At 39.7% G+C, this 72,089-nt stretch overlaps 1 protein-coding gene and 1 non-coding gene across 3 annotated transcripts; both read left to right on the top strand.

Moving 5' to 3' along the window:
* Positions 1-9,604: 9,604 nt before the first annotated feature.
* Positions 9,605-9,676, top strand: TRNAK-CUU. Its single transcript has one exon. It is a non-coding gene; the product is annotated as a tRNA-Lys (tRNA).
* A 30,387-nt stretch (positions 9,677-40,063) lies between these two features.
* HDAC2 (histone deacetylase 2) lies at positions 40,064-70,574 on the top strand. Of its 2 annotated transcripts, none has more exons than XM_034990305.1 (14): positions 40,064-40,367; positions 50,277-50,389; positions 51,469-51,586; positions 54,097-54,171; positions 54,778-54,916; positions 56,943-57,084; positions 60,444-60,536; positions 60,616-60,724; positions 64,110-64,250; positions 64,472-64,580; positions 65,202-65,332; positions 66,473-66,628; positions 69,479-69,536; positions 70,201-70,574. In XM_034990305.1, exons 1-14 carry the CDS (start codon positions 40,316-40,318, stop codon positions 70,229-70,231), a joined length of 1,467 nt encoding a protein of 488 aa, XP_034846196.1. In that variant the 5' UTR covers positions 40,064-40,315; the 3' UTR covers positions 70,232-70,574. The 2 variants fall into 2 exon arrangements, with proteins under 2 accessions (XP_034846196.1, XP_034846195.1); XM_034990304.1 differs by lacking the exon at positions 40,064-40,367 and adding an exon at positions 40,977-41,446.
* Positions 70,575-72,089: the final 1,515 nt, after the last annotated feature.

Genomic DNA, 72,089 nt, shown 5'->3' with positions numbered 1-72,089 from the left:
ACATTTAATTAAAATACTTACTAATTTTAATTTGCAGTTTTGTTTTTAAAGTCAAAACCTTTGGGCATCTGGGTGGCTCAAGTCAGTTAAGCATCTGACTTCTGCTCAGGTCATGATCTCAGGGTTCTGGGATGGAGCCCCAAGGCAGGCTCCGCACTCAGCGGGGAGTCTGCTTGTCCCTCTCCCTCTGCCCCTCCCCCACTCGTGCAGGTGCTCTGTCTCTCTCAGATAAATAAATAAATAATCTTTTTTTTTTTTAAAGAGGAATGATGCATTTCATTTAAGTAGGAAAATCAGAAAGAAAAAAGGAATAGAATGAATCATTTTATATGTGTTGAATTTGAGGTATTGGCAAGAAAAATCAATGTCCAAATAGCCAACGGGCCATCGCTGACACACAATTGGAGGTTGAAAGAGATGGGGCCTAGAGATTTAGATTTTATAGTCATTTACACAAAAGAAACCACTGGAGTCATTAAAAATAAGCCTTGGAGAACATAAGGATTAGCAGGCTGAAAGCAACGGAAGAGTCAATGAAAGAGAGAAAAAGGCAAATGAAGCAATGTAATTGTCTAGGGTTTGGCAGCCAGGAGAATGCTGAGTTTCAGGGGGAGCCCAGCTGAGCCCGGCGAGCACTTCATACACGGCAGCCTTTCAAGATGGGGCATTATACCCATTGGACAGATAATACCAAAATACAGAGAGATTTCCTAATTAGCCCCAAATCACACAGCTAAGAAGCGATGAACCTAGCACAGTGTTTCTCAACTGGGGGTGATTTTGCCCCCCCACAGAACATTCGGCAATGTCTGAAAAAATTTTGGGTTATTACAGCCTGGGGTGGGGGCTTGTGGGGAGAGATCAGAGACGATGAGGGTGGAATTGATCGCTACTTGCAACTAATGGATAGAAGCCAGAGATGGTGCTGAACATCCTAGAATGCACAGGACAGAGAACAGCACCCCCCCAACAAAGAATTACCTGGCCCCAAATATCAATAGAGCTGCTGCCGAGAAACCTTATTTAGCGTCTACTCTTTGAAATATGGTGTACAATCTTTCCACAGCACCACTCTCTCCACACCTCAACCAGGTTGCTCCACTACTACCAACATTAGAGTAAGGGAGCCTTGATGGAAGTTTCTAGAATATGTTTTCTGTGTAGCGCACAAGACTGAATTAGAAACTCTGGGAGTAAGGCCCAACTATCTGTGCTTTGAAAATCTTTCCAGACGATTGTGTTACACTCTAGAGTTTGAGAGCCAGTCAGTTTTTTTTTTTTAATGTCTAATGAATGTGGTCATTTGTAAACCATCATTGTCTGCTGAGAGTGTACCTTTTGAGAAGGTACTGGCACCAGAAACTGGGGCAAGAGTGGAGGGCAGAGCCCTAGTGCATAAGATGGCTGCATAAATCCCGCTGCCGAAAAAGAGAAACTCCATGGAAAAGATGATTCTTAAGATGAGTTGCAAAAATGCGAAAGCATTCGTCCCACGTGCAAGTTGCGAGAGTGCCTTTTGGGCAAGGGAGCCAAAGCAGCAAAAGTTCAAGAGACCTGTGTCAAGCCCTGGCTTATGTTAAGATAACAATAAGCAGTTTAGCCTGACTAGAGGACAGCCCGGCAAGTTCTGCAGAGAGGACAGCTCAGTCTGAAGGGCAGGAATGAAGAGCTTGGCCATGTAGGCTGGAGGCGATTTGTAGAGCTAATGAAGGGGGAGGGGGGAGTGAAGTTTCAAGCATGGAAATACCTTAATTAGATATGCATTTAAGAAACAGGACGTAGCAGGTTGTTGGAGGGTAGACTTCAGTGGGATAAGAGGCTAGCAAAGAGTTGGGAGGATGCTCTTACAACCATTTATTTCAGCAGTGGTGTCCAAAGAAGGAAGGATGTACCCTGGGAGGGATGCACACCCATCCACTCTGGTAGGGGAGAATGTGAAGACCTTCACTTTTCCCACATGCCAGAGGGCCACGCGTTACTTACTCTGATAGAAGAGTAGAGAGAGTTCCATGATGCGCTGGCGGGGCACTCCTCATCTCACACACGTTAGACTGTGTATTGCACCTCACATTTGCCCGGTCAAGTGGATTTATGGCTTATGTTATCTAATTTCAGCGAAACTAGCCCTGGCCAAGTGAACACACAGTTTTTAAAAGATTCCTGCAAAGAGACATCAGATTGTAGAGGATGTGAACAATTCAAGCACGAGGAAATGGCACAGCTAAAGCTGCTTCTTCTCCTAGCCCAAACTCTCCCTCAACCACTGTGGAGGCATAGATCTGATGAGACGCTGGCCACAATACTTGAAATATTACTTTATATCAATAAAGAAAGCCTTACCTAAATTGTATGCTGTGCTTTGACAGGTTAGCTATTGGTAGGATGAAGTCATCAAAACTAGTAAGATGTCTCAGGGATGAGAATGAAAAAATACACTGTTACAACATGAATAAATCTCAGAAACTTCACATTGAGCAAAAGAGGCCAGACACGGGGAGGATGCGCTATTTGACTACTACATAAAGTTCAAAACAAGTAAATGTCTGTGGTGGCAGAGGTCAGAGAAGTCAGGCTACTGGTTATCCTTGGCAGTGTGGGGGGGGATGGGGGGTGTACGGACTAAGGGAGGGCACAGGGGAGCTTCTGGGTTCCGGTAATGTTCTATTTCCTGGACCTAATTTAAATTACATGGTCACATGCCTATATTCACTTTGCAAAACTTCACTGAGCTAGAAACTTAATGATTTGTCCTCTCTTCTCCATATATGTTAAATAAAACTAAATAAAGAGTTTACGTGCAAAATTTTTTAAATGTAAGATGTTTAATAAAAGTAAACATATTTCTATAATTTGTAGGAAAATTGCTTTTGTGCTGTTAATAAATTCAGCGTCATTCCTCTGTATCTAAAATTTATTTTTACAAATGTATAAAATGTTAGACAAATAGTGCATGGATTTCATTTCATCAAGTCTAAAAAATAATACGCTGGGGAGATGGAATGCCTCCGTTTACTGATGGGGATATGGCAGAAAGAATCTCACCAGAGCCCGCAGGCAAAGGTCGATAAGAGTATGAACTCCCAGTGCACTGGGGACGAAGGGAGGGAATGGAGAGAAGAAATTACAAGGAGACAGGATCTATAGGACCGATAACAGGCAGGATTGTGGGACCTGTAAAGAGAAGAAGAGTCCCTAGGGGCTCCCAGGTTGAGGTGTGGGTTTTGGCGTGGGCTCTCAGAGGTTGATAAGCCCAGCTCCAAGACAGGAAACCCAGGATGACAATGGGTGTGGAGAAGGTACATTTAGAATATGATAGGTGTACTATTTTTGTTTCCATCCCCAATCATAACCCCCGTCTTATATAGTCAGCACCAAAAAATAATTAATCTATTATTTTCAGAAGGTACCCAAAGAAGTGTCACTCCTAAGAGGAAATCCTGACTAATTAATGTTACACACTTACGGTTATACTCTAAGTATCATTTGCTTTTGAGAGAAAGTCTAGGAAAAATTACCCTAAAATCAAGTGCTGTAAGTGTGGAAAACAGTGCACAGTATTTTATTATGAGGTCTATGGAAAAGGGCAGTGTAATTAATCCTCAATTATAGTCTTAAAATTAGGCTTCTTTTAAAACATAAAAGTCAAAGAAATGCATTTGTTTTTAATTGAGGCTTTAAGAATGTTTTAAAATTAGCATCACGAAAATGTTATTAGGACAAAAGTCATTTGCATTGCCCACAAAAGACCCCATTCTCGGTAACGTGCATCAAATGTATCGTCTCTAATTAAAGACTTCACCTTTACTTGGCTCTTTTTTTAATCCAAAAAGCTTTCATTTCTTTACAGATATTTATCCAGCTCCTAGGTACCTCATTCTCTGAAAGATTAAATGACAAAAGGATGCCTGCCTTTCCCTCTAGTCACCCCGTGAGAGATAGACTAGGTGGCACAGAGCGGGAAGGGACACGTCAGGCGACACTTCTCCATAGCCCATGTTGCTCCCTTTACTACAGAAAAATTTATTCTACGAAGCTATGAAAAGCAGATGGAACCCCCTATAATGTGTTGGAGAACAAGAAAAATAACCCCAAAGAAGAAAAAAACACACTGGAGGAAGAAAGGGCAAACTAGCTCTCGCCTTTGACCCATCATCACTCTCTGCCATGGTCTCTCACTCTTGTTGAAGGGCTTCCTGTCTGCTACACTCATCCTCTGTACCTGTCTGAAGTCTCCCTCCTTTTCCCCTCCCTGCCTCTACTTCCTTCCTTTCATTTTCTTTCTTTTCTCTTCCTTTCCTTCTTGTCCTTTGCTGATCGGTGACTGTCGGTCGTACCAAGCCGGCATCAGGAATACCAACAAGTTTATGGTGCTCACCCTCAAGGAGATCAGAGTTTAGTAAGGCACTTACATTTTAATCAAGGAAAAGACATGCCTTTTATAGTTTTTTGCCCACAAAGCATGTGGACTCTTCAGTTTGACCAGGAAACTATCAATATTTTTTGAAGTCTTAAAACACTGATAGATTGGCATCTTAAAAACAAATGTTTTCTTGGACTGGTCTTCTAGTAGATAAATCCCTCTCACAAGGGATTGAAAGGCAAAGAAAGTCTGCTTTACTTTAGGATGATGTTTTCCCAAGGCTGGAAGTGATTTTTCAATATAATTATTTTTAGTGATACTGAAGCATGCAGGAAACATTTCAGCGTGCCATCCTAAAACCCCAGACTCATAGGTATATGGTTTTTAAAATCCTAGTTATTCACCTCCTCTCCCCTCCATTTTTTTTGTCATACTAAGACTATTTCAGATAACAAATCACAGACACTAGCAAGCATGCTTTCCTTCTTTTTTTTTTTTTTTTTTTACGATTTTATTTATTTATTTGAGAGAGAGAGAGAAGGAGCAGGGAGAGGGGTGAAGGGAGAGGGAGAAGCAGACTCCCTGCTGAGCAGGCAGCTCAACCTGGGGCTTGATCCCAGGACTCCGGGATCATGACCTGAGCCAAAAGCAGACGCTTAACCAACTGAGCCACCCAGGTGTCCTGCATGCTTTCCTTCCAATGGGCACTGCAATGTTCCTGGACTATGGTTTCCCTTCTTATTCCTCAATTAGCTATTAATGCTGAAATACCTGGCTTCCCCTGCATAAGCCAGGGATTTTGGGGGGGGTCACCTCACTTTGGGATCTGGGGTCTATAAGTTCTTCTTTCTTAATGCAGAGACCACCCTGGTGTTTGCAAGATCCAAGGCTGATGTTGAAGGTATCGAAATGGCTAACATCAGACGGAGCACCTGAGTGTCCTCCCTCAGGGTTCTGTGTCGTATCAAGTGCTCTGATGCAGGTGGCAGCATGGGACACCCAGAGGACACATCCGCTCCCTAGCGCCACAGTAAGTGTCTTTCAATGGCACAGTCAAATGAAATGGAACCACAGTCATTGTGCAGATAAAGCAGATTTTTGCCTCGTGGCCGGCTGTAAAATGTAATCAGAGCTTTCCTTTAATAGACTGAAAGTCCAAACCAATTAGAAAACTGTCTGACCCAAACTGTAGTTTAATTCAGACTAGGAGAGAGGCTATTGTCTTTAAAGTACTTCACCTCTCCCCTGAAACAAGCTCTGCTGCTTTCGAAAAGGTTACAATTATGCCCAGGCAGCAAAACTAGAAAGGGCCTGCCTGAAAGGGGCAGACATCAAAGTGATACCCTGAATCCTTACCCATAGCGAGATGAAACCACAGACACGGAAGAAGCGGGGCACCCTATTTTCAGGCAAAAGAGCTGAAGAAGTGAGGGAAGAGAAACTTTAACATGTTGATATTTATTAAAATAATAATGAGGAGTTTCAGGTATGTTTTATAGCCCTATTCAGGAGGAAAGCACAAACCCCTGTATGTCCACACACAGAGGGAAAGAGTTTCTATTTTCCGACAGGAGATGCGTGGATATCCTGGGACCTCCCACCCATCCCAGGACCCAGACAATCAATCCGAGGGGACGGTGTGTGTGAGCAGCAGAGATAGTAGCTACAATCCTTCCTTCAAGGACAGGCTAAGAGTGGGAAGAAATTAAGTGTGGAAGAAAATAGGCGTAGACTATATTAACCAAAATATTGCTTTCCTCAGCTGAATCATCTGCTGCCCCATCTGGTTACATGGAAATCCTGAGCAGACCGACAAAAAGACAAGAGCAAGTGTTCTCCAATTATATGTGGGAAGAAAATGTACAAGAACAGCTAAGGCAGGTGCTAAGACAGTGAACTTTGAACTTTCCAGTGCTGTGGAGAGGAAAGACAGGCACAATCACCATTATCTGCCTACCCACGGCCTCACGGGCCATTCTTACGTCGGGGGGCTAGGTATTAATTGATCGTCTCACGGTTCCAAATCCGCCCTTCTTTGCCCTGTTTGGTGATGCCGAAGCAGGTCCCTGTAAACACATCTCCTTTGCTGGCTAGATCATATAGGCTTTGCCAACAGAGGGTACTAGAGAGACTCTGCAAGGGCCAGAACAGGAGGCAGGGATGTTCCTTTTTTCCCCTGGTGTGAGGGTTCCACTAGGCCAGAAGCGGGATTTGGTCTGTGTGGTATATAGTGCTCAGCCTCAACCCACGCCTCCAGCAAGATTCGCCAGCACCAGTGGGCCACGTGTATCCTCTCCTCAGGGGTTCTGAATTTCAGCCCCAGGAGAGAAGGAGGAGCTTCTTCTTAGTGTCTAAGTTCCTTCCTGTGCACCCTCTCTCAGTCCAGGGATAGGTGCTGCTTTCTGTACTTACCACTTCCTTACCTCTTGGAGTCCCTTTTTAGCCGTTGTAGTTGTTAATAACTTTTTGCAAGCTAACACTTCTTTATATTAAATTTTCCCTCTTCAAATTGCTGGTGTAGGGACGCCTGGGTGGTTCAGTCGGTTAAGCGTCTGCCTTCGGCTCAGGTCATGATCCTAAGGTCCAAGGATCGAGTCCCACATAGGGCTCCTTGCTCTGCGGGAAGCCTGCTTCTCCCTCTGCCTGTCACTCTCCCTGCTTGTGCCCTTTCTCTCTCTCTCTGACAAATAAATAAATAAAATCTTAAAGAAAAAATTGCTGGTGTAATTTCTACCTCCATGAGGTCTCCATGGAAATAGGGTTTCCAAGGGTTACCATGATCCAGGGTCTGGTACTTGTCTTTGCAGTTTTATAAACTCAAAAGAATATGGAGAACTTCAGGTGTACTTTATCATTGGAAAGACTTGGATTCAAATCTTAGTTCACCACTTTCTAGCTTTGTAATCAAGAGCAACTCATATAAATAACAATTCTACTTATAGGAGATGATTCATTTATTCAATAAATGTGTTTACGGAGATCCTACTATGTGTCAGGTACTATTGTAGACAAAAAGGGATACAGACAAAAAGCCCTGCCCTCGAGGAGCTTATATTCTGGTAAGGGAAGACTGGCAATAAAAAAAAGCAATGTATGAAATACACAGCATGCTCTATGGTCTAAAATGCTATGGTAAAAGCCTAGGCAGGGAAGGGCAATGGGAAGTGTTGGGAAGGTGGAAGCTTCCATAGAATGACAGAGAAAAGCCTCTTTGTGAATATAACATGGGAGCCAATTTTGGAAGGGGATGAGAGGATTTGCTACAAGGATCCTTGGGGGAAAGGTATTCCAGGTTAGGAATTATTTCCGAAAGTGTTGCTTCAGGAGTTCATGGGCCGAGTGACAGGAGCAGAACGAGGGAGGGAAAGAATCCTTGAAAATAACAGAAGGTAACAGTGAGCACGACTGTGCAACCTGGAAAGCATTTGACCCCCTGCCTGGCCCATGCTCCCTCAGTGGTCACTGTAACGGCCACCTCTGGGGCTGTGGGCTCCCTGCAGAGAGAGCTCTTCCTATTCACTTCGGAATGGCTTGCACCTCCAGGAGCACCCAGCACACAGCAAGTGCCGAATGAATGATGGACAAATTATTTACTCTAATGACACACCGGGACTGTGATGTGAGGTCAGAACGTGAAGTTATTAACGGATAACTGGGGTCCACCTCTCTAATGTACTAATTATGTCAGTCGGCTATCCAGGACACTTCCTACTAGATACCAAGGCAGGTAGGTAGCCAAATCACTCAAGACAAAACTGCTTAATCAGCATGGAGTAAGGTCAAAGAAAGCCGGGGAATCCTAGGGGATGTTACTGTCTTCCCTGCCCTGGCGATTTTACATATCAGAAGATGTGTCAGGCGAGTATTTTAGATCAAAGCAGGAAATGGAATAAACACACAACAGATTTGCTTATATTTAAAACAATTTTGTTTGGCTCTCATATTCGTTTGCTAGGGCTGTCATAATAATATACCACAGACTAGGTGGCTCAAACAACTGAAATCTTTTTTTCCCACAGTTCTGGAGGCTAGAATTCCAACATCAAGATGTTGGAAGTTTCAATGAGACCTCTCTCCTTAGCTTGTAGATGGCCACCTTCTTCTGTGTCCTCACATGGGCATTCCTCTGCATGTGCATCCCTGGTGTCTCTTCCTTTTCTTAAAAGGACATCAGTCATATCGGATCAAGGCCCCATCTTTATGACCTTATTTAACTGTAATTACCTCTTTAGAAGTCCTGTCTCCAAATGTAATCACATTTGGGGTTAGAGCTTCAACATATAAATGAGGGGGAGAGGGGGGGACACAATTCAGTTCATAACAGGTCTCCTCTTACAGATAATATACCACCTCTAAGGTCATCGTGACAATTTCAGGGGGTCAGTGCAGTAGGCTGTGTCACAACATCTAATGGCAATTATAAGTTGCCCATCAAAATTTTAATTTGTATAATTGGATAAATTACTTTTCAAGGTCCTCCCAATTCTGAGATTCCATGAGTACATTTGTTTATTGCTAATATTTTAAAAGTTATAATCACAGTTATGTATCAGTTGAAGTACTTTCAGCTTCAAGAAACAGAAATATCTAGAAAAATGCAGCTAGAAGGAACTTTAACCACATCACATAAAAGGAAATCCAGAGGCAGAGAAGTTCCAGAATTAGTTAATAAAGTTGCTTAACAAATTATGAGGCAGGGCCAAGATTCCTTCCATCCTTCCAGCCTTCCATTGTCAATGTGTTAGCAGTCCCCCCTCCCCATGGTCACAAAATGACTGCAGAAGCTCCAGGTATCACATCACTATATAGTACCTCCACAAGCAAGACAAAGGGAAAGGAAAAGATCTTCCCTTCCTTCCATTTTATTTTTTTAAGATTTTATTTATTTATTTGTCAGAGAGAGAGAGAGCACAAGCAGGGGGAGCGGCAGGGAGAGGGAGAAGCAGACTCCCCACTGAGCAGGGAACCCGATGTGGGGCTCCATCCCAGTACCCTGGGATCACGACCTGAGCTGAAGGCAGACGCTTAACTGACTGAGCCACCCAGGCATCCCCTTTCCATTTTAGTTTAAGAATGAAAAAAGAATTCCATAGTTTCCCCATTAGGCTTCTTGCTAGGCAGACTTTTGTCACATACCTACCATGATGGGTTTAAATTGGCAGACTTCCCCTCATTTCTCATTGGTAGAGCAAGGTAGCACACATACCAAATCATTTAAAAGCAAAGTGGCAGGGAGCGGGGGGCACCCGATTGGCTCAGTTGGAAGAGTGTGAGACTCTTGATCTCATGGTGTGGGTTCAAGCCCCATGTTGGGTAGAGAGATTACTAAAAATAACTAAATAAACTTTAAAAAAATTTTAAAAAGAAGGAAAGAAAGAAAAAGAAAGCAAAGGGGAAAGAGACCTAAACCAAATATGAGTCTCTGGTGAAACAAATGTCCCCTGGAGAAGAATTGACCAAATCAAGAATCCGTTAGCAAGAAAGGATAAGAAGATCTAAGATGTAACAACCACATTACTACAATCCCACGTTAGAGCTGACCGTGGAACTGCATATTTTTTTAAAGATTTTATTTATTTATTTGACAGTGTGAGAGAAAGAACACAAGCGGAGGGTGGGGTGGGTAGGGACAGTGAGAGAAGGAGATGCAGGCCCCTTGCTGAGCAGGGAGCCCAACGTGGGGTTCAATCCCAGAATCCTGGGATCATGACCTGAGCCAGAGGCAGACACTTTATGGACTGAGCCAATCAGGCTCAGAGATGGGACCTACAATTGTTCCCACCCTGGTATTCCCTAGAAATATCAGAAGGTGTTGACAGAATTTTTGAGCTATTTCCAATATCTCAAACACCCCAGGAGAAAAATTTGTACAAAATGGCTAAAATGTTAAAATTATTCTGAAACTAACTGAAATTCTATAAAGTCTGTGTGCTAAGGATTGTTCTATCATGCTATTCAGGAGCTCCTATTGCTTGTTTAGTACTATTTAATAAAAGTTTTCAATAAATTAGTAACTATATTCGAAAAATGGACACTTTTAAAATAAGGAATCCGTGAGGGAAAAATAATTTTTAAAGGTCCTTGTTGAGAAAAACATGAGAGATCATTGATGCCCAAACGACTCTTTTCCTCAAGGAAATGTAAAGGATTTCAGCTAGTCATGACTCAAGAGTGCTGTCCTCTCTAAAGAGACAAGAAGTAATGGTTCACAGACGTTAAACCATTCGATCTTTGCCTGTTCTGTGCCTGGGCAGTTACCTTTCACACTGACCATATGCTCAAAATCACTATCTTCCCATATCATTAACTCTTGACACCACCAGAACTTCCTGAATAAATGCATTAATTAATCTAAATGGAATGTAACAGGCACCCTTATTATCTTTTTTTCTAAGGGAAAAGGACCAACCAACAATAAGCATTTAAAGTAAACTCTATCAGCAAAATATACTTGATATCACAGACATTCACACTGTATACCCTGCAATTACCATCTGCTAATAGTAATTTAATCGTTTAATAAATTATACCAAGGAGAATAAACATTAATGAAATGGTGCACACTCTATAGGAGTCCTTCTAGTTTTACTTCTCAAAAGCGACAATTACACTCAGCAGTTTAAAAAAGAGCATTAATCAAAGCCAGAGAATGATAATGAGAGATCGTTGCATGACTCTTGAAGATTATATGGCCAAAGAAAATAGCTAATTCCGGAAGTGGTGTTTGGGGAGAAGACTAAAGTGTAACAACACTTGTCACGTGTTTTGAGTATGAGTTCTGATGCTGATGTAACTGGGACAAAAAACAATTGGTTAGAAAGAGAATGCACAGAGATTGCATACACATCCTCATACCTTTAAGCTAGCACCTAAGCTTGCTTGGCAGCTTGCAAGTAGCCTGTTCAGGAGTTATCCACAGAGCAGACACTGATCTCAAAGATTGTTGAATGACATCCTGGAAAGAAGGGTTTGTTTCTCTCTTTCCTTTTTTGTTTTTTTTAAGTGAATGACTACGGCTTGTATTCACACATTGGTGAAGTGGACACAGCAATGAACATATCTGATCCTCCATCTCAGACTGGAAAGGCCACTGTCCTAAGGAACTTTCTGGTCCAGGTATTAGGGACATACAAATGGGATAAAGGAAAAGGAATGCCACAGGTATACAGAAACAGAAGTCAGAGTAGGGTTCAAGCTCAAGCCTTGGAGAACAAACTGAGGGGTAGGTCTTAACCCAAGATTTCTCTGGAGTCCTCGGAGTGGTACGCCTTGGCCACAGTAGTCCACAGTCTACAGAGCACCAACTCTTCTCCACTGGCCTTCTGTTTTCTCTTCCTATGAATTCGCTTCTTCACTCTCTGATCTCTGATTCTTTTCTCCATCTTGAGGCGTCTGCTCATTCATAACTATAACTCATGTATAGTTTTATATCACTCGTGACCTAACTCTAGCTCAAAGCGTTTCACCTTCTTGCCCCATTGCTAACCCCCTTCTTCCCTTGGCACATCCCACATGAAATGCCCAAGAGAGACCATCTAATTGACTCATATTATCTTTCTGTGCCCGGGTCACTAACTAACGCATACAGTGACTGCCTTGGGGTCAAGTGCCCATCCTACCATGTAACCATTTATGTACAGGAGAGAGAAGGGTACATAGGATCGAATATAACTGCCCAGCGCTCTTTCCTCAGTAGGGCCCGAGGATGAGGTGCTTCCCTCAGGAGTATCTGAAAGGTAGCCAGGCAGGGCGACTGGCATCTCTAGTTAAAAAAAACAACAACAACAACAAAACCCCCCCCACTAAATCAGGAGAACTCAGTCGGAAGACATGCCTGTAGGTATCTCTTATCTCGTTGGCAGATCTTCAGTGAGTCAGCAAATTGGATAACTATCCCATATTTACTTTATGTAATATAATCATAGTCTATACTTCTTTCAATCTGAAAGTAAATGCCAATAATTATGAGAGATACTTTTCCAGTGCACTGGAGTTGCTCTGATGCAACCAGCTTTTGGAATCAAAACAACTCTAACAGTTAGAGACCCATGGAAATCTACTATCTTCTCTAACTCCCAGGAAATAAACTCCCTTTAGAATCCATGAATCATGACTAGCCATTCCATTATTAATAAATTCTGTAGGAGACATTTCAAAATAAAGGACTGTTACTATTTATTGTTTGTAATGAAGCCTACTCAGCCCAGAGGGGCATTGTGAGGATCACTGTCAGATTTTGCAAAATGCCTTTTGGCTTTTCAACGGAAAGTTACTATATATGATAACAAAAGAAATAGCAGTAATATTCTTGCACAACCCTGACACTGAGTTCATCTTTGTCTTAAAAAATAAGATAGTTCATCTTTAGGCCTTATGGGGATTACTGAATTCAATTTGTTCTGAGGATGCTAAGGCTGATGAAAAAGGATGCTCATTATAAAAGCCCTTTCTCTGGGTCCTGTTCTGTTCAATACTGTTGTTCTTAACTTTTGTTGATAGTGAAGAGTTGACCATCATCTGTAAATGCACAATGGTATTAACTGGAATCCAAACCCTGTAGCACTTTTATGGTACATAGAAAGAACTGTTTTAAAAATAAGGCATCAGGGGGCACCTGGGTGGCTCAGTTGATTAAGCAGCTGCCTTTGGCTCAGGTCATGATCCTGGGGTCCTGGGATCGAGCCCCATGTCAGGCTCCCTGCTCAGTGGAGCCTTGCTTGTCCCTCTCCCTCTGCCTGCCGCTCCCCCTGCTTGTGCTCTCTCAATCTCTCTCTGTCAAATAAATAAATAAAATCTTTAAAAAAAAATAAGGCATCAGAAACTTTGCAAATATGCTTGGCTAGATGCACTCATGGGCTCATGCAGTTATGTTTTTTTTTAAGATTTTTTTTATTTATTTGAGAGATGGGGGAGAGCACAGATGGGGGAGGGGCAGAGGGAGAGGGAGAAGAAGGCTCCCCGCTGAGCAGGGAGCCCCACGTGGGGCTTGATCCCAGGACCCTGGGATCGTTACCTGAGCCAAAGGCAAATGATTAACCGACTGAGCCACTCAGCTCCCCTCATGTAGTTAAATATACACGCATGAGATAGAAACATGCAAAAGAAAGAAAAAGAGCTCCGGAATGAGGCTTTTTTAAGAATAGTACTATAATCACACCTATATATGGGCTGTGCTTATATTGTTTTACAAAGCATTTTGGATACAGTATTTCATTTGGTTCTCCCTGGAAACTTTGGAGGTAGGTGGAGAGATGAGGTGTGTCCAGCTCTCTTGCTCTGAGTCCTGTAAGACTCGAAGGCACTCAGACTATCCAGAGGACAACAGCGCTGGCAGTGAGGAAGGAGGTGCGTGGATAGCTTCCTGCTGGAGACAAAAGGAGAGATGCCATGGAAGCCCAGAGAGCCAGTGAACCTGGACACCAGTGTTGCCATGGAAGCCCAGAGAGCCAGTGAACCTGGACACCAGTGTTCTCCTTTAGGTCCCAACTGGAGATTACCAATTGATTTCCCTTTAGCCCCACATGGGCTGGGGTGCAGAGAAGGATGTATTTGTGAGGCAGTGAGATTTGAAGGGGGTGGATCATGTGGATCATTCCTTTCTAAGCAATTTTCAGGAGTCAGCGGAGATTGCGATAATATAAGCCACAGGGCTGGAAGGAAGGCACCCTGAGGAAGAAAAGAATAAGGGGTCGTTAGAAATCCCAGATTCATGCCAGAGCTCCTGTGGTCAGCTCTCTACGACTAAATATGACTCACATAATTGATGACTCACGTAATTAATCCTCTCTAAACAAACAAGCTATGTTGATCAAATCACAACAAGGAATGCAGTAAACATCTCCAGATGCGCCGGCCCAGCCTTGCCTCCTCAGATACTCTGATCAATGCCTGCCTCTTACGAAATAACCACCCTTCTCTGGCTTTTTGGAATTCTCACTTTTCAGAATTTCCAGGCTGTCTCAAATGTGGCAGCCTAGCAACTTTCTCCCTATAGAAAACTTCACTTTGTCATTCTGCCATTTCTAAATCCAATTTAGCACTGCTTTTCTAGTTTTTACAACTCTTGCTCGGTGTGCTCCTCCCTCCCCTTCCAAATGCATTTCTCCTTATCTTCATCAATCTGTTGCCTTCAGTTCCACCCCCTCACTCCGCTTCTTGGCTTTTCAGGCAGTTACCGTTTGAATGAGAAGATTGAAAATCTCATTTATCACTTTTGAGAAGTCTCACAGAAACATATTGCAAAGCTTCCCTCACACCCGACGGAGAGGGAGAGAGAGAGAAAGCGTGACACCTAAAAATGAATCTCTAGAGAGGGCGTATCCCTAAAATAGAGCAAAATAATAAGTCGATGCTGTTCTGCTTTCTTACAAAATGAAACCACTCACAGTGGAACTTTCCTTCTGCAGATGAGCTATTATCAAGGTGCTCGATAGCGGAGAAATTCCACAAATTGCTAAATTCCCTTTTTAAAAAGATAAAAATTGGGCGCGCCTGGGTGGCTCAGTTGGTTAAGCAACTGCCTTCGGCTCAGGTCATGATCCTGGAGTCCCGGGATCGAGTCCCACATCGGGCTCCCTGCTCAGCGGGGAGTCTGCTTCTCCCTCTGACCCTCTCCCCTCTCATGTGCTCTCTCTCTCATTCTCGCTCTCAAATAAATAAATAAATCTTTAAAAAAAAAAAAAAAAGATAAAAATCCACGCTCTTTGGACCACTGTGGCAATGAGCCGCAACAGAAAAGCCCCGCTGTCTCACTCCCTCTCTCACTCGATCCCAACAGCTCCCAGGTCTAGGTCACAGCTTCGAGAAGCCTCGGCAATTCAAACACCTGTGCCAAGCCGGTCAGAGCGGCTGCCTCCGCTCCTATTCCTGCCTCCGCAGGCTTGACAGATAGACAGGCTTAACCTCATGGCCCCAGGTTACATCCAAATGGTTGCCACAGCCCTTCCTGCGTAGCAAACACTGCTTTCCCCCCTAGGCAGCGGAACTGAGGTAACAGTAGAGGGGGGTGCAGTGCTAGAAGTTGGGGAGCTAGGCTCGAGACCCGACGTGTTCCCTGCTGGCAGCGACACCACACGATGGTGTCTTCATCCCGCCGCACTCCTTCCGTGAGTGACAACAGGCAATGAAATGCAAAGGAAAAGAGAAAGCTGTGCCCCCAGGGTCTCTCCCAAATGCGGGCCAAGGGTTTTGTTTGAACTCCCCGGTGGGCCATTGGAGTTGGAACTGCAAGTTCCAAAGAAGACTGCCTGCCGCCGTGTTAGGATCTTTACTGATCATCCCCGAGGCTCTTTTGTCTCAGGAATACAATGAAAAATACCTCTCGTCCAGGACGGTGGTGTAAGCTGAGAAATGCAGACTCTTTTGTCAGGGTCAGGTGGAAAGATGGGTTCTGCTAGCAGGCTTCCATTTCACTCTATAACTAGAAAGGAAAGAGATGAAATTTCTAGCTGAGAAAAGAAAGCTGCTGCCAGCGAAAAGAACCAAGAGCACCTCAACTAGACTGGGGTCTCCACTTACAGATGGTGGTTAACATAGACTACGGATTAAACTGTGCTGCCATGTATATACCAGGAGTCTCTCTGTCCTTCTGTGGACTCTCTTCGGTCTTCTTTCCTCATAGCCTTCTCTTACTCTACAGTTTTCCAGTTTTGCTTTTTGCTCTACATTGGCATAAGATTCAGATTCTTAAGGGTGTCAGGTTATGAGTATAGAAACAAATTTCATTCTAATTTATTTTTGTGTTTGAAATTCAATATAGAATGAAGTATGTGTATGTCATCTTGAAAGAGGCTGTGAAGAATCTCCTTCTAGTGAAGAACCTGCTTCCTGGAGTTCTGTGGCCCCCGATGTGATAATAGAAGGTGTTCCATTTCTATTTTCATTAAAACTTATTCAGAGCTTTGGCATGTCCCTTTCTGTAATGTGTCAATATTCTTGTCTTAGCCACTATCGAAACCTACTTAAAACATTTCTTAAGAGCGTGCTGCTCAGTTTCCGTGTTCCCCAGGGATACACTTGTCCTCTACACCACCTTTCCCCTCTTGCCAACTGCTATTCCTATTCCCATTTGGCTTTTCATTACATTTTCTCCAATTCGAACATTTCCATTTGCTTTCTTCCATCTCTCATTTCCCCACTAATTCTCTGGAGGGGATGAGATTCTATCATTGTTATTGTTATTTTCTTTTTTCTTCTAAAGACTAGAAGAGCGGAGCTGAAATATTTGGGAAATAACTAGTTCCATAAATATCAAGACAAAGGTAATCAGTGGAAGCTGGTCCAGAAATCCTAACTCCTACAAGATTGTGGTCGATTTTTAGTGAATCACACTAAATACAGGTGGAGATTCAAACTCCAAGTGCCCTTATTAATTTTTTTTTTTTTTTGGAGCTGAAATCATATCAGGTTTCTCAATTATACATTTATTACAAAATAAATTGTTCCACGATGCTAACCAATTGATAAACCTGATAATTCAGTAAGAAGTTCTCAATAGATTTCTGTAAATGCCATAAGAATGAAACTCCAAGAACGAAAGTAGTTTAGTTTTGTTAGTAAGATAGAGCTTTCATTTTTTTTTATTTTTTATTTTTTTTTTTTTTAGAGATTTTATTTATTTATTTGACAGAGAGAGACACAGTGGGAGAGGGAACACAAGCAGGGGGAGCGGGAGAGGGAGAAGCAGGCTTCCCGCTGAGCAGGAAGCCCGATGTGGGGCTCGATCCCAGGACCCCGGGATCATGACCTGAGCTGAAGGCAGATGCTTAACGACTGAGCCACCCAGGTGCCCCTACTTTTTTTTTTTTTTTAATAAAAAAAGTACCATCGGCATGTTAGCTCAATGGTGTGTCTCTTTAAGCATGAAAGCACAAGAAAGCCCCACTGGCACAGCATCCAGGTGCTGCTGACCTTTTTGTTGTCTGAATCAGTGGCTAAAAAAGCTGCTTAGAACCTGCTTTGGTAGAGTTCAGTGGCGGTGATTTTTTGTTTTAGAGTGAGATTTGAAATGGTTGCCCTTGCTAAGAAAAAGAGGGTATGCTTGCCAAAATGTAAATGCAGGACCAAAGCCTGGCCCCGGAGTGGGGGAGCTAGAGCCCACAGGTGCCCCCGGCTAGTCTCCACTGTGTGAGTAGAGAGCAGAGCTGCGTGCAGAGAGCAGGCCGGGAGCCAGCCGGCTGGGAGCCAGCAGTTAAATGCAGCAGGTGGAGGGTGACCTCCGCTGGGAGAAATGAGAAGTCTCTCCAGCCGAGAGCAGTGGTGTAGTGCTCTTAAAATGACTGTTGCCTTTCCATAAAGAGCAGAGGGCGGGTGTTCTCAGACACGAGCGAGCAGAAGACTCGGGTCAACTGCTTAAAAATTCAGATCTCCAGCCCCACACCTCCAGACTCTCGGGGCCTGGGAATCTTCGTTGTATATCATAACACAAGTGATTCTGATGCAGCTGTGCCAGGAGCCACACTTTAAACATCCGTGGCTGGGGTGCAGCATCTAGGACTATAGGGCACAAAGATGGTGACAACTATGCAAGCGACAGGACTACATAGTTCTACATAGGGATCCGGCTTCCGTTGAACCCTTTAAAAAAATATTGCTTACCCATGAAATTAGATTATTTAGGGGCTACTTAATTAAGACACTTCCATTTTCTGGAATTCTGACTTTTTGTCAGACTGTGTGTTTTGATTTGAGATGCTCTAAATAGGATCCTCGTTTTATTTTTTTTTTAAAGATTTTATTTATTTGAGAGAGAGAGAGTGAGAGAGAGCATGAGAGGGGGGAAGGTCAGAGGGAGAAGCAAACTCCCCCCCCCCCACCGATGCGGGGCTCAATCCCAGGACTCTGAGATCATGACCTGAGCCGAAGGCAGATGCATAACCGACTGAGCCACTCAGGCGCCTCTATGATCCTCATTTTAGAAGAAACCATGCTCTCTGTTGTTAGAGCAGTTACTTATCTTTGTTGCTGTTCCATTCTGGAAAAGTAAAATTCACATGAAGAGAGATACCCAGGGCACCTGGGTGGCTCAGTTGGTTAAGTGTCTGCCTTCAGCTCAGGTCATGGTCCCAGGGTCCCAGGGTCCCAGGATCGAGCCCCACACCAGACTCCTTGCTTGGCAGGCAACCTGCTTCTCTCTCTGCTTGCCTGCCACTCCCCCCAGCTTGTGATCTCTCTCACTATCTCTCTCTCTGCGCCAAATAAATAAATAAAATCTTTAAAAATCAATCAATCAATCGATAAAGATGGGTTTCACCACAAGACCACCATCTTGCGATGCACATTTTTTGTGATCAGATGGAGGATATGAGTGGCACAAGATTTAATAACTGCTAGAGGCAAGAGAAACAAATCAAAAGAAAGGGGAGAAAAGGTTGTAGGGGAGTTACTTTAACCATATGCCTCAGATTTGCAACATTTCTTAGGTTGTTCCTGGTGGAAGAGGTAGACTTTGTCCAGGAATGACACCGCTATGGCTTCCAAAAATTTCATATTCTGCTATTGTCTGCGGGTCAGGGTGAAAGTCAGCTCTGAAAGAATCAGCTATAAATTTAATAAGTGGCCAAGAAACTTAGACGGTTTTATAGAAAAGTAAGGTTTTTTTTAGATAGCCTGCAAAAAAATGTGCTGACCTGAAATCAGCAATTACAGGGTAATATTCAAGATACGCAAGAAAACTATTGAATTTTAGGACTTTTCAGAAACACAGATACAAAAATATGAAAGTATCTTTTTTTCAAAGCTCTAAAGTGGATCATCAGTAAATTACCACATAATTGGGAGGTTTAAATACAAACATTGTACTTTGGATATATGTAAACATTAAAGATTTCTGCTACATTGGGTCTTTGGTCTTTTGGGGACAGGCTTTTCAACCTTGATGTCTTATGCTGCATCTCCCTTGGCTCCCTCAGCAATGCTATAGCTGAGGCAAATGGTGAGTGGAGAGAAAAGCAGTGAGACTAACAAGAGAGATTAGTCTGGGAGGGAATTAGTGTTTTTCCTCTTGGTAATCAGAGAATTTGATGCGCACCCCACTTCATACATTTCTTATGGTTGCCATAGGCACTGGACCCAGTGCTGATATTCCCTTTCATCCTCAAATTCTCTCTCCCTGAGCACACACAGACTATGTAACAAGGTCAGTGTCGAACCTATGTGCTAAGCACGGACTAGGAAAAGTTGGATGGCATTAATTTCAAAGGTGAAGTGGTCTGAAAGAGACAATGAGGAGTTAAGAAAATGCCAATGCCAATGCCATCTCTTGGCCCCCATGGTCTCTGGAGGGCGGGCGAATGAGCAGCCTCTACCAGACGCTACAGAATTGGACCCGTCAGGGAGTAGCAGGAGATTGAATTTAAGGCAAGGAGGTTGAAGATGTAAGGAAGTTAATTAGGTATCCATTAGAGTAATGCTAGACAAACGCTGTAACAAATAAGCTCCAAAATGTCAGTGGCTTGTTTTCTCACATCCAGTCCATTGCAGATTATCATCACTGGCGGCAACTTCACTTCGTGCAGTAGTTCAGAGATCCAAGCTCCGTGTATCTTGTGGCTCTGCCAATCCCTAAAACTACAGAATCCTTCCCATTCGGGTGGGAGTAAGAGAGCAGGGAAGGTGCAGATTGCTTTTCAAATACCACCTGGGAGGTGACCTAAGTCTCTTATTCCTCTGGTGAGACCTAGTCACATGGCCACATCTGGATGCAGGAAGGGCTGGGGGGTACAGTTCCCGGCTGGACAGCCACCTCCCAGTGACCTCTCTACGCGACGAAAGGGAGCTGAGTGTTGGGGAGCAGTTGGCCCTCTCTACCAACAAAGGTTTGAGAGGGCACAATAGACAGGACTGAGCAGGAAACTAGCAACCAAAGAAGCAGTGAATATTCTGGGAACGGGGCAAGACAGTTAACTGCATGGACTGCCATTTCCCTGGTGGCTTTTTATAACAAAGATGAGATGTATGATTAAATTAATTATCATTGATGTTTGGGGGCAAGACTGACTACAGATTCAGGTATGATGAGATTTAGGAGACATTCATTGCTGGGTGTTCAAGTAGAATGTAATCAAGAACTAGTTCCGGGGTCTCCAAAGAACTTCTTTCCAGGTTATTAGAGAGAACTAACTGCTTTTGAATTGTCCATGTCCTGAAAAAATTGGCTGTTTGCAGTAGCTGGAATGCTCAAGGCTTTTGCTGGTGGAACCAGAAATGGCTACGTACTAGACGAGAGGTATCTAAGAGCAGTGGCTGCGATGATGGAAATGTTCCACCTGTGCTGCCAAATACAGTAGCCATGGCCCCGTGAGGCTCGTGAGCATTGACGTGAGGCCAATGTGACAGCGGACCTGAATTTTTAATTTTAAATCTGAGAAATGTACATTTACAATGAACCGCATGTGGCCAGTGTCCACGTCCTGCACAGCCTGGCTCTAGAAGGGGGGTGATGGGCAGCCCCCATGTTATCTCCGCTGGCCTCGCCTTTCTACCGCCACGAGCTTACTCAGGTGGCTCAGCACAACCAGGTTCAAGTGGTTTTTCCTCCTTACTGGCCATGGTTGATTAAACCTGGGGTGAGCGCTGTACCAAAATAAGCCAGTCAGAGTCCTTTCGTAGATGCTAGGCAAGTGACAGAGTATCAGTCTCTCTGTGGGTGGATTCAGGAGCTGCGGCTGACCATGTCTCCTGCAGGGGGATGGGAGAGGCAGAAGAGGCCAGTCTTCAGAGAGAGATGAATGAGGCAGGCTTGGAGGGGGTTGGCTGGCTAGCTAGATGCTCCGTTTGACGGACTCACAGCTGACCCTCCCCAGGGAGGACACCTGAGGCAGGCTCACAGCATGTCCCTGAGTCGCCACAAATCCTGATCTGACCCTTGGCCTCACATATGGGAATGTTCATTCTTTCAGTTCAGCCAGACCTGAAGCAGCCTCTGAGGGTTGAGACAATCTTCCAAACTCAAAAATAACTGATTGCTAAGTAAGAAAAGCCAGAATGCCAACTTCTTAATTGCCTACTTAGTAAATAATGGCGGTATTGAAGGTCTGTAATGACCTGACCTCATTTTCTTTTTTATTAAGCCTTGATTTCCTCCCATGTATTCCACTTTCTGTTGCACACATATGCCATGAATTTTTTCTCTATTTCTTTGCTCCTACCAATAACTCAGCCTGGAATGTCTGACCTCCGTCTCCACCTATCAGTTCTACCAATATTTTAGGGCCGATTTCAAAGGTCATCTCCTCCCAGCCTTTCGGAGTCAGCAGTCTCTCTCTACCTTCTCCTCCCACTTTTACTTTGTGACTCCTTGAGCACGCAGTCTGCACTGTTTTGGAATTATTTATGAATGGATCAGAAGTTCAATACTCCAAAACCTTCACCAGACACACTTCTTTATTAATGCAGTCTATAAATGCATTCACTTTTCTGGTAGCTGCTTCATATCTCCATCTCACATTGAGTTTTGTGGTCAATTTAGACCTTAAGTGTCATAATCCTTGAGGATTTTAGCCCAGAACATGCTGGACGTCATCAGCAGGCTGGTGAGAAAGTAGAAGGGGGAACCAAACGGCAGGGGACACAGGAACAGAGCACAGGAAACTTGGAGTCAGTGCAGGGGTATGAACATCGAATGGGCCTAGTGAGAGGAAAACTACAGCAGGTTATTCTGGATAGCTCCCATAACTGCAGTCACTTAGCTAACCACTTTGTAGTCCAAGGGCCCATTAAAGTTGAAGAAAAACCTAGCCAGCAGCCAACAGGGTTTGGGGAAGGAGCTCCTAGGCCTGACCACCTGAGAGTGGCTAGTAAAGGCATGGTGGGCTTTGGGGGCTCAGCAAGCAGAGGAGTAAGGTAGAAGCACTAGCTCTGGAACCGGAAAACCGGGTTCTTGTCTTGGCTCCGCCATTCACCTCCTGTGAGACGTGGCCCAAGTGATTTTGCGGCTGTGGGCCTCCGTTTTCTTATCTGTAAAAGGAGGGGAAATATTCCTGCTTTTCACAGAATTGTGGTGAGATTACCTGAAGGGGCACATGTACGCCTGGCCCATGGCTGACACTGAATATATATTCATCTCCAGCACAGGTCGGGGCGTGGTGGACGCATGTGTCAATCTAGGCTGGATTCCTGGCAGAACCTACCTAGTAGAAGGATCAGAGATCAAGAAGAGAATCAAGGCTGCTAGGCAGGTATGTGGTCTAAAACAGCAAGTGTTAGAAACTCAAAGAGAAAACTGAAGTCAGGAGCAGCATGGCAGTTCCCACCAGCTGCTGAATCATAAATACAGATCCACAGGACACTGGCCGGTGCCTTTCACATGTGATTGCTACATCCTACAACGGCAACCTGTCTAGCCCCTCCTGGCTTCCTCAGCTCCTCCGAGACCACCCTGTCCTATAGCTTCCTGCTTGTCCGACTGCTCCTGCAGGCACCTCTTTGCTCCTCTTATAAATATTGGTGCTGCTTGCAGTTCTGTCCTGGGCCTCGTGTCTTCTCACTTTGCATGTTCTTTCCCTGTGACCTCATCCTTGTGGCTTTGACTTGCTTTCAACTATTTGCTGCTGACTCTCAGATGTGCCTCTTTAGCTATTCAGTCCCGACTCAAAACCTTCAAGGCTCCAGGAGAAGCTTGAGCTTAATTTGCATTGAACTACAGTTATCCCTTTACCCTTCTTCCTGTGCCCCCCTGCTTTTCCTGAAGAACTGGAGCCCTGGCTCAGAAATGATTACTGGGCATCTAAAGGCATCACTGTAATCAATCCCATTATATTACCAAAGTATTAAAAACTGTGGATCACGACCTATTATTAGGACTAGAATTAACTTTGAGAGTCACAATTGGCTTTTTCAAGCATAGAAGAACATAAGGGTGACTGTGTGGCTCAGTCAGTTAAGCGTCTGATTCTTGATTTCAGCTCAGGTCATGATCTCACGGTTGTGAGATAGAGCCCTGTGTTGGGCTCCATGCTGGGTGTGGAGCCTGCTTGATATTCTCTCTCCCTCTCTCTCTGCCCTTCCTCTCTTAAAAAAACAAGCAAACAAAAAGAATAGAGGTGCATAGAATGGAGTAGAAATAGCAGAATGCTTGCCTCCCTAGTAAGAGCAAGTATTGTTTTAGGATTTTTTTATTTAGTGTATGTGCATTGGGTCACAATAAAAATTTAATTTTTTTTTTATTATGAGTTGATAGATATATCAAGACAAATGTTGAATACCGACTGGATTAGGTCACTATCTCTTCCAGAGAATCCCAAATCAAACTTTAAGAGGAAAGATTTAGGAATTACCTGGGTTCAATCAAAATCTCCTGTGCTGACTAGTGTGTTTTCTTGGACAAATTACCTCTCTACTTCTTAATTTTTTTTCATCTGTAAAATGGGTATAAAAATAATAATTCCTGGGTGCCTGGGTGGCTTGGTTGGTTAAGCGTCTGCTTTCGGCTCAGGTCATGATCCCAGGGTCATGGGATCAAGTCCTGCATCGGGCTCCCTGTTCAGTGGGGAGTCTGCCTCTCCCTCTACCCCTCCCTGCTGCTTGTGCTCTCTCTCTTTCTCTAATAAATAAATAAAATCTAAAATAATAATCACTCCTCATGGGCCCATTGTGAAGATTAAATGATTGTTATTGCCTGACATGGATGAGTGCTTTTTAAGTATTAACTACTCTTTTTTTTTTTTTAAGATTTTATTTATTTACTTGACCGAGAGAGACACAGCGAGAGAGGTAACACAAGCAGGGGGAGTGGGAGAGGGAGAAGCAGGCTTCCCGCAGAGCAGGGAGCCCGATGCAGGGTTCGATCCCAGGACCCTGGGATCATGACCTGAGCTGAAGACAGACGCTTAATGACTGAGCCACCCAGGCACCCCTTAACTACTCTTAAACAATGAAAATCTAAATACTTTATCAAAAAAATTAAAAGCATGGAAGTACGTGAGAGATATCCACACATAGGCTTATTTTATATAACATGGAAATGGACAAACTCATCAGATTATTTCCTTTTTTTCATGACATGACAAATATGGAAAAGAATAGTGTTTGCCACTGTGGTATAAAGGGAACAGTCCACTCTGGCTGGAGGTGACTGGCAGGATGTGACAGTGGCCTCTGGACAGGCCCAAATGGCAGCCCCTGGGCATGAAGGGATCAAGAGCTCTACACTCAACCCATTCTCAGCACAAAGTGAGAAGCTCTGGACTCTAAACCAAGAGGTATATGTCTTTTCCATGGCTACATTACCAATTCAGGGTGGGCCTGTGATCAAGTCTGGCCAAGAAAACTGATGAGAAAGATTGACACCCCATTGTGTCTTTCTCTCTCCCACCAGATGAGAGGAAGCCCACTGCCCAATTTGACGCCAGCCTTAAGATGGGGCTGGCACTATGGATGTCGGAGAAAGTGCTCTAAGGAACCTGGTCTCTCACAAAATGGCCGAGCTGCTGAATCAACCAACCCTGAAGTGTGCCCTATTCTGGATTCCCTGTTTGGGGAGGGATAATAAATGTGTTTATTGTTTGAACCATCTTTTGAGTTAGGATTTCAGTTACATTCAACACAAAGCATCCTAACGGATTCAGTGTCTTGTTCTATTTTATAGATTTTTGAACACTATAATTCATGAATACTGTACTGGGAAATGCAAAATATCACACGTGACTTAAGTAGTCAGTGTTATATGGGCCACAGAACTCAGATAATTACAAGGGTTTACATTTGGGTTTTCAGGTTCTTCTCAGATCCTCATTAACTCTCCTGTGGCAAAGATTTCTAACTAAAGACTGGTCCACCTTTACCTCATTTAGATTTTTGTTTTCTTCTTGGTGGATTCAGTGTACTTCCCTGGGTCTGGATAACTTTAGAGCATAAACTGCTGGAAGCCACAGCGCCGCTGTCTGGGTAATTGCTTCCTTGGGTAGCCTACGGGAAGCCCCCTCGTGGAAATGCCATACCTGCTGCGAGAAGATTAAGTTCATGGAACTCAGTAACTGTGAGGACATCTGACTCCCTGCCCTCTAGATGGCCCATGACCGATACTTCCTCTGATGGGTGACCTTCTCGAAGGTGTCGCAAGCGCATGGTGGAGGCCGACAGGAGGAAGCATGGGCAGGCACATGGGAGCATCCTCATAAGCTGCCCACGGCTCTCCCAGCTCTTCTTCAGCCTGCTGCCTGGCATCACCCTCCAAAAGTATAGGCAGGAATGGAAGCCGAATCCATGGAACGCGCAGCCCGGGAATTCCCAAGAACCCCCTTTATCACCACCATTTCGAAGCCTCTCATAAGCGACAGAGGACAGGCGACGGCCCCAGCATGGGCCCCAGCAGGTGAATGTGTCCCAGGAGAGCAGCGCATTGAGTTTACACACAGCACTGAAGAGTGGCTGGAACCATAACAGAGCAGTTTTGAAGCAGAATTCACACTGTCCCTTTATTTTGAGGCAACTCTGGGTGACAAATGGCGGCACACACACGTTTCCAGCCCTGCAATCACTTAAGAGGAACTCCTTCCTCTTCTCCGCCAACTGAATTTATCTGGAAGCAGCCATCTAAGGCATGAGAGGGACTCCCTGCAGCGGCTAGTTCATTCTTACAAACTCTCCCTACTGCCTTTGTTTTTTATTTTTGTATTAGAAACATTTAAGGGCTTCGGAGCTTCGGCTGCTGACCACTGGGCTCCCCTTAAACTATTAACTAGGTTCTGCTCCACTCCTGATGTAGCACCTGGAATTTAGAATCCACATAGCCCCTGCCCCTGGGGAAGGGTGACCCGCATGGGACAGGTTCTGGGAAACTTCACGAGGACCTCTGAATTCCATCCCTTGAAGGTACAGACAGCATGATCCTCTGCCAATCCCAAGGCCAGTTCCAAATTTCTGTCCCTGTAGTGTGTGATGCTTCTTCAAGGAAAACTTGTTAAAATATTGACTTTTCAGCCAGGGAATGGCCTTTTGTGCAGGTAATGGCGGTTTTAGGTGAAGACAACATTACATTTGGGTTTGCTTCCATTCATTTTGGAAAACTTCAGGGAACAATTTACACAAAGATAAAGCTAGCTAGTAACCATCCATTGCCCTCAGAGATTAGTTTGAGGTCACCTTAAATCTGTGACAGATGCTACAGCCTAAGATTTTAAGGATTATAGAGAACAATGAACATCGATTGAGTGTAGAATTAGTCAGAACCTTCCCTCAAAAAAAAAAAGAGGAGGAAAAGTTTTCAGTAAAAGGAAATTTAGGTGGCTTTTAGGGTTATTTAATATTGAATTATATTATCAATTAACAGCAATGCTTTTCTAGGCCATTCGTGTCCTCAGTTGTTTATATGGAGCAAATAATCTGTATAGAGTTAAAGGAAACAGCTTATGTGCACACTTGGGAGTAAACTGAGGGGAGAAGGCTCATTCTGGGCATAATGTGTGGCTGATGCCGGAGCCTTCCTTACCCAACACCCTGAGGACCCACTGGTGGGACAGCAACGGCAACAAAGGGGCTGCATCTAATGGACCATTAGACTTCCTCACAACGGTAGCTATGGCCCTCATGGACAAAGTACCCTCAGTATTCTTGCATTTATCACAATGAGGATTCTAAAGAGATCAAAGGATAGAGGGAATGGGAATCCCTTAAAAAGAAACGCAAAATCATTTTTATCCCCTAACCAGTGAATTAAAACCTATTCATAGTATAAGCATGTGTCATGGATATATGCAGTAGAGTACATAGTACTCCTTACTTTCCACTTAACGGAGATATTAATCGATGCAGAACAAACTGCATATATTCAAAGTATACAATTTGATAAGTTTTGACCTATGTTCTATGCCTTGAATGGGATGAGACTTTTCAAATTTCCTCTAAAAGCTTCCACTGATTTAGGAATCTCACAGTATGGCACTGAGAAGGGCTTCGGGCAGGAAGGTGGAAGAAGTCAACTGTTAGATATGCACAGATCCCAGCACCAGAGCATAGAAGTGGCAACCAATAGGAACTGAAGAGCAGAGAGATTAAAAATCAACCATTCTTTGTATGTGGCTCTGGGATAGAAGGCAAGAGGACGGTCCTTTTTTGTCCGTGTTCTCTTCTTTGCCAACATGGCTCACAGGAGTGTGCCATCTCTCATCTGGATGGCTGCGCTGGGTGGCAGCAAGGGACACACAAGAAGACTGGGTCCCCAACAAATCCATGGAGGTTAAGGCCAGGGTTCTCAGAGGCCTACAATTAAACGGACTGACCACACAATGGGAGGGCCGGCACTGCTTGGAGAAAAGGGCTGGAGTCAGTAGGCCTGGAGCTGCCTAGTGTGCCAGAAGGCATCTTTCAAAAATGGCTGCCAACACTTGTGATCCATTTTTGTCTTAAAGGTGACCTTCACATTCTACCCATTGTGTAGTGGGCTCTCCATCCCCTAGCCTTGAACTGGGGTGCACCTTTGTGGTTGTCTCATCCAAGAAGTTGCTGTAGAAGTGAAGAGAGAGGACTTCTGAGGCAAGATCGTAAAAATGTCATTTTTTTTTTTACTTTGTTCTCTTGGTATGTTCATTCATAGAACTCAGCCACTATGCTCTGAGAAACGCCAAGCAGCCACAGGGAGAATCTCAAACTATCTCCTCACAAATAACTTATTTACAAGGGGAAAAATAAAAACTATATAGTGAAGAAACCTGGTGGACATTACTTTAACCAAGTTAACCAACCAGTTAACATGACCAGTAATTAGGAAAATAGGTATTATGTGACTCCAGATATAATGCACTGACAAAGATACGTCACTTCAGTGGTATTTCTGCAGAAAAAAAAAATTAATTTAATAATTTAATAACAAGAAATAACAGATAAACACAAACAGAAAGCCATTCTATAAAATAACTGGTCTGTACTCAACAATGGCAAGATGAAGAAAGACAAAAAAAGGCTGAAGAACTGTTTTGAATTAAAGGAAATGAAACAGGCATTTCAACTAAATGCTATATATGATCCTGGATTGCATCTTTCACTGGGGCAGGGAGGGATGGGGAATAACTATAAAAATATTATTGGGATAGTTGTAGAAATTTTACGTAGACTCTGGACTGAATAATAGCATTACATAACTCTTGTATCTCCTAATTTTGATAATTCTACTTTAGTTATGTAGGGGAATTCTTAGTCCTTAGGAAACACAGATGGGAATGTTTCCAACCTACTTTTAAATGGTTCAGAAAAAGAAAAATGTATGGGAATAATAGGCAAATTCAGAAGAACGGTATACAGAAGTTTCTCATTACATCCTTGAAACTATTCTGGAAGTTTAAAATTATGTCAAAATACAAAGCTCTTCCTGGGAAAACCCCCCAGAAGAAGAAAAGGACATAAATGTTTAGGGGATGGGGCTGGTTTGGGCACAGGCAATACTTGCTTCTAGATGCTTCTCTGAATCCGACAACCCTTATAGGCTGGTTGTGCTTTAGGAAACAATGGGTGATTGTCAGGGGATGGGGATAAACTACAGAGGATGTCATGGATTCTGGACAGGGGTCTGGGCCAGCAAGGGACTCCCAAAGCAAAGCCATCAGTGTATGCAAGCTCTTGCTTTTGTCACACCTTGTAGCAATAAGGAGCTATTGCAGACTTCAGTGCCATCTCTATTTGCCAGGATTAAGCTTTGAACTCAGTTCTCTCCCACAGTTCTTGAACAATTGGGGAGAAAAGATATTAAGGAGACGTTACGTTTCCTATTAAATGTGGTAGGTGAGTTTTCAAACTAGAAAATGGGGGAAAAAGAGATGTATCAGTGTTTGTATCCTGAGTTTATAAGGTGATGCCAATCCTTCGCCTTACCTGCTCCTGGGCAACCGCTGTGTCACAAACTAAGCACATGCCAAGAAAAGGTGAAAACACAGCTGGGTAAGTTCTCATGAATGGGAACAACGCAACTGCATTGTAACAATTACAAAGTTATGTAATAGTCCCTTTGCATAATTTTGTGGTCTTGGAAAGTTACAAGTAAACTGAATTTTTATAATTGAAATCATATTTTCACAGCACTGAGAAGCATTTAGAAGAATATTATAGAATAACATTTTGAAATGTAAAAACATACAAACTTCTTAGTTTTGTAAGCTAAATTTTCAGTCTTGGAAAAAAAAATCACGTTTCTGTAAAGGGCAGTATTCCCGCAAAGTTGGATGTTTAAATAGATAGAGACTATGTTTTAAAATAGTGGACCACATGATAGAAAATAAATGTGTGTATAGCTATTAAGATAATTTATTGGTAAGACTGATATATCTTTATAACTTTTATTTTTTATAATGCTTCATGTATTGTCAAGACTGTTTTGGTTATAAAGTGAAAGAGACCCAAATCAACTAGTTTAAGAAGAAACGAAACAGAAAAAGGAATTTATTGGCTTATACAACTGGGGAATCCAAGAGGTAGTTCTAACTCTCGGGCATGGCTAGATTCAGAGGCTCAAATATTTCCTTCCTTCCTTCCTTCCCTCCCTTCCTCCCTCCCTCCCTTGCTTCCTTCCTTCTCTCCTTCCTCCCTTCCTTCCTATCTATCATCTATCACTTTTCTGTTTCCCTCTTTATTTCTCTCAGTCACTCTTTGTACAAACAGCCTTCTCCTTAATGTCAGGGAAGACAGCCAAGAGCAGATAGAGTAAGTCCTTCAATTTGCTCTATCAGCAATGTCTGGGGGAATAGTCTGGTCCAATTTGGATCACAAGCACATGCCTGGGAGGGGAGGAGAGAAGCCATGTGACTTACAACCCTTCCAGAATCATGGCCCAAGATGGGGAACAGAGTAGGATGTTACAAGGTGTAGTTCATTTAAGGAACCAGAAGAAAAAAGGAAAAATGTGGTACATACAAAAACCATAGCTAAAATTTCCCCCATGTTTGATAAAGGCAGAGTTTTAGAATGTAATTCTAATGGACCTAAACATAGATAAACATATATCAAAAGCTCTTTAAGGTAAATATTGAACAAATGCACAAAGATCCATTATAATAGATTTAAAGAAGGCACAGTTTTATAAGAGCCAAAGATTTTTAAAAATCTAATGGATGTTTGGTTAAACAAATCTTACTTTGCATTTATTTATATACAAGTTGTATTATTGAGAGGGAAAGGTAAGTTTAAAATGGTATATATGTATAAAACAGTATATCAACAGTTTTATTTGATAAAACTATTTTTGTTTTGTAATGTATTTTCTTACCTGCTTACATAGTTTTATGTGCATTTATAAAGTAGGACAGTATATGCAACAAAATGTTACAAAGGGTTAGTTATTTCAGGCTAGAAAGAGGTGAATGATAGATGATTTTTTTTTTGGCCTGTTTACATTTTCTTATTTTTCTATAGAACTACATGTAAAACAAAGCTCATATTCTGTATAATTCAAAATTTTGTGCATCAACTTTATTGCCTGTTGTAAGTACTTTTAAAGTATTTGGAAATATAGTGTAGAGGGAAACTAAGCAAAATATAAAAATTGAATTATCTATTCAGTTATTTTCTTCTTCAGTCTCTAGTAGTGTCCTAATAGCTTAAAGAAAGCATCAACAGGGGCGCCTGGGTGGCTCAGTCGTTAAGCATTGCCTTCGGCTCAGGTCATGATCCCAGGGTCCTGGGATCGAGCCCCACATCGAGCTCCCTGCTCAGCAGGGAGCCTGCTTCTCCCTCTCCCACTCCCCTTGCTTGTGTTCCCTCTCTCGCTGTGTCTCTCTCTGTCAAATAAATAAATAAAATCTTTAAAAAAAAAAAAAAGAAAGCATCAACATAAGAGAGCTATGGTCATCTAGATTTCAGTCATGCAATACACAGCTTATTCTTCAGTGACATAGTACTCATTCTATGGTTATGATTTTATCAATCAGAGTTCTCCAGAGAAACAGAACCAATAAGATGTGTGTATCTATAAAAAGAGACTTATTTTAAGAAATTAGCTCCTGCAATCATGGAGGCTGACATGCCCAAAATCTGCAGGGTGGGTCAGCAGCCTGGAGACCCAGGGAAGAGTTGATGCTGTATTTCAAGTCCAAAGGCCATCAGGCTAGAGGCCAGGAGGAGTCAATATTGCAGTTCAAGTCCAAAGGCCATCTGCTGGCAGAATTCCCTCTTGCTCAGGAGGAAGTCAGTCTTTACTGCCATTTAGAAACTTCAACTAATTGGATGAGGCCCACCCACATTATGGAGGGCAATCTGCTTTCCTCAATCGACTGATTCAAATGTTAATCCCATCTAGAAACACCCTCACAGAAAGACCAGAATAATGTTTAAGCAAATATCTGGGCACCCTGTGGCCCAATTAAGTTGGCATGTAAAACTAACTATCATTCAGAAACAACCAGAATATTGTTTGGTCACATTTCTGAGCACTGTGGTCCAGCCAAGGTGACACACAGAATTAACCATCACAATGACCTAAGTTAGATCTGATGTCTGAGATAAACAGTAATTTTTCTTTAGTTTCTAAACAAATGGCTCACTTTCTCATTGAATATAAGAAAAATTAGGTTTTCCAAGTTATTTTATGAAAAGAAAGATGAGCCCTACAGTATAAGACAGAGAAAACCATCAGATTTAATTATATGTCATTTCTTATCAAGAGGCTAACATCTGAGGTGGACACTTTTGGGCTGAGCAGCATTTTGACCCTCTTATGTTTGGGCAGTTGGCCATTGGTGCATTTTAATAGAAGCCAAGCTCCCATCTTCCATCAAAAATGACACACGTGGCTCCCATTGATTCCTGACAGCTAGAGCATATAACCTAAGAACCATTTATTGGATGCTCCTCCTCACGACTTTTGTATTGAAGTAAACACATAGAGAAGGCAGAGACAATGCATGACTCTGGCATGATGGTGGCAGTCAACTCCAGGGTCTTGAGCTGGGGTTGGTGATGCTAGCAATGACAGTTTCCAATGCCCACTGAGGAAGCAACATCATAACCAGACCCCTCACATGAAGGTATTTAGCTATGTTTTATCATCTGTCTTACTGGTTGATTCCTGTCAATTTTTCAAGCATGTCCTCTGGCTTTCCCATCCACTTTGTGAACTACCTCTACCGTTCTAGTGCATTTCTTTTTGTTTATTGTAACCAGAACTGGCAACCAAGAACACTGACCAGTGTAATCCTCTTGTCTAGGAAGTTTCAAAGGAAATTGTTTTGATATATTTTATAGAGTAGTTATAGCATAAGTGGGGCTATTCCGATGCACTACAAAGCCTGGATTAATTTTAGAACATAATGATGTGTACATTTACATCAGTCATCCAAAACCTGAAGACATATAAGATTCCCTCCTGTTATGAACTGACTTGTGTTCCCTCAAAATTCATATGTTGAAGCCCTAACTCCTAGAAATTCTAAATGCAACCGTATTTGGAGCTAGGGCCTTTAGAGAGGTGATTGAGTTAAAATGGGGCTATTAGGGTTGGTCCTAATCCAGTATGACTAGTGTTCTTACAAAAGAAGAGGTTAGGACACGGACAAAACAAAGGGATGACCATGTGAGGACACAGCGACAAGGTGGCCATCTGCAAGCGAAAGAGAGAGGCTTCAGAAGAAACCAAACCTACCAACACCTTAATCTTGGACTTCTAGCCTCCAAAACTGTGAGAACAGAAATTGTTTAAGCCACCTAGTCCATGGTATTTTGTTATGGCAGCTCTAGTAAACTAATATACATGCCCTGAAGGATCTTATAATTTTGTAAAGAGAGATAAATATAAATAAGAAAAAAATATAGATGCTAAGATATAAACTGCACATAGGATGGTGGAAGATAAAGGTGGAGAGTTAGGGAAGAAGGGTTAAGAAAATGCTATCTGAATTTAGATATTATTTGTCTTATTTTTAAGCAAGATCTCTTCTTGAGCCAAACTTCATATAAATACTGGTTGCTTAAGCTTAAGAAAAAATGAAGATGTGTTTGGCTAATTAACATACCATCACAAATGAAATGCAATAAAAGCAAATTATAAAGCAACCAATGGAGGGAAAAGAAGGAAAAAAAAAAAACCCTGTTTTAAAAGTTTTGCCTGATGAATTTTTTTTAACATATTAATATACCAACAAATGTAAATATTTATTATATCAACAGATAAACTATAAAACTAGTATCAAATTATTCCTGTAAAGCAAGGTGGCAAAATTTGATACCAGGCCATCAACTGTGAAGCAAATTTGCCACTAGCTCAACTAAGACCAGAGTCTATAGTGATAGTTTAATGCTTTAGAAAATGAGACTTCATGGTAGGAAAAAGAACAGCACTAAACAAAGTAATCTCTGCCATTATGCACACTCAGGTGGAGGTCACTGTTATATTAAGGAAAGTGTGGTAATCTCTTGGGGCATGGCAATGCAAAATCTGGATGAAAAAGGTCCATTATATCTCAATAAAACTAGAAAAAGGAGAAAAGTTCAGTTAGAAAAGAGCAAGAGAAGGTGAAGAAAAAGTCAGCTGGCATAATCTAACCTTCACTGCTGCTATGTAATATCTGTTCTAGATTGTTAGCATTCCCTGTCCATGTTCATATGAAAAAGATACTGAATCTTCAATAATTTGTGATTCTATTTAAGTGCTCCTGTTTATTACCTCAACTTCTTTGTATTCACATTAGCACAAGTGGGATAAAAGCACATCAATTTTCCTTTGCTAATTACCAATCTGATGCAGTTTTCCAATTAAATCCATCTGAAACTAATGTGCAGTTTTCTAGGAATTTTTACATTTCTCCCTCAAGATCGGAAAGAAGAATCTAGAATTCACCCTAAGCTGGATATATCTGTGGGTTCACAGTATAAGGAAAAATTTCTTGTTGCTAACAACACTTTGGCATTATATGGTCATGAACTGTCAAGCCATGGCGATTTTATCCCCTCTTGCAAGCTAATTAAGTTAACCTGTTAGTTTCATGGACTCTGGCTAAAGTCAGGAGATTCCTGGATCAGACAAAAAGGACTTTACTGCTCACAGCACAGCAAGCTGCATGAGCATCAACCTATTTGTGTCGGTTGCTCTTGCCCCTTTAAGTCCCAGATAGAATATATAACGGACCCAGACAACAATGTGCACAGAGTGGGTTGTACTGCAAAAGAGAAACCCAGGACCAAGGGCCCAGATTTCTTAGCAAGCAGCAAGAAGCCAATCTCTCCTACCCTGAGAGTGAATAGTTAGTAGTTACATATTAGTCATGATATGGTCACCTTCCTAGTTAGGCATCCATGTGACTAGCTTTAGAAACTGCTCAGTCTCAGGAGACAGAGAAGCCTTGCAATCTAGCATACTCAGCAAGAATGTGCAGGACACTCAGTAAGAATGTGCAGGCACCAGCCTCTTCTAACAATCCACCCTACATGTTCTTGACAGAACTGAAATTTTCACATGGATATATAACCCTGTTGACCACTCTGATTAATCTGACTGACAGAGGCTTTATTCAATTTGTCTCATACGGCATTTAATTAAGGCCCTGTCACCAATAGCCAAATGGCAGGATGAGACCAATCTGTCATATTGTCTGTCCTGAAATCTCATAAACCGTCAGGATCTACCTTAGAAAGTCAGTGGCTTTCTCCTTATGGCTCTGATTTGACCTTCATATCTGCTCTGAGGCATTAATCCAGGTTCGGCTGATGTATTAAGGATGGTTCAAAATCCGCCATCTAGGGCAATTCTATTATCTATAACAACTCTGGCCAGTGAGTTGAGGCTTCAAAGCCTTCAAAGGCTCAGGTGTCATCACTGATCACTGTAGCTAAACTCAGGGACAAACTTCTTACCATCTTTTCTAACTGACTGACTCACATCATCAGGATAACCAACCAGAGTGCACATAAATGAGTCAGATATCCCTCTGGGGAGTTCCTCCAAGTAACTAAGGGTGGGCTCTGTTTCAGAGAGATCTTCACTGTCATCTGGAGCCTATGCGATCTATTGGGTCCTTAAATACTTAAAAATCTCTTATGACTACAGCTAGGGTGCATCTTGGAAGCAGTAAAATTAATGCCTGGCTTCCATACAATTTTGTATGGAAGTACAGTCCTGGGAGTGAACAGGGTATCCCCAGAAAGAGTTGATTACAATTGTTGGGGATCCCTAGTGGGACTAACCTAAGTCTCAAAGCACAGGTCAGGTTGACAGTGTCTCCAACATGGTGAAGAAGTACCCCCCGCCGGGAGGAAAGTTACACAAGCAGGATACTGCCCAGCCATCTGTCTTTAAACCTACTTCCTGGTTGGGGTGCCTGGGTGGTGCAGTCGGTTAAGCGTAAGACTCTTGGTTTTGTCTCTGGTCATGATCTCAGGGTTGTGAGATCGAGCCCCACGTCTCCCAGAATCTGCTTGAGATTCTCTCTCCCTCTCCCGCTGCCCCTCTCCCCCACTTAAAAATAAATAAATCTTAAAAAAAAAAAACCAACAACCTATTTCCTGGTATTTAGCCTGAAACCCCTCAATTCCTCCTCATTAACAGGCAATACAGTGTAGGACCACTTAATTCCCAGTTGATTATACAACCTGGTCAGGTTTGCCACCAATTCCCATGGACTTCCCTCAACTTCCATTGGTTGACATGGCTCTTACCTTTCCTTTGTTTTAGAAAGCTATGTCTTTCTCAGCATCCTAACCTCACCACCAAAAACTGAAGAAATGTGAAGGGCCTGAGATTTTACCCTATTTGCAAGCTAACAAGCTAGTCAACCACAGTTTCATAGATGCTAGTATAAGACACAAGACTCCTATGCTAAAGACAAAGATAATTTATTATTCACAGCAATAGCAGTGACCGGAGTATTATGTTTTGGGCTGCCAAGCCCCAGTTCCTACAGGTCATGAGGAAGAGGGCCAGATGACACCTACACTGTAGTACATTGCATTATAAGAGATGAACCCTGAATTTAGAACAACTGAATCTTTTGTAATGGGCAGTAAGCGTGCCCCACCTTTGCTACAGAGGAAGCCATTTTCTCTATCTTCCAAAGCTGTCCACTATACAAACATTTTTGGACAGACTGTTTGGGAAAAAAGGGCATTCAGTACCTCCACTCTCAAGATATTCAGAAACCCATAGAGAGCTATCTCTCAACAGAAATCTGTAATTTCTTAGTGGAAATTACCAGAAGCCACTAACCTCTAGTTCCTATTTCACATGAGGTAGGGTTGTACTCAACTGCATTTAACAAAATTCTGATTACAGTGGTTTAACCAATGTTTGTTCTGAATTGTTTTTTTTCCCTCTGCAGGTAACCAGAAGTCCAAGAGGTGGACAGTCCAGGTCTGGTGCGAATATAAATGAGGTGTTCAAGGACCCAGGTCCCTATCCTCCTCCTGTTCCACCATCTTCATTATTTGGCTTTTCACCTGATGGTCCCAACATGCAAATTCCCCCTCCATTGGTACAGTGCTGGTGCTCAGTTGAGAGAAGTAATTATCACATTTGAAGGAAAGTTAAAAAAATTTGAGAGAGGAAAGATAAAGAATTAAGATACATATGTAGGGTGGCTGGGAGGCAGTGGCAAGTAGATTTTCCCAGACACAGAATGGTATAGAATTTTACTAGAAAATTTGTTTAAGTAGATGGTGTGGATCAAAGTAATACTTTGTTTTAAGGGACAGGAACAAAGCATTAAACAAGCTAACAGGGGTGACTTGAAAGATTTAATTTAACTGAATAATTTAGTAAATAAGCTATGATTCAAAAATGTGTTTTTGGGGTGCCTGCGTGGCTCAGTCAGTTAAGTGTCTGACTCTTGATTTCAGCTCAGGTCAGAAGAGTCTGCTTGAGATTCCCTCTCCCTCTGCCCCTACCCCCTGCCCCCCACCCTGACAGGTGCACACACACTCTCTCAAATAAATAAATCATAAAAAAACCCCACAAAAACCCAAAAATGTGTTTTTAATAAAAATTGGAAGTTTTAAATTTTATTACACAAATGCACAGTTCAAATAGCACTGTAACCTTTCTTGTTGGTGCTACTGTTCAGAGGAATGAGTAATGGCTTATAGTACTGGGTAAAAATAGGAATCATGCTTCTGAGGAAATCAGAATTCAGCTTGAGGCTGGTTTAGTTTGTGACAATACCCTAGTGTTAGTTACTGTACTTCTCTACCTTCTGTATTACCTTATGGAATTGCTACATAGAATTTAACACCAAGAAATCTAAATTTCCTTAGAGTAGAAACAAGCTTATATGAACAATTCCTTTAGAGTAACTAAAAATTAGACTATCTGCTGCAGTTGGTATCAGGGTTTCGTTTTTAGCATAAGCTGAGGCAATCGGTTTCTAAATAGTTTCTAAATAGTCCATCAGTTCTATATGGTCTAAATAATCCATTTGTTTAACAGATCCTTTCATTGAATAATCCCAAAGCACTGAACATCTTCGAGATTATAAACTCATATAGACGGAGAAGAAACTAAAGAAAAATAGTTTAAGAATAAAGACAATCCTCAATTATGCATTCTATGAATTAACCATGTTCTCAACTTTCTTTCTCCTGTATATTGTCTAAAACTTTCTTTTTTTCTAATGGTAAAAAGGTTTGATAGAGATGAGTTTGAATATGGCGAATGAAATTAGAGCTTGTCAATAGGTTTTAATAACTGATTGTATGTTAGCTCTGATAATCTAAAGTTCATTATAGATGTTTAGGCACATAATTCTCTTGGTCTCCTCCTATCACCAATAAGATATCCTTCTCTAACGCCAGTTTCTAAAGGTAAAATAATTGCTTCTATTAGTTTAAAATTATTAAATAATAAATAACAAGTTCAACAATAACCAAAATATATGCCCAGGCTCTTCTCACATGTTCAAAGTTAGGTACCATGGATGCAAACAATAATTATTATTACTAGCATTGTAACAATAATCATAATAAATCCTTAAGTTTACATAGTTCTTCATTGTTTATAAATGATTCCATATTTTATTTGAGCCACTCAATATTCATACGAGGAATTATTCTTCAAATAATACTGCCTCATTTTACAGATAAAGCAATTCAGACCAAAAAAAGTTTAAGTGACTTGCCCCGTGTCATAGGCATAGAGATACAATATATCCAAGACATAGTCCCTCCTCTTGTTAAACTCTATTGTAATGAGAAGTTTGGAGGACTTGTGAGCAACCTTAACATGGTGTTGAGCTAGAGCGCTACTAGTCCCAAGGACAGACCACGGGAAGGACAAGGAAACACCTGGGGGCAGGGAGGTAGGCAGAGGCAGGGAAATGTTCCGGAAGTAAATAAAGTCTCATTTCAGACTTCACTATGTTGGTTCTGAGAAGAATATTAGTTTCTTCTCAGAATCTACCAAGTTGATTTGGGACTTGATAGAGTAAAACTGTGAAAGTCAACGCCTCGTTATTAACTTTAAGCCAATGTTTCTCACACTGCTGCTCCTGTACCAACTGCATCAGTTACATGGGGTGCTTGTTAAAAAAAATAAAGACTTGGAGGGAGAGGGGAAAGGGGTTACTTTGGACTTTCTTAAACTTCTTGGGTGAGATCCAGGAAAACTGCTGCTGTAAGTATAAACACCTTGGGGATTTTGAAGTCAAAGAACAAAATAAAGAAGATATTTCTGGCTCCAAATGGCTCCTGCTTCAGTAAGACCTTTTTTCTTTCTTTTGGATGGAGTATGGAAGAGTGTGCATTCGGCTATTTGGGGAAAAGAGTACTATATTGCAAACTGTCAGTCCCTCCACCCTTCACGTGCAGTGTGGTTGGCTTGGAGCAGGTGCTTGATAAATGTTTGTTGACTTGTTGATCAGACATAGATATATATTTAACTTCCATGAGTTCTGAAAGCGCTTTCTGCTTCTATCTTCCAGGGTCCAGCCAGCAGCGGCAGTATAATGGAGTAAAGGTGTGTGGATTTCGGGGAAAGACTGAATGAATTCAAACCCCAGGTCCTCAACAGTTGAGAGGACCAAGTTCCTTAATCTGCCCCCATTTATAAAGAAGGGATAGATATACCTCCCAGAGTTTGGGAGAGTTTTAAATGAGTTAACAGGTATCTATGATATATAGGTATCAATGAAAATACTATAAATGCAAATGCTTAGAACTGTGCTTTACGTCCCAACGCAAATGCGTTCTACAAATACTCATTGAAACCCAGGCAGTGGACTCTACAATTTATTGTCTGTAATAGGTCCCCTTAACAGGTCAGAACCTCGGGGCAATTATCAGCAAAAAAATGAAAGAACAAACGAACAAACTAGAAACCTGAAGCGACCCAGCCCAGGAACCCTGAGCTGCAGCGTGGCGTGTTCGAGGAGGCCGGAAGGGGTGCAAGAGTGGTCTCTCCCCGCCCGGTTCGCAGCACGTGGTCCGCTCGGGCGGGAGCTTCGCGACAGTGGGGGAGGGGAGCGGCGTGGGACGACGCGGAGGGGGTCTAGGCGGCCAAGGCTACGGTTGGGAAGATGCGACTGCGCAGACTCCGGATAGGCGCAACCACTGTGCGAAGATCGAAAGGGGGGAGCGTTCACCCGGCTCCGCACTCCTTTTATCTGCTTGCGGAGCGATAGCCCGACTTTTTTTTTTGTTTCACGACTGCATTTGGCGTCGCCGTCTGCAAGTTGGTCATCAGCAGAGGCCTCTTATTTCAAGACTGAAGAGACCTCTTTTTCTAGTCGGACCCCTTTCTCCCCCGTGAAGGCCACAGTGGACACGTCCCACCTCCCCTCGGCCTCCGGAGGTGGTTTGGCTGCCCCCCCCCCCCCCCCCCGTGTCGCGAGTTGGCGCCGCTGCCACCCCCCGCTCCGCGCTCTCGGCCCCTCGGCCGGGCGGTACCGAGTCCTCCCGGCGTCCCTTCATCTCCTCCCTCCGGCCAGCCGTTCCTTGCGGGACTGCCACCCCCATCTTCTCCCCAGTCCTTTTCTCTCCCCGCCGAGCCGCGGCGGCACCAGCAGCAGCTTCAGCGGGAGGAGGAGCCGGAGCCCGGAGGCGGCGGTGGCCGGAGAGCCCATGGCGTACAGTCAAGGAGGCGGCAAGAAGAAAGTCTGCTACTATTACGATGGTGAGAGGCCCGGCTGGCAGGAGGGTGGGTGGGCAGGGCTGGGGAGCCAGGCCGTGAGCCGCGCCGGGTTCCGCAGCCGCCGACGCGGGCGGGCGCGGGTGCTGAGGGGTGGGAAGGAGGAGGGACCGACGTCTGGGAGCATCTTAACCCATTCCCGACCCGACGCCGTCAGGGAGAGCCCCTCCGCGGCGAGCGGCCGCCGCGGGCTCTGCAGCGGGAGCCAGGTGGGCACCCCCTTTTCTCTTCTGTCGCTCTCTCTCCGGCAGTAGGGTCCGCCGCCCCGAAGGCAGCCGCCTGTGGGACGGGGCCGGCCTACCCCGTCTAAGTGGAGGCGGCCAAAGGGATGGCTTGCCCTCTCTCTCCTCCTGCTCGCCACTTGCGGGCGCGGAGGCGTGGGGGTGCTCTGCTCCGGCCCCGACCCCTCCCCCCGGGCCAAAATATCTACCCCGGCCCGGACTTCACACAAAGCCCCGCGCCCGCTGGAGCCCCGCCCTCGGCCCCCGTCTCTCCCCGCCCTTCTCCCCGTCACCGCTCGCTCCCGCCCCTCCCTTCCTCTCTGTCTCGAGCTGGCCCGCTGCGTCTGCGCCTTTCTCCGCCTCCAAGCTTCAGCCCGGACCCCTCGACCGGGTCGGGGCTGGCAAGAAGTTACCAAGGGTGGGGACCCACGTCCTCCTTGGGACACACTGACGCTGCCGTTTCGCCTTGGGCTCCATCCCTCTCCTTTGTTCGCCGCGTTCTTTGAGCGCCACTTTCTCAGGATTCAAATGAAAAGGCTTCACTTCCTCGATGAAAATTGGGGTTTTCGAGTTTGAGGTAGTCTTCGCGGGAAATGGGACGGTGTTAGGGAAACGTGGAGCTGTACTGCTTGTGTTGTAGATCAGACTCGATGGGTTCTGGCTTGTCTCTGTGAGAGGCGGTTACCACCCACTTCTTTGTTGCTCTTTGTTCGATCAGGAAATACACCCTGCTTGGGAGGTTTAGGATGCATTCGCATCTTGCTTGCGAAAGCTGTTTCTAGGTGTTGGGAGTTTTGGTGTAGGAAAACTTGGAGGAGTAATGCAGAAGTACTAAATAATCAGGTAAGCTTGAGCTTGCGGTGCAGTAAATTATGAAAGTCAGATGATTTTAGGGGTTCTCTGATTTGAAATTTGAGCAGTAACATTAAATCTCTTGAATCCTGTTTCCTGTGGAAATGGAGTAGTAACCTGTTTTGCAGATTTCACAAAGACATTCATTTGGTAAATATTTCTACTGCGTTACTCTCCAGAAAAGGATTTCGAAAATTTTACAAAAAAGCTAGGCTCAATGACCTGCAAGTCCTTGATCTGTCTAAAGCAATACAAATCTTGGAAGTTGTGTCCTGTATATGGTGTATTATGTGTATATTACAAATCTTAAGGTGGTGGAAAGACCTAAGAGGTCTAGGTCAGAATAAATCTGATTTTAATTTGAAAATGACCATACCATATTACTTCATTTAGCAAAGATGAATCTTTTAATGCCTGAGTATATAAAATGACCACCTGTGTCATTTGTGGAAAAACTTAAAATCATAAAGAAGAAATCTAAATTGTTTGCTATTTGATGGCTAGTACTAAATAGTTAATAGCTGTATTTTAAAAACATTTTTTGAGAGCACTACATATATGTGTAATACAAATCGAAATTACGGCATCCTGGAGGAGTAAAGATAGTACATTTATGGATTATATTTGTTAAAATCATTCTTTAAGTTTTCATGCATATTTTGAGACAGTGGTAAAACCCAAGCCCTGCATTCCCTGATCAAATTGGAAAATAAATAACTGTGTGTGTGAGTTAATTTTTAAAATGATATTGTACCTAAAGTTTAGAGATTTGTTCTTGTCAGGAGTTGGGGTAGAAGGTTTAAAAAGTTGGGGAAACTGGTGCTGAGGCTCTTCCTGCAGCTCTTAGTTGCTACTGACAGTGATAGGCTCTGAAGAAGTAAACTGCTTGTAACTTCTTGTCACCAGACTTGAATTGTAGAGCTGGGAGGTACACGTAAGTAGCAGTTTTATGAACAGCTGTTTCTGGGCCCTTAAGAGCCTTTGCTGAGGGAGTGGGATGCTCAGGGCAGGATGCAGACTTGATAGGTAGAGTGGAAATATTCAAGTCCCATGATTGTTGCTTAATACTATACTATAGACCATTTAGCTGCTTTACTTAAGGCCAACACCAGTGTATAACTGAATATTTGGAAATCTCTTCATTAGGTTATATGCCTTTCGTCTAGGGCTCATGCCTCATTTTCAGAATGGAATTTTTATTTGCTTTCATTTGGAAATATTCTTTGGGTTTGGGGGGCTAATAAAATTGTTTTGTAGAAATTATTAAATGGGTTGGGTATCATTATGCTAATTATTAGTATGTGATAGTATATATACTAAACTTTCAACAATTCCAAAAGCTTACTTTTTCATTATTTAAAAAACCCTATTTTGTCAGCTTAAAAGGGTAGTGGTGTTTTTTTCTTTTTTGGGGAGGAAAGAAGATGCAAGTAAAGCAGCTTCTGCACCAAAGAATTGGGAGATTTGAAGGTATACAATATGGATTGGATTAGAATTAAAAATCTGCTACCCTAAATTATCTTGTTTTAACTTGATAAAGTAGAAGAAAGATGAATACAGGAATGAAGTAGTGGATTCTATAAGATTAGGAAACCTACCTTTAGGCTTAGTGGGACCATTAGGCATACTCTTGACAACAGAGAGTATCTAGCAAATGAAAGGAATTTCTAAAGACATGTATTTTTCTCTGTATGCTTTACAGTGTTCAGTATTATACCCTTTAGATGACTGGAATGCTGGTTCCAGCTAAACCTTCAGGCATTGATGGATGAGGTATCCTTAAATCTTTGAGGAAAGTAAGAGTTCACTTTTCTTATTGTAGATACTGACCCATAGTCCAAAGTTTTCAAAAACTTAATTCTAAATCTTGGTCATCTTGTATGTATTGCGTGATTATCGATACTCTGTAAAATGATATACCTAGTGGCTGAGATCCCTTCTGACTTTAAAATGATGTGGTTTCTGTACTTAAATGTAATTAGCAAACCAACTGTGTTAGTCCGGTATTACAATACTCAAAATTGTAATACTTTACCTAGGGGGCGCCTGGGTGGAGCAGTCATTTAAGTGTCAGACTCTTGGTTTCAGCCCAAGTCATGATCTCAGGGTCTTGAGATGGAGCCCTACATTGGGCTTCGTGCTTATCAGAGTCTGCTGGAGATGCTCTCTTCCTCTGCCCCTTACCTTGCCTCTGCGTGCGCACGCTCTCTCTCTCTCATGTAAATAAATAAATAAAATATTTATTAAAAAAATAATTTATGATACTTTATCTAGAAATATTAAGTGTACTTTGTTTTGAATTAAGCTTTAGGCCAATCACATTTCGTGCCGGTTTTACAATGTATACAATATAATAGGGTTGTGTGTAAACATAATTTATATAATTGTATAGATACTGTTCTATGCTCTATTTTTTCCTCTTTTGATAGGGTGCATCAAAATGTTGGAGACAAGTGGTTCAGCAAAAAGCACTTAACACTATACAAAGATAGAATATAAAAGTTACCAAGGTCATGCCTCCCAGTATACTCATAGTTTAGGAGATTATAAGGATTGATTTGGCAGCCAACTAATTGACAGATTTTCTTAGACCTTTATTTGCAACAGCGGTGCCAAAGTCTTTTTGGTAGATAGCCTGTAATAAATTGCATGGGTTCTTAGCTGTAATATAAATATTATCCATAAAATAGGTATCATTTCATCCAAAATAGGTAATCAGCAAATCAAAGTGCTAAATGAATTACAGCAGCAGTTCATAAATATCAGTAGTCTTTTTTTTAAAAATTTTATTTCTTTGAGAGAGAAAGCCAGCGAGTGGTGTGGAAGGAGCAGAGGGAGAGGGACATGACCTCAAGAGTTGAAGAAGAGTTGAAGAAGAGGAAATCAAGAGTTGACCCTTAACCAACTGAGTCACGAGGTGCCACCATAAATACTAATAGTCTTAATTGCACATCATTGTTTAAACATAGTAGGGTGTAATGCTCAAAAAAAACAGCTTTTCTTATACTCTTCCCCAGCTATTCTTTAGTATTCATTTCCTTCAGATTTCACCTAATCAGACTTTTTTCCTATTACCTTAATCCTCCTTACTGCTTTTCTCCTTATCACTTGTACTATTATCCTATTTCTAGCACCTAAATTTTGTCCTCCTAACTAGAATATAAGCTTCGTGAGGACAGAATCTGTTTTGCTTATGTCTATATCTCTACCATCTAAATAAAAATTAAAGTTTTTTTTTAATTATTGGTGATAAATGATTAGTACCTTATTTTTATGGATAGAGCACTTTCATATAACATTCTCTGCTGCTTACAACCACTCTGAGTTATGGACAGGTAGGATCAGTGGCATTTTGTCTGTTTTACAGATGAAAATAGATTAGTGTCCCTGTTTGATACACTCCTTATCCTTTACCACACTGACTTGTTTTAAGGTCCAAGAAGAGGTCAGTACCTTGCACCTAACACGATTTTTCTTCCTTCTTTTGGTGACACAAGAGTGGAACTCTTTGCATTGATACCAAAAAAAAAAAAGAGTATTAAGTAATTCTTTCTTTTTCCTAACAAAAATATGTAAATTATTCAGTTGACAGATACTTAAGGAAATGGTTGGAACTGGTAATCTCTTAGGGAATGATGATAGCATTGAAACAGATCAGATTTAGAAGTTAAAAGTATAAAGGGGCGCCTGGGTGGCTCAGAGCTGGTTGTCTGACTTCAATTATCTGCCTTGCGGCTCAGGTCATGGGTCCTGGGATCAAGCCCCACATCGGGCTTCCTGCTCAGCGGAGAGCCTGCTTCTCCCTCTCCCCTACCCCCCGCTCATGCTTTCTCGCTCTCTCAAATAAATAAAATCTTTAAAAAAAAAAAAGTTAAAGTATAAGGATGTTTGTACTGGTTAATAAGTCTTATTCCTCTCTAATAACAGTTGGTTAATACTTGTTCATGAAATCAACTTTGGGTTTAGAAATATCAAATGGGCTTAAAGTCCATACTGTGTGCCAGGTAGACAAAAGATTATATTTAAGCCCTAAGAACGAAATAAACTGTATGCTAGATCGTAAGAGTGGGGACGTTTGTAGCGTACTCAAGACAAGGAAGGCCTGAAGAAAGAGAATGGGCCAGCCTTAAAAGAGTTTTCCTGTAGGGGCGCCTTGGTGGTTCAGTTGGTTAAGCTGCTGTCTTCGGCTCAGGCCATGAGCCCGGGGTCCTGGGATCGAGCCCCACGTCGGGCTTCCTGCTCAGCGAGAGCCTGCTTCTCCCTCTCCCTCTGCCTGCCTCTCTCCTACTTGTGCTCTCTCTCTGTCTCTTTGTCAAATAAATAAATAAAATGTTAAAAAAAAAAAAAAAAAGTTTTCCTGTAAGATACTGCAAGCTGCAAAGGCCACGTAGTTAGGATTTGGCACACTAAACAAAACGGAAGACATGGGGGAATAATGGGATGCCAGGCTAGGTAGTAAAGGGCCAGACCACAAAAACTTTGTAGTAAGAGATTTGAACTTGGTTCAGGGAGTAGAAAACCACTGAAGCATTTTTAAATAGAACTCAGGTGAAGAAAGGATGGTGAAGAGTGATGATGAATACTGAAAGCAAGAATTGAATGCATGTTGGTCCACGTAAAATATATTGGTTGTGGCTGACAGAAATGGACACATTTAAGAGAGATTTTGGGAGTGCAACAAATAGAACTTGTAGATGGATTAGAAATGAAGCTGGAGCTGGTTGATGGTGGTACAGAATGAAGGATGGACAACTCCTACTAATTTTCTAGATCGAACAGTTAGGTGACTTATTGCTGAGAGAAGAGGATTTTTAGGGCATCACTCTTGTTCACTGACTTATCCAAGCACCTAGAATAGTGCATAGCGCACGGTAGGCTCTTAATTTGTTAAATGAATGAATGAACATGAGAAACTCCTGATACTTAAAGGTTGGTGCAGAGTGGCTATCAGGTAGGAATACAGTCCATGACAGTGGTATTATGGAAGCCAGTGGCCAGAGTGTTTAAGTTAGTAGTGGACTAAGTCAGTAGTGTGTGGAAGGTGAAAATAATACTATGGCTTTTTCTTGCTTCCTTTGGTTTTTTTCTTTGTTTTTCTGGATAATTTTTATAACGTGCTTATCTTTAGGGGTAAAGGTACATTTTACAATCTTAAAATTCAAAGTTATCTGAAAATGGGAAGAAAAATCTGTAACTTATTTGGAATCAAAAGCTTAATCTGAATTAATATTTATAATCTTTATTCTGCTTACTGTGAATATTCATACATTTTTGCTGCAAAAAATATTGTTTGATTATAGAATGCTGTGCAGATCCCAGGGTATCACATAATATACAGCAGATGTAACATACTACATTTATAAAACCTGAAAAAAAAAAATCTGAAATACATCCAGTCCCAAGTACTTTGGGTAAGAGAGTGTAGACCTTAGTAGCCATTTCATTCTGATAGCTTCTTTTGAAGAGTGAGCAATTTCTAAAATTTTGCAGATAACTAATTCTTTATGGTAATTTCTTCACATTGACAAAGTTTGTTGTATTCAAGGAACGACCTTGCACTAATTTTTCTGGATGTTTGCTTCATTGATAATGCATTTTTGTGTATTTTGATAAAAATCAAGATAACATTTAAAATGCCTGAGTTATGTTACTAACCATTTAAATCATGAATGGAATTCATAGGTTCTTAAACTAAGAAAAGACATTTTATGTTTAATAAAAAGTGGATGGCTACAAAGCAACCTTGTAGAGAATTTTGAGATATGGGATTAAGCCAGAAAGTGTTGGGCGATGTTTCTTTTATAACCCAAGGGGGTTATTTTGGAGGAATTCTTAGTAAACGAAATGGCACTTATCTTTGGCTTAGCTCCCCTTGTGTCATTTAGGAAGTGCACATATTTTTGATGGGACCCCTAAATTGTAGCAGAGAAACTTGTTGAAAGCTATATGTATTCATACAAAATTTGAGGACCCGATTGGTTTAAAAAAGACAAGTGTTACTTTCATGAATTGGATAGGTGGTTTCTTGTATTCATTTTCTGATCCTAAGCCTTTGTTAAAATATTTGTATTACATATATCCTTTTCTTTCCAGGCTTTCCCCTATCATTTCTTTCTAGTGACTGAAAATGCCATTGCTTTCCTAGTAGCTACTGCTTAATATTATCTGCATTGCTCTGCATGTGTTTGAATCTAGCTCCTCTAGGGCATGCTAGTTGGGTTACTTTGGCAGTGTTACCCGATTCTGCTGCATCTCACCTTTCTTTACTATAGGAACAGTAGTAATAGTACCTACATCATAGGGTTAATTAAGAAGATTAACAGATAATACACGTGAAGTGCTTAGAATAGTACCTCCTAGTGAACACTCAATAAATGTTAATTATACATTATATGTTAAAAAAAAGATAGTAGGAAGGGAGAAATGAAGGGGGGAGGAAATCGGTGGGGGAGATGAACCATGAGAGACTATGGACTCTGAGAAACAAACTGAGGGTTCTAGAGGGGAGGGGGGGTGAGGGGATGGGTTAGCCTGGTGATGGGTATTAAAAGAGGGCATGTACTGAATGGAGCGTTAGGTGTTATACGCAAACAATGAATCATGGAACACTACATCAAAAACTAATGGTGTAATGTATGGTGATTAACATAACATAATAAAAAAGAAAAAGACCTATCTGAGAGATACATGGGAATCGCTGATAAGTATTTGTACATCCAGCAAAATATATGTAAATTTATTGCAAATGCACATTAATTTATTTCCTCAGGGAAAAAAATGTTAATTACTGCTATCGTCATTTCTTTTTAAAAAACAGGCTTGCTGAGAAATTGCAACTGTAGTCTCCCTTCTGTAGATTATTGACATTTCCTATTATATTATTTGTGACTTTCCACTGGATTCTCAGTAGGTCTATAACTAGAATATTTGATCTTAAAATGTGATGGATGTTAGAGACATTTCATGTTAGTAAATCTTACACAGAAGCATTTGCAAGTTCTGTGAGGAGTAGTTTCTTTATTCCAACTCTCGTGATTTCTTCTGGTAGTGATAATAACTTAGAAATACCTCCCTTGCATTAACTTGGGTACACGGTGCCTTGTAATTCTAGTGGGCTTTCCATACCTTAAAGAATTTGAGACCAGGGGCACCTGGGTGACTCAGTCGTTAAGCGTCTGCCTTGGGCTCAGGTCATGATCCCAGGGCCCTGAGATCGGCCCGCATCGGGCTCCCTTCTCCGCGGGAAACCTGCTTCTCCCTCTCCCACTCCCCCTGCTTGTGTTCCCTCTCTTGCTGTGCCTCTCTGTCAAATAAATAAATAAAATCTTAAAAAAAAAAAAAAAAAAAAAAAGAATTTGAGACCAGGCTGCTTTCAAGGAGCTCTGTGTAGTGCCAGCCATGTAGAGATGGGCTTTACAGCCAATCCTTATAAAGGTAGTTTATTTTATGCATTGCCTCTAAATTGTGATAAATGTAGAGGAATGTTGCACATCCCCATAGCTCTGCTTAGCTACTTGTCTGTATTGTCTTATTTGTTTGTTGGCTCTTGTTTTAAGAAAGGTGGCTTTCCCTTAAAATGACTGTGTATATATTAATTGTTTTCAGAAGAGAGTGTGTGTTGGAAATGAAGAATTAAGTAAATTAGTGGTATACCAACAAAGTCAAGCAGTAGTGGTATTTAGAAATAGGGAGGTTATAAAATAGGCCTGTTATGAAGTAGGAATGTTCATCCTAGACAATTATCAAATATATGAAAGAGAAACACAAGTTTTTGAGTTTTCAGTTTCTAATAAACAAAGTGTGTATTTAGGCAGGATTTTGAAAGATTTTTTTTGATCTTGAAGGTGGGGAGATGGAATTCTTTATCCCTCACTTTTATATAAACCTGTGTTGAAAAGATTAACTTCAAGCCGTTAAAGTCAGCTTGACTGTCCTAATAAAATTTTGGAATTACTTACTTAAAGACTAGAATTAATACTAAAAGTAATTTCTAATTTAATACAGGCTGTTGCAAAAAGTGCTTGTTACATTTAAAAAATAGTGTATTTCTAGGGGTTTCCTTAATTTTACTTTATTATAAAAACAAATACTTTCAGGTCTTTACCTGAAAGTATTGATTTCATTGAAATTCGGTAGATGAAAATTTGGTTTAAGACACTGGTAATATAAGATGTCATAGAAAGATAGGCTGGCAGTTACAACTTCTAATCATGAAGAATGAGACAAATATCCTTACTATCTTAAAAAATGTCATGAGTATGTCTTATCAGAGCAAAACTCTATTTAGGATCTAAGTTTCATTCACCAAAAATTTTCTCTTATAGACTGTGATGGATGTGTAGAACGTTTTAACCCCCATAATTCCAACTATAAAGAATTTCTGGGATGCCAGTAAATATTCAAGAAGCAATATTTGCTGTAAAATTTTTAAATAATAACAGTGAAACTCAGAATTTAGGCATCTGAATTTGCCTGTAAATATGAAAAATAATTACCAATTTAAGTAAGTAAAACTACTTTTGTGAGTATGGAGTATTTTATTAGGGCTAATCCAAAACTTTGGTAAACTGAAAATCAGAAAAGCTTGCTTGCTTTAATCTGTAAATAAACATCATATATATTAATGGTATTATCACACGTAAACGTGTGCACAGTATCTTGGTTTTCTAATACAGTTTGAAAGTTGAAAAATCTAAAATCATTATTTAAGGTTTTAAATCTTGTTTAGGTGGTAAGTGCCTTCTAATGATGAACATACATAAATTTAGATTGTGAAGACTTTCTTGTCTATATTGTTCAGTTTGTCTTTTTTCTATTTTAGGTGATATTGGAAATTATTATTATGGACAGGGTCATCCCATGAAACCTCATAGGATCCGCATGACCCATAACTTGCTGCTAAATTATGGCTTATATAGAAAAATGGAAATATATGTGAGTATACCTTTTGATAAATATTCAGGAGTGATATTTTTTTTTCCTTAATCTGCTTTGAAATGATTATTCCCTTTGAAGTGCATTTAGCAGATGAAAAGGCCTGGAAGAAAACAGAAAATCCTCTTTTTGTTTTATTCTTCAGAGAAATAGAGTGTGGGAGTTATGACCTCTCTTGTCCCTCTTCCTCAGCCATTTCTTAAGTTTCTCGTACCCTATCTTTTCACATTCTGGAGAACAACTCAGTGTAGCATACTAAATATCTTTGTTACAGTAGTGGTTGACCTGGCTGTGCTGCTGAAGAGTTGACCTGGGACTATTATAAAAGAACTATGTAGAAAATTCTACAAATATTTATTGGCATATGGAACAATCTGTCAGTGGGCATGCACACAGTACATCTAACATTTAGGATACAACCGCCTTAAATGTTTTTGCACTGATGGAAGTATATATAAACAAATGCAAGACACAACAATTCTTGCTTGTTTGAGGAGAAAAGAAAGACTTGAAGCAGTTAGCAATATTGGGTGTCTGTGGGTTACTTTCTTTCAAATATAAACATTTACAGAAGAGGAGTTGGATAGGTCTTCCTGGAAGCCTTTTGGGAGAAGTGTGTGAATGAAATTGAGCTCTTGGGAACAAGGCAAAGGATAGGCAAAGGAAAGGAAGAGAGATCATGAACAAAGACTTATAATTGAGAATGAGTCTCATTCTCACTGGTTATAGAACAGAAGGTTTATGATGGAAAATGAGAGAAAGTAGAGTTTCTGAACACAGATTCAACTTTATAAGCGTTGACCCATTTCCACTAAAATAAAAGGAGTAATTAATATAATTATATATAGTTGGGGTCATACCTGTCTAATGCTTTTAAAGGAGTAGGAATTAGCTTTGGAATTGATTACTGTTTTCTGAAACACACATGTATAAATTTGGATTAGCTTTGGAATTTATTTTGTTCTGGCAGACCTAGTTCTTTTGAGAGGACAATTAGGGGAAATTGTATACCTTGTGTTTGATGACTCTGATATAACCAGTTGTAGTTACACAATTCTGACATTTATTTTTCTTCACAGAGGCCCCATAAAGCCACTGCTGAAGAAATGACAAAATACCACAGTGATGAGTACATCAAATTTCTACGTTCAATAAGACCAGATAACATGTCTGAGTATAGTAAGCAGATGCAAAGATGTACGTTTCTATGTTAAAAGTATATATTAGTATTGATAAGTATAAACGAGTATTCTTAGAAGCTTATCATTAGAGTTACCCAAATCTAGGTATACTGCCTGATCTAAAATACTTTTTTAAAGTAATTATTGGTTTGAAAAGTCAATGTAAAAATACTAATAAAGCTACTTTATTTTTAAAAATTTTTTTAAAGATTTTATTTATTTATTTGATGGAGAAGAGAGAGAGCACAAGAGGGGAAGCAGCAGGCAGAGGGAGAAGGAGAAGCAGACTCCCCGCTGAGCAGGAAGCCTGATGCAGGGCTTGATCTCAGGGTCCTAGGATCATGACCTGAGCTGAAGGCAGACACTTAACCAACTGAGCCACCCAGGCGACTCGGAAAGCTATTTTAAATTAAAATAAATAAATAAATAAAAACGGGCTCCTGGGTGGCTCAGTTGGTAAAGCGTCTGACTCTTGATTTCAGCTTAGGTCCTGATCTCAGGGTCTTGAGATCAAGCCCTGAGTTAGGCTCTGGACTCAGCACAGAGTCAATTTGAGATTTTCTCTCTCCCTCTCCACCCCCCCTCTCAAATAAATAAAGAAATAAAATCTTTAAAAAACAAAATCTAGGGGTGCCTGGGTGGCTCAGTTGTTAAGCGTCTGCCTTCGGCTTGGGTCATGGTTCCAGGGTCCTGGAATCTAGCTAGCTCCTGCTCGGCGGGAAGCCTGTTTCTCCCTCTCCCATTCTCCCTGCTTCTGTTCCCTCTCTTGCTGTGTCTCTCTGTCAAATAAATAAAATCTTTAAAAAAAAAAACTACCTGAAGCCTGTTGGTCTGCCAGACTGCCAAAGAGCTGTTTGGATGTTCCTCTATTCTTTGTTTTGGTCCCTTGTTAACTTTGGGATAATGGATATTGGTGGGGAGACCTTACTCCCCTGCTTTTTTTTTTTTTTTTAAAGAAAAGTAATTATACCTCGGTTGGCCTTAGCCTGGTATATATATTTCTTATCTTCTATTTGTGTGCTTTAGTTAATGTGGATTGTAATATATAATCTGTTTCTTTCCTTTGTTAGTGAAACTTTTGATTTTCTTCTATAGTTTTCTTTTTTATATAGATAAAAAGTATTTTATTGTTAGCAATTGGTTGGCTTGAAAAAGGAATGCAAAATGTCATCATACAATGCTTGGAACAGTGTTTTTTTTAAAGCTTGATACTGAAGTTCATTCTCATCAGTGTTTCTGTTCTGTAGACTTCTGTAGTCTTCAGTGATGATTTTTTAAAAAAGAACAACTTCAGTAATACTAAATTAGTGTAGTTGCTAGACATCTTACACATTTATAGAATTTTGTATACATTTCTACTATAGATTATTTCATTTACTCAATAAAATGCTATAATGTAAATAGAATGTATTACTTATCCCTGTTTTTTTGATGGAGATTCAGCCTTGGATTAAAAGTTATGGGTAGATAGGGCAAGTGAATTAACAGGATTGATTTAATACATAATACTGAATTATATTAAGATTATGATTATATCTGAGCGGTAAGAAACTAAAATCCATTCATTATAGTGCTAATAAATTATGGGTATACAGAGCTATGTAAAATAATTACCCCTGTTTTTTTAAGAGGTAATAATTTGGGGGGTGGGAAGAGGCTGAGAATGGTCATGTACATAATACGTCCCTTTTATCCTGTCAGTACTAAGGAACTAAATACATTGCGATGTGTCATGTATCTGTATGTGTCGTTTCCTTGTGCTTTATATACCCCTTCCTTGTATGTCTTGGCTGTTAAGAACCTAGTTAATTCCTACCATCCTTTAAGATTGGGTAGGCAACTAGCTGCTTTATCTTTTTAGTGCTCAGTAAAATACATTTCAAAGTTAATGGATATTCTGTGCATTTAAGAAGTTTTAGAGAAAGTAAATCATAAAGGAATTAAAATTGCTTAAATTTTTTAGAATCCTGATTAATTTATTGTATGTTTAAGGAGAAATGCCTCAAATTTAAGTGCATGCTTTAATTAAATCAAATGCCTTTTATATTTTGATGGCTATTTTTTTAGTAATAGAGCAGAGATTATTCTATAAATAATCCTGGTAAGATTTGGTGGTGGTGTTTTGTATAGAACATTTTAATTACCTTGGATAAAAGGATAAATTATATTTTTAAATAGCAAAGTTTAGATTTCTTCTGTGATGTGTGTTCTATGATTGCATCAAATAAAAAAGTATTTGTAAGAAATCGTTTTTGATGGGCGCCTGGGTGGCTCAGTTGATTAAGCGACTGCCTTCGGCTCAGGTCATGATCCTGGAGTCCCAGGATCGAGTCCCGCATCGGGCTCCCTGCTCAGCGGGGAGCCTGCTTCTCCCTCTGACCCTCCCCCCTCTCATGTGCTCTCTGTCTCTCTCATTCTCTCTGTCTCAAATAAATAAATAAAATCTTTAAAAAAAAAAATCGTTTTTGAAAGAAAACCTTCCATTAATTCATAGAATGGATTCTAACTGAAATCCATCTTTCACAGTTAATGTTGGAGAGGATTGTCCAGTGTTTGATGGACTCTTTGAGTTTTGTCAGCTTTCGACTGGTGGCTCAGTTGGTAAGTGTGCTGATTCAGATTTAAAAATTGATTTAAACCTGGTGTGTAACTTTTGGGTTATTTGTTTAAAGCAAAAGTTTTTAGTGGTAGTGGATTTTGATAACAAAAAGTAGTCTGTATGTTTATAGTAGTACAATTGTCTTTAAAAAAATTCACATGTTTGGGGCACCTGACTGGCTCAGTTGGTAGAGCATGTGACTCGATCTAGGCATCATGAGGTCAGGTCCCACATTGGGCATAGAGCTTACTTTTAAAAAAATAATAAAAGTAGTAACCTTCTTTCTTTAAAAATAAATAAACCCCATGCTTTGTGAGCATTATGACTTAGACTTTTTGTTTCTTCTGTTGTATTCACTTAGAGATTTCTCTCCTCTCTTCTAGTTACCACTTTCCATAAATACTCTTATTTAATCAGATCACATCTATAGGATAATATTTATCCAAGGAAAAACTGTTGTTAGTGTCCCAGACAATGATCCTTATCTTTTTGTAATTTTAAACTCTTTTACTTCTACATGGCATACTCTTTCCTATAGGGCTTTTGTCTAGTTGTATTAATTTTTTTATTTTAAACACTTTGGAAGACTACCCTGTCTTGTCTTTTAGCTGGGGCTGTGAAGTTAAACCGACAACAAACTGATATGGCTGTTAACTGGGCTGGAGGATTACATCATGCTAAGAAATCAGAAGCATCAGGATTCTGTTATGTTAATGATATTGTACTTGCCATCCTTGAATTACTAAAGTAAGTTAATTTATGTTGATATTTTTCTTATGAAAAAGTTTTAATTAAAACAATATAAATCTATAACCTTTAAAAAAATATCAAAGAAACAGTAGGTTAAAAGTAGTTCAGTGGTGAGTCTTCTATGGATTTATTACAAATGGTTGTAGAAATACAGGACATTTTCCCATTCCTTGGATTAATAAGAATGAGAAGTGCATATACATGTTTAAAACTCCCATTAAATACTCTTTTTAAAAAGACTAGAAGTAGTTTGGAGATTTAGATTTGAGTTACAGTTTCAACTAATGAGAGATGACAGGGTCCTGGAAGTTTATGTTTTAACATTTTGTAAGTTTTAACTTTTGAAGGCAAAATTTGAAACCTTGTGTTAAAGGAAATTGGTTCATTGAATGAGTCTAGCCAATTGCCTAGTTTCCACATGGAATGGCCTTTGTTCTCTACTAATGGGTATAATTATGTCTAAATTACTAAAGGAGTTAGTTTTAAGGTTCCTTGACTGCAGTTTGAGAGAGATCTATAGAGGGACTTAGGAATTGAAATTTACCAAGTTTTTTTTTTTTTTTTTAACCATTATCAGTTGTAACATGTCTTAGCAGATTCCACTTCAGAATGTAGTGACTTAGTTTTTTCTCGGTATCAGAAATGTTCTTGCCTCTAGTTATTCTATGCATACTGTTTATAGAGGCTTATTTTTCCATCATTTAAAATTTGGTTTTGACTCCTCAGATAAACAGCTAAAATGTTTCAGTTAACTCAATGAGAGCCAAGGAAAACCACTTGAAATTATTTGCCTTGGTTTTTAATTCACTGTTGATTTTGGTTCTTGTATTTTCATCTCTCAGAAGTGGTTCTTGCCCACATGCTTATAGCCTTAAACACGTTTTAACTTAATTTGTCTAGACATATTTCTTTAAGTGGTGTGATCAATCATGATTTAATTAATTGACTATTGATAAGCCACTTATGAAACACTCAGAAACTTATTTGGCTAACAGCTTTTTTATTATTTTTGTGAAGAAAGTCTACTATGATGAGACATTCTGCTTTTTTTTTTTCCGTAACTGCTGAATGGTGCTTTCCTGTGAGTTGAGAATATTCTAATGAGTTCTTAGTTTGATAATGTCAGTTTATATTATTTTCTTTTAACATAGTGGTGGTATCTTTATATAATAAACACAGAAAGCTCTGCCATTTAATTTAATAACAAAATAATCCTCAGTTCACCATGCCATAAAAGTGTGACATTCAAAGTTCATTTCCTTTTCTCTTGTTTTGACATGGTAATAAGATGTCACAGTATGGTGATATACATGGCTCTTAAAACGCATTCAAGCTATAACTGCATCACAGCAATTTGTAGCGTTCCAGGCAGCACGAGGAAGTGATGAAAGTACCAGCTGTGGTTTCTGTCACAACTACTCTACTTTGCAGTTGAAAGCACAAAACAAGCCATAGATAATTTATAAACAAATAAGCATGGCCATGTTTCGGTAACTATTTATGGACGTTGAAATTTGCATTTCCCTTGTCACATATGAAATACTCTTGTTTTAATTTTACTTTTCAGTGATTTAAAAATGTAAAAACTATTCTTACCTCAAGGCTTTACAAAAAGACTCTTGCTCAGATTTGGGCTATGCACCATAAATTGCCAACCACTTTTATAATACTGAAAATTTACTAGAGAGATGTTTTAAAGTAATCCTGTAAGTACTGTATAATCTTCAGTTGTTAATATATAGAAACATGTAGTATGTTTTTAAAACATGTAGAACTGGACAGATTTCACGGGGAGAGTAAATACATTTTCTTACCTAGTTTGGGGCCAAGGGAGGACTTAAAGATCTAAGGCTCAAACCTGTAACTTTAGATATTTGAATGGTCTCTTAGGCTGGAAATAAAGTAAGAAAGGGGATTAAACATTCTGAAATGCAAGAGCTCAAAAATAGGTTTTCTGAACCCATGGTGGTTCTTCCCATCTTTTAAAACCTTTTAAAAAGTTAACTGATGGCTTCGTTTTCAGGTATCATCAGAGAGTCCTATATATTGATATTGATATCCATCATGGTGATGGTGTTGAAGAAGCTTTTTATACGACAGATCGTGTAATGACTGTATCATTCCATAAATATGGGGAATACTTTCCTGGAACAGGAGACTTGAGGGTAAGACTGAACTTCAGTCTGAATAAGAATTATGATATAAATATTAGGAGACCTGAGGAAGCTAATAATCTATCTAAACTAATACTGTTCTTGAGTTACTCATTTGAAACTTGTATGCAGAATTGAGTCATTTTACATGCTATAAAACATTTGCTAGAGTTCACTTTTGTTGACTATAAGCAAAAATTTAGTGATAACTGAGAGGATTTTTTTTTTTTTGCTCAGCCATTTTCTTTGGTTGAGTAATTATTTTTGAACATCCCTGAAGCACAAAGAAATTTTCTAGATGTTTATTTGCATCTTCAAAACCTCCTTGATAGTAGCCAACATTGCTGTTGATTGTAAAGATTGGTAGAAGAAAATAACTAAATCTTTTAGGTTCTTGTACTTGCCCTCCTTTTATAATCAGTCTTGATTTAATAGGCCTAATTTTAATCTCTTCTTCCTTAGGCTTCTGAAATTTGTAGTCTATATCATTTGGAGAGAGAAAGAATACCATAGCTTATCCTGCCTGCCTGTTACATTAAGTGCATTTATTTCTTTTATATTTCTGTTATCTTCTTCCATTTAGTGCTTTTTTATTGTATGAATGTGAAAATCACTGGTCAAAACTTGTTTGTACAAAGTTCCTGAAGTTTTTTTGCTTCGCTTGTTTTTCTTGAACCAGACTATGTACATGTTGAAATTTATTCAAAAATTTAAATAGCCTTTTTTAATTCAGCCTGGATTATATGGGAAATTTCTCTTATCATGGCATTCAGTATTCTAAGTTATTTTATTAAGGTTATTTTTCATGTCTGTGGTATGTAGTTAGAGCTACTTAGCCACCAGAAGTTTGAAGAGTGGCCTTATTTTTCAAGTATGTGTGGTTTTTTTATTTGACCACAAGATGGTGCTCTTTCAGTAAGAGTTGTGATGTGAAATCTTTCTTTACTTATAAATGGACAGAAGGTCAATTGTTTAATTTATTTGAGTTTAAATTATGTGGCTTTTAAAGTTGCAAATGTATATTTTCAGTTCCATGCCTGTTAGCTCCTTCAGTGCCTTTTCCCCTTGGTCTTTTTAAAAAAAATTTTTTTTTTTAAATATTTATTTATTTGACACAGAGAGAGACAGCGAGGGAAAGAACACAAGCAAGGGGAGTGGGAGAGGGAGAAGCAGGCTTCCCGCGGAGCAGGGAGCCCGATGCGGGACTCGATCCAGGGACTCCAGGATCATGACCTGAGCCGAAGGCAGTCGCTTAACCAACTGAGCCACCCAGGCGCCCCTTTCCCCTTGGTCTTAACTTACATACAGTATTTCTTAGAGTTTGACCCTCAAACTAGCAGTATCAGCAGCTCCCGGGAACATACTGTCAGGTCTCCGAAACTGGTTCTGCACACTAACGTTAGAGAACCACTGCTCTAGACCGGTAGAATTCCTTGGTCTACAGCCATTGTACTCAGTGAAAATTCAGCAAAGCCTTCCCAGTTTTAAGCTTAAAGAAAGTCTCTTTTCAATATAATCGTAGTTAATCTCAGAAATGGTGAAACTGGCCTCTGTTCATTTCTGACAGTATTCTTATGATTGAAGTTGTTAGAAAGTATTGGAGAATGGGTGTTTTTTAAAGGTTTTAGAATGACTTTCAATTTCTCTTTTACTCACTAAACATTTTACACTTACTATATGAAATGTCATCATAATATTTTCCCTTTGGTTATTATAAAAGTGTCCCCCAAATTTTGTAAGGAAATCAAAATGAGTCATACATGGAATTATATTTAGAATTTCATAAAACTTATGTGTATCTTTGATGTTAATTTAATAGACATTCCCTTTCTACCTACCAATTTATTCTAAATTAGAAAAGAAAGCTACTTTGAGCTCAGGTCATTGTTAAAACTGCTTGCATTTATTAGTTCAGGAGTCTAAGTAGAGGAAAAAAGGGTATGCTAAAGGAGCAGTTGAGGAATAAGATACGGGAGGGATAAAGCTTGGTGCAACAAGGGCAGCAGCTGAGGTGCCAGCTTTCGGCTAGAGTGAGATGTGCTGACCAGCTTTCTGTGTTCTAAACTCTTAATGTCAGAGTATATTCCAGCAGTTTAGTTTTTAGTGCAGAATTTTAAGGATTCACCATGCTTTAGTTTATCCGCATCTGAATGGTTTGTATTTAGTTATATATAAACATTTAGATTTCTTCAAGAAAAATTGTTGGAGGGAGATAGGTAATTCCACTACTTTTTTTTCCTTGGAAGTTGGGTCATGATAACTCTCATATTGGAAAATAAGCTATGTTTTTTTAAAATGAATCAGAGATAAAGGAAGACTTGTACAAAAGCATTAGTAATCCTAAAGATTCATGTATATTGAGACATAACTTAAAAGACATAAGAATTAGGCTCTTGGGTGGCTCAGTCGTTAAGCGTCAGCCTTCGGCTCAGGTCGTGGTCCCAGGGTCCTGGGATCGAGCCCCATATCGGGCCCCCTGCTTGGCGGGAAGCCTGCTTCTCCTTCTCCCACTCCCCCTGCTTGTTTTCCCTCTCTCACTGTGTCTCTGTCAAATAAATAAAATATTAAAAAAAAAAAAAAAGACATAAGAATCCGTTACTGCCAATTCTTTGGTGTTGCAGGTAAAGAACTATTTTGTAGCAATTTTTGTGCTATACCATTTCTTCTAGGAATTAGATGTGTGTGTGCACTCCAGTACATTTACACACATGCATCTGCGCATTCATAATATATATACAAATAATATATGTAGTGTGTGTGTGTATGTGTGTGTATTTTATAAGTGTGTATGTATTGCTGAACCCAGCTCTCAGTTTCTCTTGCTTTGGGAAGTACTAATACCCAGAGTGGAATTTATTCAACAAATAGAAACAAAATTTATTTCAAGCCTAATTAAAGAGTAGATTTTGGTGCTGTAGTCTGCAGTTGTCAAAACTTGAGGAAAGTAGGAGCTTTTCTTTCATCATAAATAAACTTATACCAGAATGTGAGCCACAAGAGCAATTCTGCATTATAGAGACAGTTGTCCTGCACAATTCTTTGGCTTAGAGTATTTATTTTCTGTAGTTTTACATATTCTGTTCATGATTAATTTCTTGGCCTAATGTAATTTTGCCTTTAATTGTTAAATTTCTTTTCTCCCCAAAATAACCATTACACATTAATTGGAATTGGTTCTGTTCAGCTTAATAAAACAATCCATTAATATTGGAATTTACACCTATTCTGTATTACTTCCTTTCTTCACCTAAAAGATGAATTCAGAATTGGATATTGTTACCTAGTTTTTTAATCTTGTAAAAAAATATTTAATAAACATGTCAAGCATTTTTACTATGAAACATTTTCTAAGAACTGTTTGTGTGTTTTAGGATATTGGTGCAGGAAAAGGCAAATACTATGCCGTCAATTTTCCAATGAGAGATGGTATAGATGATGAGTCCTATGGGCAGATATTTAAGCCTGTAAGTATTATTATTTTCAAAATCAAAACGGAATTTTAAAATAATTTTACAGATATTAACATTTGTTATCTTGCAATAGATTATCTCAAAGGTGATGGAGATGTATCAACCTAGTGCTGTGGTGCTACAGTGTGGAGCCGACTCGCTGTCGGGTGATCGGCTTGGTTGCTTCAATCTGACGGTCAAAGGTAAGCAGTTTAATGGGTGATAGTCCCAGGAACATGTTGTTTTTTTTTGCTTTCTGACAACTTCCCGTAAAAATTATCATTATAATTTTTTGCCTCCTGTATTAGCACGTTTTGTATTTTTCATTGTTTTTTGTCGAATATATGTATGCATTTGGAATTGATTTTTATAACTATAATTTTTTTTTTTTTTAAGATTTTATTTATTTATTTTAGAGACAGAGCACAAGAGCGGGGAGGGTCAGAGGGAGAAGCAGACTCCCTGCTGAGCGGGGAGCCCGATGCGGGACTCAATCCTGGGACTCCAGGATCATGACCTGAGCCGAAGGCAGTTGCTTAACCAACTGAGCCACCCAGGCGCCCCATGATTTTTATAACTATAATTAATGCTGTTTCAGTAAACTAGGTTTTTTATTTTGTTGATACATTCATACATGAGTAGTTTTATAAAGCTTGCAGTCCTAACCAAGGCAGCCATTTTCAGTGTTTTCGGTTGCTCCTTTTGATGTTTATCTTTCTCCAAGTACCATGCAAACTAACTTTATTTTATTTTATTTTTATTTTTTATTTTATGTTATTTTATTTTCAAGTAATCTCTGCACCCAACACGGGGTTCGAACTCAAAACCCCGAGATCAAGAGTTGCATGTTCCTCAGGGCTCCTGGGTGGCTCAGGAGGTTGAGCATCTGATTCTTGATTTTATTGCAGGTCATGATCTTTCAGGGTCGTGTGATTGAGCCCTGCATTGGGCTCTGCGCTCAGCGGGGAGTCTCCTTGAGACCCTCTCTCTCCCTCTACTCCTCCCCCTGTTCATGTTCTCTCTCTCTCTCTAAAATAAATAAAATCTTAAAAAAAAAAAAAGAATTGCATGCTCCTTCAACTGAGCCAGCCAGGTGCCCCAAACTTTGTTACTTTCAATTTTAGCTTTGTATATTCACTTCCCATCATGGAAGAAGAGGGATTTAGCCCTTTTCACCACTTTGTCCCCAACACATGCATACACTCTTCCAGTATCTTCCTTTTTACAGTTTAAATCTGGTAATTATACTAGAATTTTGGTGTGGCATTTAGTGTTTACAAAGTCATCAACATTAAAGCACTTTTTAAAGGCTTATCAAATTGTTCTTTATTGTATAACTTGTTTTTCTTGCCTAATTTTTTCATTACTTGGCTTTCTCTTTAATCATTATTAAACCACCGGTATCTAAATAGCTTCAAATGTTGAGGTGCATCAAGTATTCCATCATTTTTACTTTCTCGAAGAATAGCCTTCTGACCTGTTATTGTTTGGATGAGTATCCCTTATAGACTTGGTAGAAAAAGAGCTCTTTGCTTCTCTTTTATATGCCCTCCCTCCCCCATTGCTCTTTCCTAAGTCTTGCTCTTAATTTTTGTGTCATTTTGGTGGAGCACATTCTCAATAGCTTTCTAAGAAAAGATGTGTTGGGGGATCAGGAGTGTAGCACCAAAAATTTAAATTTGATCAAGTGTAGAAATTTTAGTGAGTTCTTAAAATTTGTTATATGGGGATCAGTAATGAATATTGTACATGATTTTGTAGTTTTGCTTTTGAATTTTCAGTTAACAAATGGATGTGCTTGGATTGAATTGCCTCATAAGATGTGAAGAATTCTCAAATAGAACTTTCCTAAAATGACTGTTGACTTAAATGGAATTAAATAACTAAATCCAGATATTAAAGTCTTTTATTTAATGTTATGATTGCTTCTATACCAGTTAGCATTAGAATTAATGGTATAATCTGTTCTGCTTTTATTAGGTTGAACCTACAAACTTGATTGCCCCTTTTCTTGGTAGGTCAACAGTGGTCAAATAGCAGTTTCTTATCGTTGAACTTAGTGTGTTGAAAACCTTCTGTTGGCCTCAAAATGGACATGATCTTCCTAATGTACAAAATGGGTATTAACTGTATGTTTTCATGTCCTAGCACTTTGAGAATGCTTTGATGCTTTCATACTTAAAAGTAGTAGCATTCATAATCATAAACTGCAGTGTTTTACTTTTACAATAATCTATGTTTCAACTGTTAGAATTTCTGTTGTATAAAGCACAAAGGATATTTATAATCCCAGATCTTAAACTTGATTCTGTTTTCTCCTCTGCCAGCTTCAATTTAGATTTCTCAGGTCTTTTGAAACCCATTACCTCTTGTCCATCTCTTTTCTACCTTCATTTATGTTGTTACTGTATGTTCTCTGCCATTCTTCATTTTTTATAGGTTTCAGTTTTAGCCTTTAAAAAATTCCCTTATACTCATTTTTATCAGGTTTTGAGAAGAAGGAAAGTATTTTTGTTTAGCTATCTTTACTCAGAAGTCTATAAAAGCTAACTTTTTGTTTATTTTGTCTTTAAAAATAGCGAAGTGGTTTTTATCTATTATAAGAAGCCTGTGTTTTTCTAGTAGCAGTAATAGAAATTAGGTTATGAATTTTATAGTGCAACAGTTGAAGAATACTCAGTGGAAATGCTCACAAATATACAATTACATGAGGAAAAAATCATTAAATCTTACTAACTCAGAAGGAATTGGAAGGAAATACTTCAAAAACTATCTTTGGATGATGGAGTTTTAAAGTTTTTTCTTTGTACTTTTTTGATTTTTTTCCAAATATTCTTCAGTAAGCATGGATTTCTTCTATAATTGAAAGTTTTTTTTTTTTTCTTTAAAGACTGATTTGTATGCCTGAATGATTGCTATATTACTAATACTGGTAACTAACTTATAATTAATTATTAAAAATCATATTTATCCAAAGGAAATATTTCATTTTTATATTAAGTTTACTTTCTATTCAAATTTCTACACATAGGTGGTTGTTGAAGTATTTCTTATAGTAATAGATAGTAATTTTATAATCTTAGATAAGTTAAGAAAATTACCTAATAGTACTGCTACCTGAAGATAAGCTACAGTTAAACTTTGTTGTATAGCTTTTCATAATTTGTCTGCATATGTTTATATGGAAAAGTGGTAAAATTAAATTGTGCATGTTGTAACCTTTTCTTCCCCATGTAATGTCACATGAACATAGGATCTTCATACGACATAATGTCTTCCTATGTTAATAAAGATAAGTGTTCTGTTCATATTTTTAATCTTAATTTAGTTGTATAATTCACTTTTCTATTAGGGACACTTGTTAAAATAGCCAATTATATCTTACTGTGTTTTATATATCATTGTGTGAAAGGTATTTAAAAAACTTTAGAAATTTCTTGAAATTTTTACATATTCTTTAAATACTTAGAAAAGCCGTTTTGGTTGAATAAAACTTTTTGTTTGCATTTATTATCTTTTTAAAACTTATTTTTCAAACTGTTAAAATATTTAGATTTGTTGTTACCCAAATCTTTTTTTTTGTCTCAGGTCATGCTAAATGTGTAGAAGTTGTGAAAACTTTCAATTTACCATTACTGATGCTTGGGGGAGGTGGATACACAATTCGTAATGTTGCTCGATGTTGGACATACGAGACTGCAGTTGCCCTTGATTGTGAGATTCCCAATGGTAAGTGTTCTTATTATGATATCTTTATTGGGTGGAAGTGTTAATATATACAAGTGGACAGATGGATGATTACAGTAGATTCCAAACCATACAAATAGGAGAGCAGTCACTTATAAACATTTTCTTGGGGAATATTTCACAGCTTGAATCTGGATTTTGTGCATGGGTTTGTGTGAAAACTGAGCTTTTAATGTGTCACTTTATTTCATTGTTTTTAATAGAATTGCCATATAATGATTACTTTGAGTATTTTGGCCCGGACTTCAAACTGCATATTAGTCCTTCAAACATGACAAACCAGAACACTCCAGAATATATGGAAAAGATAAAGTAAGAGATCATTGAAATGATTTGATAACATTTCATCTTTATTTTTATATAGCAGATGTTTCCTTTGTCTTTTTCAAAAGCATTTGAAAACCTTAAGATTACTGATTTCTTTGTTTTTTTCTGAGATAAAATGTATGGGCTTCATAGCTCAAAAATATTTCCATTTTCTATTACTTATGGATTTTTAAGTTTCAGAGGGCACTGTAAATTGTATACATTCTTGCTTTACATGAAATTTTCCTTTTCGGAACATTTTGGAAAAGCTTTATCTCCAAGAACAAAGTGTTTAGAGAGCTATTGTAGTACACAGACCCAAGTTTGTATCCTCTCTCTCTCTCTCTCTGCCACACACTAGTTTTGTGACATTTGGCAGGTTAATTTGCCTTTAGGTTATATTTTCTCATCACTGAAATGGGGGGATGAAATAGAACCTACGTTCTAAATTTTGAGGATTAGATGGGTTAATGATAGTCTGTGAAGTATCATGCTCTTATGTTATTATTTCAACTCATAGGTTAAGTCAGATAAAAGATGAAATTTTTGCTTAATGTTTCCTCTTACATTTAAGAGGAACTTGAAAAGAAATGAATTTTTTCTAATAAATTTGCATGTGTAATTTAGACAGCGTTTATTTGAAAATTTACGCATGTTACCTCATGCACCTGGCGTCCAGATGCAAGCTATTCCAGAAGATGCTGTTCATGAAGACAGCGGAGATGAAGATGGAGAAGATCCAGACAAGAGAATTTCTAGTAAGATAATGCCTTGATGTGTATTCTGTTACATTCTTCTGATTTGTTAAAAATATCACTACAGATTAAAGGTTTTAGTGGTCCAAGAAATTCGCTATGGGTTATGTTTCATGAGGACACTAATATTATTGTCCTTTTTTTCCCATTTTTAATCTTACATAGATTTAACTTTTTTTTTTTTTAAGATTTTATTTATTTGACAGAGGAGAGAGCACAAGCAGGGGGAGCGGTAGGGAGAGGGAGAAGCAGGCTCCCCGCAGAGCAGGCATCCTGATGCGGGGTGCGGGGTTCAGTCCCAGGGATTGGGATCACGACTTGAGCCACCCAGGCGCCCCTAGATTTAACTTTCTTATGCCTTAAAGCCTGATTTGAGCGTCAGTGTTTTTTAGTTCATGTGACTCTCTATATAGGAGCACCTAGGTGGCTCAGTCGGTTAAGCATCTGACTGTTGATTTTTGGCTCAGGTTATGATTTCAGTGTCGGGAGATCGAGCCCCACGTTGGGCCCCGTACTGGGTTTGGAGCCTGCTTGGGATTCTCTCTCCCTCTCTCTCTACCCACCCACACATGCATGTGTGCATGCATGCTCTCAAAAAAAAAAAAATTTAATGTATATTTGGGAATGAATTGGAAAGTAATACCATTTATCCAAAGGAGAGTGAGTTCAATAACATTAAACACCTGTTTGATTCTCTAGCCTCTCATTCCACTTAATATTGATTGCTAGAGTTGTAATACAATGGTATCTCTTGTGGTGTAGACCTTCTAACATACTTGATATTAATGATATTTTTAATGTTGTCTATCTACATCTCCTTTTAGCTCTGAAATAAATGGTCACTCCTTAGGTAAAGGCATTATCCCTACCTCCTGTTAGTAAAAAATAGTTTTTCCCTCCAAATTTTTTTGGTGAGATTCCCCAAATGTTTTTCATGTTTCTTTGAATTATACTTCTTCCTAGATCAAATCTAAATTTTCAGTATTGAACAAACCATGCATTCAGTTCTAATCTTAAGATTATTAAGCATCTGTTACCCTGTACTTTTAGATGTGGAAATTGGTTGGTACATTTTACATGAGTGTGTAACAATTATAAAACCTGTAACTGCCTTTGTGAACTTTTATTAAAATCTTTAATCAGTTCGAGCATCAGACAAACGGATAGCTTGTGATGAAGAATTCTCAGACTCTGAGGATGAAGGAGAAGGAGGACGTAGAAATGTGGCTGATCATAAGAAAGGAGCAAAGAAAGCTAGAATTGAAGAAGACAAGAAGGAAACAGAGGACAAAAAAGCAGGTAAGATTTATTTTTTGGTAAATGTGTTTTAATTGTAAGTTTTTAAGATGAGCTTCACTGCAATTTTTTATGAAATCCTGAAGTCAGTTGCACAAGTATTAAAGGGATGGTTATGCTAGGTAGATGACTTTTTTCCATGTGGTAAGTAGTGCTTAACCTTCTAAATTTTTTATTTAAAGCTCTGTTAATGTTACTAGTCACATTTGCTCTTACAGAAAACCTTCTTACCTTCTCTTGCTGACATAGACATAAAATAGCAAACACCACACTGTGATACAGATTGGGTAAGAAGACAAAGTGGTTATAGATCCATTTGTAGTCTGTGAGCAGAGCTCAAATTCTAAGATAGTTTTCAACTACCTGAAGTTTATTTGATGGGAATAAGACACAAAAGAAGAGTTAACCTTAGACCAGTTTCACCATTGTGAAAAAGCTGAGAGAGTAGACTTTGCTCAGAAATTGTTTGGTGAAAGCATAAAAACTCTGAGGAAAGATAGGAAGGTATTTGGAAGCTGGGTTGGAGGGGGGAGGTATAATACTTTGATGCCATAACTTAACTTAAAAATGCTGCTAGCTTGTCTCATGACAAAATGATGCTTTAGGCAGAAAATTTACTACTAGAATCTATTACCTTTTATCTGAGTTCCCAGAGCACTTATACATATCTTGGTCATTTTATTTAACATAAATTATAATGCCTCGTTACAGGATTTTATGTGCCTCCATGCTAGATTGAGCTCCTCGTGCCTAGGGAACACAGTATCTTAAATATCTATATTCTTAACAGTGTGTTTCTTGATTGAATGGATACCTGATACCTGTATATAAGTAATGGTGATGAAGATGAGTTTTAGTTGGCTGTTAATTTTGACCCTGTGGCATGTGGAAAAACTAATAGACGACAGACATACTTGGCCAGCATCCTTTTCCCTATATCTGTCACATTGAAGTTTTTTTCTTTTTTACTAGAGAGGTTAGGATTCCCCAGCATATCTGACACTTGCAGTTCTGTTCTTTTACTTGTGATTCACTCCACTGTAGGCTACCATTCTCTACCATTTTATAATTTTTTTTTTTAAGATTTATTTATTTATTTATTTGAGAGAGAGAATGAGATAGAGAGAGCATGAGAGGGGAAGGGTCAGAGGGAGAAGCAGACTCCCTGCCGAGCAGGGAGCCTGATGTGGGACTCGATCCAGGGACTCCAGGATCATGACCTGAGCCGAAGGCAGTCGCTTAACCAACTGAGCCACCCAGGCGCCCCCCATTTTATAATTTTAACTTTTGAATGTATCACAATGAAGGCTCCAATCCGCTACATACTAATTGACATCCAGAAATTCCACTTATGTCTGAGGTAAGGAGGGCTTAGCTTTAGCTGTAGGGCTTTTCTAGTATTTTTCATTTCTTTCACCATCAGTACATATTCTTACCATTTTTGGAGTTTCTTCTCATTTTAAAAATCTTTAGCTGTTTTGTGCTTTTTTTTGCCCCCCCCCAAATGGGAAAGCACCTTCACTAGGGTGCTACTTGTCTGTCATTGCTATTCTAGCTAAAAATGAGAGTACCCTTTGATCTGGCTTAATGACCTCGTAGTGGATTAATCTCTTAGTATTTAGCTCCTCAAAACTGCTGCTGCTGATAATGATAATTTAAAAAAAATTATTTTGTGGTGGCTCTTCTTTGTTTAAAATCCTTTGTCTTACACATAAAGAAATACTACCATAGAAAACTTTTTTTAAAAATCTGTAAATCAGAACCTAAAGTTGGGGCCATTTCTTTTTTCTTCCTCCCTTTCCCAGTTCTGTTTTGGCCCTTTGAAATTACTAAGTTTACATATCCAAAATTAAGCCAGAAGTTGAAAAAAAGTCATAGTATCCTTATTATCACACACATTTTTTGTATTGTAAGTGAGACCAGTCCCCTGAAATGTCTATGTAGAATGCTTAATAACAATGTTTATAATCAGATATCTTTATTGTCAGGTCATTGCTTCACAACTTCAGTTCATGTTTCTTTAAAGAAATTGAGCACATTTGGGCTAATTTGTTTTAGTAATCTTGGGTTTGTAGTGTTAATGTTACCATTTTATTTATTTTTATTAGAATGGTAAAGTTTTAAGACTTACAGAGTCTGGGTTAAAAGTGAGTGGTGTAAGCAGGAGGATTTAGCCTCTACTGTGCCCCTGGGCTTATCTTATACTTCAGTCCCAGTGGTCTTTCAGTTCTTCCTTCTAAACTGTTAGCTCTGTCTTGGCTGGGGTGCGTGGGTGGCTCAGTCTTGGTTAACCATCTGCCTGTGGCTTAGGTTGTGATCCCAGGATGCTGGGATCGAGTCCTGCATTGGGCTCCCTTCTCTGCTGGGAGCCTGCTTCTCCCTCTGCCTCCCTTTTTCTCTGTCTGTCTTTCATGAATAAATAAATAAAATCTTTTAAAAAGTTCTGTCTTGCCTCGAAATCCTTTTAAGTTTTCCTTCTGTTCAGGTTACTTCATCCCTTTTCCCACCCAAAAGCTGTTCATTCTTAGGACTCTTCACAAATGTCACTTGCTGTGGTAGCCTTTCCCAACCCCCCTCAGTGCTGTGCTCATATCTGTAGGCTGAACTTCTCCACAGCACATATCCCAGCTGTAATATTGTAGTATAAGGGAAACAGAACTTCAGAAAGGCAGGACTTATGTTGTCACATTGACCCCTTGAACCTCTGTCATATTTAGCAAAGCTTCTATAGTTACTGAACTCATGAATAGTAATATTGTATATGACAGCTTTTTATATTTCAAGTATATTTTAAAATGTGTATATTTTGTATTTTAAAACAGGCTTTAATCTCTTCCCAATTTTTGTTTTTAGATGTTAAGGAAGAAGATAAATCCAAGGACAGTAGTGGTGAAAAAACAGATACCAAAGGGTAAAGTATATTCTTTATCTAGTAATTTTTATATATTATAAAAATAATAAATACATTTACTTTGGGTGTGTATGTGTGTATTCTTTTGAGAAGTGCTGGACTGAACTTGCTTGAGAGCATCAGTAAGTTGTATGAGGTGCTCTAAATTTTAGTCCATATTGGTGCATAAGGGAATATGCCATCTTAACCATCAGTTTATGTGTTGGCTGTTCATCTGTTACTTACGTAGCTTGCCTTAAAAAATGATAAGGACTCGAAATAATACTGTATAACTGCACATAAATCAGTTTGTACTCTTGTATGTATTGTATCTGAGACCTTTTGCTTTTAACTTTATGTGATCTTTTCATGGTTCTCTTAATTTCTATATATGTGAATTTTTTTAGTGTTGGGAGATGGATAAATTTAAACACTGGGCTAGCATAACACAATTCATGATGCAGTTATGTTTAGCAAAATCATTATTGAAGTTTTTATCTCAGAAAGCATATAAATACTTGACCACATATAATTTTGTGCTAGCATTTGTAGGATAACTTGGAATAGATTGTAAAATCACTGGAAAGATTAAGGGAGTTAGTACTCCAAAAACAAGGCATTATCGTGTGTTTCTGGGCATGACCCTACAGGACCTTAATATTTTTTATGTTGCCTCTTTTAACAGAGCCAAATCAGAACAGCTCAGCAACCCTTGAATTTGAATGTCTCACCAATTTCAGAAACCATAAAAGAGTGAGAAAATATTGGGAAGAAAAATTTTTTCTTTTTGAAGACTTCTGGCTTCATTTTATACTACTTTGGCATGGACTGTATTTATTTTCAAAATGGCTTTTTTTGTTTTTGTTTTTCTTGGCAAGTTTTATTGTGAGTTTTCTAATTATGAAGCGAAATTTCTTTTCTCCACCATGCTTTATGTGATAGTATTTAAAATTGATGTGAGTTATTATGTCAAAAACTGATCTATTAAAGAAGTAATTGGCCTTTCTGAGCTGATTTTCCATCTTTTGTAATTATCTTTATTAAAAAATTGTACTTGGATTGTCTTTTGTCTGTTTATTACGACATGAAATCCTTTTTCGGGGGCTAATAACATGACTTTCTGTACAATTAGAATACACTAGGAGTGAAAGATAACTGATTACAACTTCAAGGACATCCATTTACTGTTCAGGAAAGAGTATTTTACAGTACTTATTTCTTAATGCAATTGCAGTTCTACCATCTTGTTTTTTATAGTTTGGCCAGTCACTACCCGTGAAGATTGGCATCTCATTATAATAATTTATCTCTACATTAATAATACAAGCTGTGCGATTGAAATACAGGAATTATATTTGAGCTGCACCAAAGATTCCCAAAAATTGGAAATGAAAATTCTGAATTGAAAGAAGAAATCATAATCAGAGAAGGAAACTGTCTTCCATACTGAGCAATATGTGACTTTGTTGCTAACCCCACTATGTACCAAGTAGAAAAGGAATTGTATGGTTGTGTTTGATCAGAATTTTCCTGTATTCATATTACGTCTGTCTAAAATAAAACCTATTTAGACAAAACCTGGTCCTTTTACTGCATTTTACATAGCATCCAGGTTCCACTATTGCACACAAGTTTCCAAACCAAGGAAGTAAAGTAAACACTTAAAGAATTAGTTTACTTTTCAATTTATTGAGTATCTGTTCATTTTAATGCCTTGCGTATACAACTGAAGGTAATGGAAAAATGCCTGCACCCACAGCTTACATTCTAGTGGTAGAAAGCAGACAAGTGGGTAATTTATACTTAACTCTAGGATATGCAACAGAAAAAATAAAACGTTTTAGGAACTTGTCAAAATGAGTGAAATTACTTTTTTGCTAGACCTACAGTGATTGTTTTGAGGTAAAAATCATAAAATTCCAGAAGATGATGATGTGGAAGATGTTACTCTATAAGCCCATGTGTTGAGAAATACTTCAGACATTCACAGAAGCACCCGGATTTAGGTAACGAACAGCCATGTACCCTCTCAGATTTAATAGACTTTTTTTCACTTTTGCCATATTTGCTTCAAGTGGTTTTTTTTTTTTTTTGCCTTTAAATATACCAGTTTGAAGACTTCTTTATACACTTTGCCATTTAACTCCCCTTTCCCACTTTTCAGAAGTAACCATTACTCTGAGTTCATGGATATTTTATCCATGTTTTTATTCTTGCTACAAATCCGTCAGGATCTAAGCCTTTATGACTGGTATTAACTCAGTCCTTCAGGGACTAAGGAAATATATTTAGTGTTGGAAACAAGAAGTATAACATACATACACTTCTGTAACTTGGTTCTTACATTGTGATTTACCCCTGTTGAACAAGTGTAATTCATCTTAACTGCTATGTATTACTGTTCAGTGTGTCTAAGCACACACCAAACATCTGTTTCAGTATCATAATGGACCTCCGTGGGCACATTTACATTGTGTTTTCCTATTTACAAATACAAGCATTATGTATAACTGAAGCTTCAAGAGAATTATGAAACAAGCACATTCAGCCTGAGTGACTTGGTACAACCTCCAA

Source organism: Mirounga leonina, unplaced genomic scaffold, assembly GCF_011800145.1.
Source record: "Mirounga leonina isolate KUSES-001 unplaced genomic scaffold, KU_Mleo_1.0 Mir_53, whole genome shotgun sequence".
Lineage (NCBI taxonomy): Eukaryota > Metazoa > Chordata > Mammalia > Carnivora > Phocidae > Mirounga > Mirounga leonina.
Note: the sequence above shows the minus strand (reverse complement) of the source record. Positions and strands in the feature narration are given on the sequence as shown.

Excerpts from the sequence above, each read along its gene's own strand:
- HDAC2 (XM_034990305.1), top strand. The coding sequence starts at position 40,316 with ATGGCGTACAGTCAAGGAGGCGGCAAGAAGAAAGTCTGCTACTATTAC. Across the intron at positions 40,368-50,276 it reads AGTCTGCTACTATTACGATG|GTGATATTGGAAATTATTAT; the intron begins GTGAGAGGCCCG and ends TTTCTATTTTAG. Across the intron at positions 54,172-54,777 it reads TTCGACTGGTGGCTCAGTTG|CTGGGGCTGTGAAGTTAAAC; the intron begins GTAAGTGTGCTG and ends CTTGTCTTTTAG.